General features: G+C 46.1%; 1 protein-coding gene and 1 long non-coding RNA gene across 2 annotated transcripts; both read left to right on the top strand.

The window, feature by feature from the left end:
• The first annotated feature begins 15,755 nt into the window (after positions 1 to 15,755).
• Positions 15,756 to 37,726, top strand: SELENOT (selenoprotein T). Its single transcript, XM_066346814.1, has 6 exons — positions 15,756 to 15,983; positions 29,495 to 29,605; positions 30,838 to 30,964; positions 34,279 to 34,366; positions 35,836 to 35,988; positions 36,989 to 37,726. The coding sequence occupies exons 1-5, from the start codon at positions 15,847 to 15,849 to the stop codon at positions 35,958 to 35,960; spliced, it is 588 nt and encodes a 195-aa protein (XP_066202911.1). The 5' UTR covers positions 15,756 to 15,846; the 3' UTR covers positions 35,961 to 35,988; positions 36,989 to 37,726.
• A 6,460-nt stretch (positions 37,727 to 44,186) lies between these two features.
• Positions 44,187 to 45,179, top strand: LOC136379448 (uncharacterized). The gene is made up of 2 exons (XR_010746774.1): positions 44,187 to 44,312; positions 44,673 to 45,179. It is a non-coding gene; the product is annotated as an uncharacterized lncRNA (long non-coding RNA).
• Positions 45,180 to 71,917: the final 26,738 nt, after the last annotated feature.

The raw sequence follows: 71,917 nt of genomic DNA, 5'->3' as shown, positions 1-71,917 counted from the left end.
CCATTGCGGTGGTATTTGGAGATAGAGCCTTTGGGAGGTACTTAGGGTTAGATGAAGTTATAAGGATTGGGGTCTCATCGTGGGATTTGTGCCCTTAGAAGAAGAGACACCAGAAGGCTTTCTCTTTCTCTGTCACATGAGGACTTAGAAGGCAGTTGGTAGCCCGCCAGAAAGACTTGTCTCACCAGAACGTCACTATGCAGGCACCCTGATCTTGGACTTCCAGCCTTCAGAATTGTGAGAAAAGCAAACTAATACTGTACAGGGTGGGTGTATACATTTCAGGTGGTTTAATAGTCAAGTACAACCAATTAATCAGAAGGACTTCATGAGGGGAAAAAAAACCCACTAAGAGGTAACGTGTATCTCTTTGGGGTACTCCATTATATTTAGGAAGAAAGTTTGGTTTGTTGATGGTTCATCATGTTTGGCAGCTAAGTAGAGGACAGGCGCAGTCCAGATAGAATCTAACGTCTGGACTTCCCTTCCAGCTAAACAGCAATGGAAACATTTACAAACCTGTTCTTTTCTCTCTCGTGTGTCATTACAGAATTATTATTCTGCTGGTGCAATGCAGTCCTACTGAGAGAATAATTCATCTTCCTTTGTGAACTCAAGTAGGCGCAGCAACACCATGAACTTGACAGCCTTTCTCAGCTTCAGTTGGGACAAAATCATTTGGCCTTGAATGTAAAAAAAAAAGAAAGCTAAGAGAGATGAGTCAAAAGAACTAGAAAAGAGGATGAAATAAAAAGCAGAGGTGAGGAAAAGATAAGAAAGATAAGTCAAAGGCAGGTAACAAAAAGAAGGGCAGGGTTGCTTAGAACTTTCCATATCCTTTATTTTTCATTTATTTATTTTATATAGAGACAGAGAGAGAGTCAGAGAGGGATAGATAGGGACAGACAGACAGGAACAGAGAGAGATGAGAAGCATCAATCATCAGTTTTTCTTTGCGGCACCTTAGTTGTTCATTGATTGCTTTCTCATATGTGCCTTGACCGCGGGCCTTCAGCAGACCAAGTAACCCCTTGCTTGAGCCAGCGACCTTGGGTCCAAGCTGGTGAAGTGTGCTCAAACCAGATGAGCCCACACTCAAGCTGGCGACCTTGGGGTCTCGAACCTGGGTCCTCCGCATCCCAGTCCGACGCTCTATCCACTGCGCCACCGCCTGGTCAGGCTGCATATCCTTTTTGATCCAGATAGTTCACCTCTAGAAATTTGCCTGAAGAAAATAAAGATGTGTGTAAAACTATACCACAAAAACGTGTTCATCCTAGTGGTGTTTATACTAGTGAATTGTAAATTTATAATCTCATTAAATATATCATATCAGAATATATAATTAAAATTTGTTTTATAATTATAGAATGGAATTCCATGCAGCCTTTAAAGGAATGGTACCAGGATTCAGTGAACAACAGCCCTTGGGCTAAATCCTGTGCAGCACGGATTAGTTCTGTTTGTTTTTTTTTTTTATTTTTTATTTATTCATTTTAGAGAGGAGAGGGAGAGGCAGAGAGAGAGAGAGGAGAGAAGGAGCTGGAAGTATCAACTCCCGTATGTGCCTTGACCGGGCAAGCCCAGGGTTTTGAACCAGCGACCTCAGCATTTCCAGGTCGACGCTTTATCCACTGCGCCACCACAGGTCAGGCCAGCACAGATTAGTTTTTAAGTTCTTAAATGGTTGAACACTGAAAACAATTATTTGGGAATGTGAAAAGTGTATGAAATCCAGGTTTCTGTGTCTTTAAAAAGGTTGTATTGGTGACAGCCCTGGCTGCGCTCAGGCTGCAGCTGCTGCGCTGAGCACGTGCGACAGACCACCTGCCTTGCGAAGTCTGAAACATTTATCCTCCCGCTCTTTGCAGAAGACCTTTGCTAAGCCCTACTGCACACGGGTACAAAGTGACAGGGAAATAATCATAATATATACTGGTTTGGCTTCTTACCGTCTTCATTGTATGAATTCCTAGGAGTGGACTTGCTGGATCACATCATGTTAAGAATTTTAAATGCCCTCTTACTAGTTTTTCTTCACCAACCTTACCTGTTTGATATATATATATATAGCTTAATTTTCACACTTGGTACTGTTATTTCTATTTAATGGAAGTATGATCAAATTACTTAGGTGAGTGTGCAAATTGGCATTTTTATGCCTAAACCTTTTTTTTTTTTAAGATCTTAGGTAAAAGGTAAAGGGAATTTGGCTAAACAAAAGCAAAAATGAAACAAAAAGACCTCATAGACAGACAACAGTGCGGTGCTTACCCGAGGGGAAGGGGGTGGCGGAGGTGAGGGAGGGGAGAGGGGGGTAAATGGTGACGGACGGAGACCTGACTCGGGCGGTGAGCACACAGCACTGTGTACAGTTTATGTGCTGTGGAATTGTGCACCTGAAACATAGTTTTTTTTCTTTTTTAAAAATTTTATTTGGAGAGAGGCAGGAACATCGAGCTGGAATTGAACCAACAACCTTCGTACTCCAGGATGACGTTCCAACCAACTGAGCTACCCCACCAGGATAGCCAGGGCTTCATTTCTTTTGCTTTATTGTTTCAGAGAGACAGAGTCGAAGGGAGAGAGAGGGGAGGGGAAGGAAGCACTCGTCTGTGGTTCCACGCGGTCGTGCGTTCTCTGGTAGCGTCCCGTGTGTGCCCTGACCGGGGATCGAACCTGCAATCTTGTCCTTTCGGGACAAGGCTCTAACCCACTGAGCTAACCAGCCAGGACTGACACCTATATAATTTTATTAACCAAGGCACCCCAATTAATTCAACAATGACAAAAAAAATCTTAGAATTAAAGAAAAAAAAGATGAAAGAAGTTTATGACCCAATCTGCTTTAGATACCATGTGATGCCACTTTTTAGAAACTAAATTGTACACTCCTGAGTTTATATGCCCTACCACGTAGAGACTAATATACCTGGTTCAAAAGAAATTTCATATCGGAAAGTCTACAAAACAAGTGGAAAAAGTAAGAAGTTGAGTTTTCCAAAAGTGAATTGAAAGGTGAGTGTGTTATTCTTGACTGTGCAGCTGTCCATTTGAAGACACCGTCCCCTGAAGACACCATCCCCTGACAGCCATCCTCCTGACACTGTCTGTGACCCCTCCATCACATCCGGTGTCAGGCCCCAGCAACAAGATGACCATCCCACAGGGGACAGCCCAGCTGTCTGCAAGGTTCGGGGTCAGGCAGGGATGTCGCAGCAGTTGTGGCAACCTGTTGACCCGGCAGCCACCCCTGAAAGGGGGCCAACTGCCGGTGCTAATTGGCCACTGGAGTTGCTGCGCCGTAGCCCACGCCTTCATTTCCTATTGCCTTATTTGGTTCCTGGAGCCTGTCTAGGGCTCCACCATGTCTACACCCTTTTCGCCTGGAATGCTGCGGAAATGAGAGGTAAGCCAATCAGTATGGTTCCATTTGGTTCTGAATTTCTAGAGTGTCCAGTCCCTGGTCAACTGCCTTCTTTCTTTTTTATTTTATTTTATTTTATTTTTTTACAGAGACAGAGAGAGAGTCAGAGAGAGGGATAGACAGGGACAAACAGACAGGAACGGAGAGATGAGATGCATCAATCAGTTTTTAGTTGCGCATTGTGATACCTTAGTTCATTGATAGCTCTCTCATATGTGCCTTGACCGCGGGCCTTCAGCAGACCGAGTGACCCCTTGCTCGAGCCAGCAACCTTGGGTCCAAGCTGGTGAGCTTTTGCTCTAACCAGATGAGGCTGCGCTCAAGCTGGCGACCTCGGGGTCTCGAACCTGCGTCCTCCGCATCCCAGTCCGACACTCTATCCACTGTGCCACTGCCCGGTCAGGCTCAACTGCCTTCTTTCTAATGTTGTGATGGGTTCATTGCTTCTAGCACTTTCCTGTCCTTTCCCAGATGCTGAGATAAGAGAGAGGCAAATGTATCTGCTCGTTCTGCTATCTTAAATTGGGAGTCAGAAAAGCCTGCTTCTAATGGTTTCTTACATTTCGTAACCCATGACATCTTTATCTTTTAAATGAATTTGAAAATGAAAAGTATGTTACAGGGTTCACCCAAAACACAAATCCTGATGCGGCCACCAGAGGATCCCGAAGCCCAGGGCATAGGAGAGTTAATAAGGAACTAGAAATTTTAGAGCATACCTGGAAAATATATACATGCACTCACTCACTTGAAACCTGCCAATTTAATAGCCTGCGATGCTGCTCTTTCTTTTTTCATTGCCAAACTGTGTGTGTTGTTGTTTTTTTGCCAAATTTCTTGAATTAACCCTCGTTAGCCCCTTAACCTTCAGACTTATTCCTAAACTTCTTTGGAGTTCTGTCAATGATCTGCTGGCTGCCAATGAACCATGTCTGAAGATGCGTTCGTAGGTTAACTGCTTACAAAATGGAATGCGTTTTCCCAGAGAGGAAAGAGTATAAGCAGTTATTGCTGCTGAGGTGAGCCCGGGAAACCCTTAAATGAAAGAATTAGGTATAATTATTTTAGAAAGCAGTTGTTGTTTTTCTTTTTAAAGCACTTTAAAGATTTTTTTTTAATTTATTGATTTGAGAAAGAGAGACAGACAGACAGAAACATTGATCTGTTCCTGTATGTACCCCAACCAGGGATCGAACCCACAAGCTTTGTGTATCAGGACCGATCCCCAACCAAGCTATCCGGCCAGGGCTAAAAAGTAATTTCTAAAAATTAATGCCAGAATAAGAAATATAAGAAAATAGAATGAGAATTTTTTTTGTAAGTTGCTTTTATTTAAGCAGATTTAAATGAAGGAAATAGTAGAACAAAAGAATTTTTAGGAGATTCCTGAAGATGATTTTGGTCATTCTGTGTGCTGTAGATATTGGTTCTTTACTACATGCACAATAAACTTATCTTCTCTTTCCCTTGGTATAAAGTTTCACTATTCTTTTTTTTTTTTTGTATTTTTCTGAAGCTGGAAACGGGGAAAGACAGTCAAACAGACTCCCGCATGCGCCCGACCGGGGGCACGCCCACCAGGGGCGATGCTCTGCCCCTCCGGGGCATTGCTCTGCCGCGACCAGAGCCACTCTAGCACCTGGGGCAGAGGCCAAGGAGCCATCCCCAGCGCCCGGGCCATCTTTGCTCCAATGGAGCCTTGGCTGCAGGAGGGGAAGAGAGAGACAGAGAGGAAGGGGGGGGGGGGGGAGGGGGGGGGGTGGAGAAGCAAATGGGCGCCTCTCCTATGTGCCCTGGCCGGGAATCGAACCCGGGTCCCCCACATGCCAGGCCGACGCTCTACCGCTGAGCCAACCGGCCAGGGCCTAAAATTTCATTATTCTTAAAACTTAACCGTAATTGGGGTCATTTGGTGTTTACAAATAAAATGAAGAGAGGGAAAGAAGACAGGTTTTCCTAGGATAACCAAACAAAGTGTAGAAACAGGAGTGAAAGAAAAAGAGCCGTTCCAGAGAAAAGGAGAATAGACGAAGTAGACAGAGAAGGAGGGAGAGCCAGGGAGAAGTGAAGGAAGGAGCCGCTGGGGCTGGGTCGGCGCCCCCACCCAGGACGGCTTCTCAGCTTCCGGTCTGAGCTGGGGAGGGCGGAGGGCTGGTACACATTCTTGGAAGAAGAAAGTACTGTGTACCCCAGGAAGGGTTGCATATCCCGCCCTTGGGAATCCCTGCACAAATCTCTTAGGAATTAAGTTTCTTTTCAAAGAAAAGTCATCTGTATTTCTTTTAATTGGTTGATTTTTTAGAGGGGGGGAGAGAGAGAGAGGAAGAGAGAAAGAGGAAGAGAAAGAGAGAAGGAGGGGTGGAGAAGCAGATGAGCACTTCTCTTGTGTGCCCTGATCGGGAATCGAACCCGGGACAGCCACATGCAGAGCCGACACTCTACCACTGAGCAAACCAGCCAGGGCCTGTGCCACATTTTCTTAACGATTTTATCTATTGATTTTACAGAGAGAGGAAGTGAGGTGGAAGCAAGAAGCATCAACTCATAGTTGCTTCACTTTAGTTGTTCACTGCTTATTTCTTGTATGTGCTTTAATCAGGCAAGCCCAGGGTTTCGAACTAGTGACCTCGGTGTTCCAGGTTGCGCCTTATCCACTGTGCTACCACAGGTCAGGTTTGTGCCACATTTTTAACCTGTTACCTTTTTGAGTCTAGTTAGACTGGGATGGGGTTGCGAGCTGAATGCTAGTCACTACACTGGGGCTGGGATCATCTTTCTGCCAGATACCTGTGCTCTGTTGTCACCTGGGGTTTTGTTGTTTGGCCCTATTTTCTATTGAAATGCATTATTTCCCAGAAGCATTCATGCCATGTCCTCCTGTCCCCACCCAGACACAAACCTGTCTGTCAGCCATACCCCACATATCTGAGCCCCAGCAGCAGAAACCTAGGTTTAAGGAGATTCTCCATTTGCCTACTTTTGCACATCCCACTGGCCCCACTTAGACTATTTTCTTATTCTGTAGTGATTTTTAAGTCTTTTTTCAATAATCCACCAATTCTCATTATCTTTTGTGCTCTCATTTTGCACTCTGCCAGGTGGTTTACAAAGACTTCTGTAATAATTGTCTCCCTGTTATACAGGACTCCCTACCATTAGACACTTTTTACTTCAGTCTTAATGAACATAGTTCTATCTCAGTTTTACTGAGACAGTGGTTTGATGATGTGACCAATCCTCAATTGCTCCTATTTTCTGTAGGAAAAAAAAATCTAACTGCTTATCCTGTATTCAAGGCCACCCACAATCTGTCCCACCTGCGTCCTGGATCTGAGTCCGCATTCTGCCGCTAAAGGGACCACTTCTGCAGGACAGCAGTCATGCGCAAGCCCTCTCCTGGCCTTTGCTCATGCTCTCCCCTTTCTTCTTCACAGTTTAAAATTTTAACCATCTTTAGAATTCAACCACAAAAAGGAAGTAAAGAAACCTACAAAAATGTGGAAATTAAACAACATGCTACTAAAAAAATGACTGGGTCAAAAAAGAAATAAAAACAGAGATCAAAAGAGGTATACAAACAAACAAGAATCATAACACAACATATCAAAACTTCTGGGGTGCAGCAAAAGCAGTAATGAGAGGGAAGTTTATGTCATTCAAGGCTTGTATCAAGAAACAACCTAATATTACATCTGAAAGAACTAAAAAAAGAAGAACAAAGGCAATCCAAAGTCAGCAGAAGGAAATAGTAAAAATTAGAGCAGAACTAAATAAAATAGAGAACAAAAAAAAAAACCTATAGAAAATAATTAATAAAACAAAGAGCTGGTTTTTTGAAAAGATCAACAAAATTGACAAACCTCTGGTTAGACTCACTAAGGAAAAAAGAGAAAGGACTCATATAAACAAAATCCAAAATGAAAGAGGAGAAATCACCACAGACATCATAGATACAGAAAGGATCATACATATGCCACCAAATTTAACAATCTAGAAGAAATGGATAAGTTTCTAGAACTATACAATCTTCCTAGACTGAGTCACAAATAAGTGGAAAACCTAAATAGACCCATAAGCAGAGAGGAAATAAAAACAACTATCAAAAACCTCCTGAAAAATAAAAGTCCAGGACTAGATGGTTACACTAGTGAATTCTACCAAACATTCAAAGAAGATTTGGTACCTATCCTTCTCAAAGTCTTCCAAAAAATAGAAAAAGCATAACCCTGATACCAAAACCTGGCAAGGACAACACACAAAAAAGAAAACTACAGACCAACATCTCTAATGAATACAGAAGCAAATCTTAAACAAAATGCAAATTAAAATATTTTTAATTATTGATGTTAGCAAGAGAGGAATGAAGAGAGGGAAAGATAGGAACATTGATCAGTTCCTGTATGTGATCTGTTCCAGGGATCAAACCATCAACCTCTGCACTTCTAGACAATGCTCTAACCAACTAATCTATCCAGGCAGGGCAAAATACAGCAAATTGAATACAACAATACATTTAAAAAGTAATACATCAGGATCAAGTGGGATTCATTCCAGGAGCACAGGGATGGTTAAACATACATATATCAATCAATGTAATACATCACATCAGCAAAACAAAGGATAAAAATCACATGATTCTATCAATAGATACAGAAAAAGCATTTGATAGGATACAACATCCATTTATGTTTAAAACACTCAATAAAATGGGTATAGAATAAAAGTACCTCAACATAAAATAAAGGCCACATATGACAAACCATCAGCCAATATAATACTAAAGGGTGAAAAGCTGAAGACTTTCCTTCTAAAATCAGGAACGAGATGCCCACTCTTCCCACTCTTATTCAACATAGTACTGGAAGTCTTATCCAGATCAATTAGGCAAGAGAAAAAAATAAAAAGCATACATATTGAGAAAGAAGAAGTAAAGATACCACTTTTTGCAGATGACATAATCCTGTATATAGAAAACCCCAAATACTCCACCAAAAAACTATTAGAAACAGTAAACAAGTATAGTAAAGTCACAGGATACAAAATCAATATACAAAAGTCTATAGCTTTCTTATATGCCAACAATGAAACTTCAGAAAATGAATTCAAAAGAACAATTCTTTTTACAATTGCAACAACAACAAAATAAAACATCTTGGAATAAAAGGGTGTGAAGGACCTATATACTGAAAACTACAAAGCATTATTGAAAGAAATTGAAAAAGACACAATGAAATGGAAAAATATTTCATGTTCATAGATCAGAAGAATCAACATAGTTAAAATGGCCATATTGTCTAAAGCAATATACAAATTTAATCCAATCCTCATTAAAAACCCAATGTCATTTTCTAAAGAAACAGAACAAAAAATCAGGTTGTATGGAACCATAAAAAACCCTGGATAGCCAAAACAATCTTGAGAAAAAAGAATGAAGCCAGAGATATCATAGTATCTGACTTCAAATTATACTACAAAGACACAATAATCAAAACAGTATGGTATTGGCAGAAAAACAGACATACAAACCAATGGAACAGAATTGAGAGCCCAGAAATAAAACCACATTATATATGGATAAATAATCTTTGACAAAGGAGCCAAAAACACACAATGGAGAAAAAAGCCTCTTCAACAAATGGTGCTTGGAAAATTGGAAACCCATATGCAAAAGAATTAAACTCAACTACACCTTGTCTCCATACACTAAAATTAATTCAAAATGGATCAAAGACCTAAATATAATATCCGAAACAACAAATTAAATAGAACAAAACATAGGTACTAAACTTATGGACCTTGACCATAGAAAACATTTAATGAATTTGACCCCAAATGGAAGAGAACTAAAGGCAAAAGTAAAAGAATGGGACTATGTATATCAAACTAAAAAGCTTCTGCACAGCAAAAGAAACTGACAACAAAACAAATGGACAGCCCACCAAATGGGAGGTGATATGTGCAACAATAGCTCCAATAAGGTGTTAATATCCAAAATAAATAAAAAACTCACAAGGCTCAGCTCCAAACAATCCGATTAAGAAATGGGGGGAGACAAAAAAAAAAAAAAAAAGAAATGGGGAGAGGACCTGAACAGACACTTCTCCTGAGAAGACATACAAATGGTCAACAGATACATGAGAAGATGCTCATCTTTACTAGCTACTGGGGAATGCAAATCGAAACTACAATGAGATACCACCTCATACTTGTTAGATTGGTTGTTATCAATAAGACAAGTAATAAGAAGTGTTGGAGAGGATGTGGAGGAAAAGGAACCCTCATTCACTGTTGGTGGAAATGTAAATTGATATAGCCATTATGGAAGAAAGTATGGTGATTTCTCAAAAAATTAAGAATAGAACTATGTTGGGCAAACAAGTGTGTTAAGCTTGTTCACTTGTACTTTGCCTGATTGGTGCATGAGCATGGGGCAGCACCACGTGTGTATAGACTATGTAGGCTGCAGGTGCTTGCCCTCAGGGCAGCAGATTATAAATTGTGGATTGCCTCTGCAATTGGGAGGGGCCATTTTTGCTATTGTGTGCGGGAGAAGGGTTTTTTTCCTCGGACCTGTTTGGCAGCCCTGAGAGAGGGAAGCGGTTTTCCCTCCCTGCTTACTCGTCCACCGTTGTGAGCCTCTAATAAATAGAATGGCCACCACCCTCCAATTCTACAGGTCTTTACCATCTGCCCAAATTCGATGTGAACCTGCATGGCCACAGCCATTGTTACATGTGGTGCAGCCAGCAGGCTTCGGATCAGATTGGTATGGAGCTGCCAATAGCCTTGAAGGGTGGGTGGGAGAGAGGAGTGGTCATTGTTCTCCAGTGTATGGTTCCTCTTGTTTGTCCTTCTGGGATCTGTGGGCTGGGTGTTTTTTATGGCCCTGCGAGAAGAGACTGATCACCAGCAATAGCATGAACTGGAATGGTCTCTGGAGAAGGAGTTACAGGTTCACAAGCTGCAGTTTGGCCTGGAAGAGGCACATTGGCAGCGATAGCTGTTGGAGAAACAACTGTGGGTTCAAGAGCTTGAATCTCAGCTTCAGGCCGAGAGCTGGCAGCTGCAGGAGCTGAACTGGGCACAGAAGACGGAGCTGCATTCATTCCAATGGAGCTCTGAGTCGGCAGGAGCAGGCGTTTCTGACTCCTCCTCTTCTGAGGGGGAGGCTTGGGCTGAAATTGCCATCCACAGACTCAGAGCCTGGCTGGTGATTGCCCAGAAGGTAAAGACCCAGCAGCCAAGAGTCCCTCAGGGGCAGGCATGACCCCATCCCTAAGTAGTAGAGCACTCTGTCCTCTGGCCTTACACCTGTGATGGCGAACCTTTTTATAAAAACTGCCCACTTCTGCAGTGCTGGTCAACCTGATCCCTCCCGCCCACTAATGGGCGTTCCAGCTTTCACGGTGGGTCAATTGGGGTCAATCGTGGCACCATTGCTCTGCTACTGCCCACCATGAAAGCTGGAATGCCCACTAGTGGGCGGGAGGGACCAGGTTGACCAGCACTGCAAAAGTGGATGGTTTTTATAAAAAGGTTAGCCATCACGGCCCTACACCCAGGCAGAGCTGATGGAATTGGGGGTGCAATTCAGGCAGAAACCCACTGAGTTCCTGGCAGCCTGGTTGCTGCAACTGTGGGACAGTGGGGTGGATGGCATTATGCCCTCCGGAACAGTGATGGGCCAGTGATGGGCCTCCAGTTAGTGCTTTGGGCAGAGTGCTCAGGGAGACGTTAAGAAGGTAACAATAATTACCTTTGTATAACTTGTGCTGTGGGTGTCATCTGTTTGTTTATGTAATGTATCTCACTCCTTGCACAGGGACCACTGCAGAAGATTCCTGTCGCATAGATTGTGAAGCGAGCAACCCTAAAGGGGTGGAATGTTGGGCAAACAAGTGTGTTAAGCTTACTCGTTTGTACTTTGCCGGATTGGTGTATGAGTACAGGGCAGCACCACGTGTGTATAATCTATGCTGCAGGTGCTTGCCCTCAGGGTGGCAGATTGTAGATTGTGGATTGCCTACTGCCACTGGGAGGGGCCATGTTTGCTTTTGTTTTCCAGAGAAGGGGTTTCGCCACCCCCAGGCCTGTTTTTGCTCATCAGCCCTGAGAGAGAGGCGGTTTTCCCTACCCGCTTGTTCATCTGCCATTGCGAGACTCTAATAAATGGAATGGCCCACCATCCTCTGGCTCCACAGTTTTTTTACCACCTGCCCGAATTCAATGTGAACCTGCATGGCCACAGCCACTGGCCTTACAAACTAGTATATGACCCAGCAATCCCTCTACTGGGTATCTACCCCCAAAACTCAGAAACACTGGTAAGCAAAGACACATGCACCCCCATGTTCATTGAGCATTATTCACAGTGGCCAAGACATGGAAAAAACCAAAGTGTCCCTTGATAGAGGATTGGATAAAGAAGAGGTGGTACATACATACAATGGAATACTACTCAGCCATAAGAAATGATACTATATTGCCATTTACAACAACATGGATGGACCTTGAGAACATTATACTAAGTGAAGTAAGTAAACCAGAAAAAGCTAAGAACTATATGATTTCACACATAGGTGGGATATGAAAATGGGACCTATGGACAAAGATAAAAGTGAAGTGGTTACCAGGAGGAGGGATATGTGAGCGAGAGGATGGGGGGAAGGGAGTAAAAGGGACAAATATATGGTGACGGAAAATGATCTGACTTTGGGTGATGTGCACACAACACAATCAACAGTTCAAATTCTTTAGAAACATTCACCTGAAACCTATATACTTTTAGTGACCAGTGTCATCCCATTAAATTTAATTTTCTAAAAGAAATGCAAAACCATCCTTGACATGCATACATTGAAACCTTTGTCACTTTTACTTAATAAATGAATAAACACATATGTGTTAAGTTTTTGTCAGCACCTGTATACAGTTGGCATTTGGTAAATAGCTGATATTATTTGTTCCTATTATTGTATTCTCATTGTTATTATTGCAAGAACTCTATGGTCACCTGAGCTACAAGGATGAATAACAGTTCCTGCCCTTACCAAGCTCAGCTAAGAGCAGAAGTGGCTCAAATAGTCTTAAGTGATTGCAGTGAAGTATGGTGAGGTCAGTGCTGAGTGCTTTACGGGTACAGTGCGGGGAGGAGAGACCTCACTGAAAAAACAGGACATTAGCCTTGAAGCGTGAGGAAGAAAAGTGTGTGTATGTATGTTGGAAAGGTTTTGCACATTTCATTTTAGATTTATTCTAGGAAATATTTTTAAGGGATAGCTTTTAAAAATTACATTTTTTGATTATTCATGAAAGATAACTGTTGACATTTGTAAACTGAGTTTATATCTAGCAACCTTGCTATACTCAGTTTGTAGATTCTTTGTGGCGCTCTATGTGCATAATAACATTGTTTGCAAACAATAACAGTTTTGCTTCTTTCTTTGTAGTCCCCACATATTTTACTACTTCTTATTTATTTTTGTCTTACTAAATTTTCTAGATATAGTTCGCAATTATAAAATTCAGCACGATGCTGAATAGGAGCAGTGAGAGTGGGTATACTTGACCTGCTTCTGACTGAAATGGAATTTCCTGATATATATATATATATATATATATATATATATATATATATATATTAAGATTTATTCTCTTCTAATTTTTAAAAATTGATTGATTTTAGAGAAACAGAGAGGGGTAGGGGAGAGGCATCAATTTGCTGTTCCACTTATTTATACATTCATTGATTGATTCTTGTCTGTGCCCTGGCTGGGGATTGAACCTGCAACCTTGGCGTATCAGGACAGCACTCCTGATATTCTTACGGCTTAAATTATGTATCATGTTTGCACTTTTTGTTACATACCTTTTATCAAACTAATTTTCTTTGATGTTTGCCGAGAAATTTTATGATTAGTAAGGTGAATTTTATTAAATTCTATTGAAATATATTTCTCCTCTAATTCATTATTGCAAAGACTTTCTGGTAAATTTTTAATTAAAAAATTGTATTCACAAATTATCTCCTTTCTTATGCTGTTTATTTTTTAAAATTCATTTTAGAGAGAAGAAAGAGAGAGAGAAGGGGAGAGGAGCAAGAAACATCAACTCGCATATGTGCCTTGACCAGGCAAGCCCAGGGTTTCAAACCGGCAACCTCAGTGTTCCAGGTTGATGTTTTATCCACTGTGCCACTGCAGGTCAGGCCTGGGGTGTGTGTGTGAGTTTAAATACATTAACTTTTATCTGTTTCCTTTCTCCTACTCCAAAAGGGTCATTCCCATTGACATTAAGATATGGTTTTGCAGTTCCTATTGCTTTAGGATAGGATAGCTAAGATTTATAATAGTCTCTGAAGTTTAAATGAGCTGAAATGAACTGTTGTGAAATGTTTTCAGACTTGTACTGCATCCTTAAATTAGGAAAAAAAAGACTTGATCATGTATTGCATTTGAGCTATTAGATATGAGAGGAACTATGGACATACATTTATTGAGAACATCCTATTCAACTGTTTCTCCAACTCACATATGATGTATTTTATGATTGCAATACCTGGGCTAAACCAGAATTACTGATATTTATAGACACTGAGACTTGATTTTAAAGGAATGACCGATTTTTCCATTGCCACCCCCAACAGTCTTCCCAAATCATCCAATCAAAGCCCAGATACCATAATAATCTTTTTAATACCCCATTACTGATATTCCTCTTGGTTCCCCAGGGTATATGTTCTTTTTTGCCGCAATGAATAATAAAGGAAACTTTTCAATTCCTGGTGTATTCTTGGCTTTAAGGGCTTTGAGAGAACCAAGAGACCTACCAACTAATGCCAATAATTTCATTTTGATGCTGATTTGAATAAATGAACAATGGAAAAATAAATATTTACTAAAACAGAAGAAATCTGAACACTGACTGGATATTTGATGTTAAGCAATGCCTTTTTTAAAGGTTGGGTAGTGGTATTGTGGTAAATTCGTCTTTATTTATTTATTTATTTATTTTTTACAGAGACAGAGAGTGAGTCAGAGAGAGGGATAGACAGGGACAGACAGACAGGAACGAAGAGAGATGAGAAGCATCAATCATTAGTTTTTCATTACGCGTTGCAACACCTTAGTTGTTCATTGATTGCTTTCTCATACATGCCTTGACCATGGGCCTTCAGCAGACCGAGTAACCCCTTGCTGGAGCCAGGGACCTTGGGTCAAGCTGGTGGGCTTTTCCTCAAACCAGATGAGCCTGCACTCAAGCTGGTGACCTCAGGGTCTCGAACCCGGGTCCTCTGCATCCCAGTTTGACGCTCTATCCACTGCGCCACCGCCTGGTCAGGCTGGTCAATTTGTCTTTAAATAAGTTATTTTTTAGAAGTACATGCTTAAACATTTATGGACGAAATGATGTGAAGTCTGATATTTGCTTCCCTAGGGGGAGAAGTGGTTAGAGCTAGAGACAATCAAAATAGTCAAAACGTGGCCTTGGCTGGTTGGCTCAGTGGTAGAGCGTTGGCCTGGCGTGCAGGAGTCCCGGGTTCGATTCCGGCCAGGGCACACAGGAGAGGGGCCCATCTGCTTCTCCACCCCTCTCCCTCTCTGTCTCTCTCTTCCCCTCCCACAGCTGAGGCTCCATTGGAGCAAAAGATGGCCCCATGACCTCTGCCTCAGGCGCTAGGGTGGCTCTGGTTGCAACAGAGCAACACCCCAGACGGGCAGAGAATCGCCCCCTGGTGGGCGTGCTGGGTGGATCCCGGTCAGGCGCATGCGGGAGTCTGTCTGTCTCCCCGTTTCCAGCTTTAAAAAAAAAAAAAAAAAAAAAAGTCAAAACGCCAGTAATTGTTAAAGGTCACTAATAGAGAATTATTGTTCTTGCATACCATTGAAAATTTCCAAAGGTTTTTTTTTTTAATTCTTTTACGAGAGAGCAGTATTATAAGATCAAATGAAAGTCCACCGCAAGGCACCCCAAAAGAATTACGCATTCCAGCCACCAGGGCGTGGGCTTTCTCTTTGCTCTCCCGCACCTGCAGCTGTTCAGTAGGTGTTCCAGCGTCTCAGGCAGATAAAGGTCTGAATTAATGAAACGGTACGCGGAACCCAGGTGTGGGGGGAGCTCCAATTCACCGTCAGCTCTGACACTCCACCAGCTGCTCCTTCTCCTCCCGGCCTCTCCCTCCAGTCCAGGGTCCCCTCACACACCCAAGATGGTGGGTCAGGACAGTGAACAGGTCATTCCGCTCCGGAAGCACGCGCAGGCGCCGGGCTGCGCAGGCGCGATCAGGCGCATTCCGGCCTCCCTCCCCCAACCTTGGCCGATCGCGCCTGCGCGCTGGGCGGCAGCTCTGGGCTCCCCGCTCGGCCTCGGGCTGGCTGCAGTCCGGCTGTGAGTGCGGCGGCGGCGGTGGCCGGGAGAAGATGAGGCTCGTGCTACTGCTCCTGGTGGCGGCGTCGGCGTTGGTCCGGAGCGATGCCTCGGCCAACCTAGGCGGCGCGCCGAGCAAGAGACTGAAGATGCAGTACGCCACGGGGCCGCTGCTCAAGTTCCAGATCTGGTGAGTGCGTGCCTGCGCCGCGCCCGCCCCACCAAGCGAGGCCCCGGCTCCGCGGCCTAGCGGGCTGCACCGCCCCGGGCCCGGGCCCGGAAGCGCAGTGCCAGCGGCCGGCCGCCCGTCACCTGCCCACACTGGTCGGTCCCTGTGCTCCAGGCACAGCTGCTCACGGCTTTATTTGGTGCCTAGAACGATGGCGGGAATCGGGAAAGGGAGGGCGCGAGAAGGCTGAGCCCCGTTAGGCGAGGACGTGGGGACACTTGTCGGTGTCACGCCATGGCTGCCCCGCGCCTCCCAGGCCGCTCTCCCCCCGCCGGTGCCAGCGGTGTGCCTGGCGGCCTCGGCCTCGCTGCCCGCGGGGGTGAAGGTGAACTCGGGGCGTGGGAGGGGACCCGCGAGTGACAGCCGCCTCGTTGGCCGGGACCTGCCTGCCGGGGCGTGGGGGTGTGGGAGGAGGGCGCAGGGGCCCCCACAGCCGCAGGCTCTCGGTGTGCAATTTCCAAAGTGTCTTTGGAAAAAAAGAGAGTACGTTGCTCTTCCCTTCGCTCCGGGGACGACTGCGTCTCCTCCCCGGAGTTGCCTGCCCTGCATCTCGGTCCGCCTTTCAGATTTCCTCCTGCTCATTCAGAAAAATAGAAACAAACAAGTAAGCAAAACACCCCGGCAGTTGACGTGGTCAGTGGTTTTGTTGTTACCTAGTACAGTGTTGGAAGCTGAGCTGCTGTAATGCATTATAATAAAAGTGGGGTTGGGGAAGGTCCGAAAGGCTCAGATTTTTTTTTTAAGTGAAAATTGTAAAATCGCAAAAATTAGAATGCTGTATTGTAAAAGGTGACTTAGGGTAGGATAGTCAGATTAGTACCAAAATGCATTTAAAATCAGCTCTTTCAGATCTCGTGCTATATTAACATGAGTGTACTAAAAGTTAGGCTTTTTATTCTGTGTAAGTAGCTTTCTGCTTAATCTATAAAGACTAATCAAATTTTAAAAAATCAACTAACCTTTAACAGTCAGAAAAGAAGATGGTGAGACTTTATTTTTAGAGTGAAAACTAAACATCTTGTGATTTTTATTTTCAATTAAAAAAATGAATTAAAGCTGTTTATTATGTGCCCGCCCGGCATTTATCACCTTTGGCGTAATACAAATGGCCGTTATGGCTCAACCTTTATGATTCTTTCCCTTTTTTTTTTTTTTTAAATTAGAAGCTGGCAGTGATATTACTAACCTGTAAACATTTCAATATTGTTAGGGTTTAAATGTGATAGTTTGGGATTTAAGTAGTTTTAAAAAGACTGCAGTTTCCAAATTTTGTAATTTTCTTATTTTCTACTTTTGTAGCTCTTGGTTTCTCTGTGCTTTTCACAAAATACTCTTTTACAGTTTCTTGTATTGGAGTACTTGTCACAATAACAAGTATACCTTCCACTAAGGATATTCATGACGTATTTAAAATGCATCAAACGGCCCTAGCCTGTTGGTGGGTTCGATTCCTGGTCAGGGCACACAGGAGAAGCCACCATCTGCTTCTTCACCCCTCCCTCCACCCCTTCTCTTTCTCTCTCTTCTCCCTCAGCCATGGCTCCTTTGATGAGTTGGCCCCAGGCTGGCTGCTGGCCCCAGACATTGAGGTGGCTTCATGGTCTCCCCTCAGGTGCTAAACTAGTTTGTTGCTGAGCAACAGGGCAAGGGCCCCAGAGGGGCAGAGCATCGCCCCCTAGTGGGCTTGTTGGGTGGATCCCGGTCTGGTGCGTGCCAAAGTCTGTCTCTCTACCTCTCTGCCTCCCACTTCAGTTAATAGAAAAAAAATTTTTTTTAATTAAAATGCATCAAACAGATGTAGGGAAGAGCATTCAGTCCTTCAAATTAAACCTTTAATCTTAAGTACTGCAGTTGAACTTTATTTTAGAATTAATTTTAGAGAGGAAGAAGAGAGAGAGAGAGAAGGGGGTTAGGATCGGGAAGCATCGCCTCATAGTAGTTGCTTTTCATTTGTTCCTTGAACCGGGCAAGCCCAGGTTTCGAACAGGCAACCTCAGCATTCCAGGTCGAAGCCTTATACATTGTGCCACCACAGGTCAGGCAGTTGAACTTTTAATATTTATTTATTTTTTTGGTTTAGGAACAAACTTATCCCAGAAGTCTAATAAGAGTTTTCTTTTGCAGTCACCCTAAGCATGTTACATACAGAAGTATTTTAGATTCTCTTTTAATATGAGATGAGAAATACCTTTATTAGTAGCCCTACCAAATATGGGTTAATTGAGCTTGTTTGTTGCCTTTTCCCCCAGAGATTGATCTGTATGTAGTAAGGTGAGTATTGGGTTTCTGGTTTTGGTAAACTGTCTTGGACATTCATTTGCAAGATTGTGTTTGGGAAAGGAGAGAAAGGTAAGACAATTGGTGATAAATATGTGAAAAAAAATTTAATTCTATTTGGAATTTGAGTGCTGTAAAATGCAGTCTTTTATTAATTACCACTGCTCCAAAGGAGAGAACTATTTTTTACCTTCCTTTCAATTGCTTTTGTCCCTTATATTTCATATAAGTACTCTTAACTCATAACAGTAGATTTTCTGTTCATTGTACCACTTCTATAATTGCTAATAGAACAGAAAAGCAACAAACACACAAATGGAACTGAAGGGAGAAAGATCAAGCCTGCAAAATAAAACAATTTTCCTACTCTACCTTCATGTTTTTAAATTTAAACTTTTCTTTGTTTGAAAGTACTTTTATTAAAGCAGGGACAGTGAAACCAGGAAGGGTTTCGGATAGAAAAAGCAGCAGGAGGTCTAGGGGGGCTGCCTGGGCTGTCTGGGCAGTCAGAGAAGGGGGCCTTGGGGACAGGCTCAAGGGCTAGGCCCCAATGAGCGGTGTGCTGGCTGCCCATTGCCCCTGGTTGCAAGTGGAAGACCCTGAGTTTGGAGATGCATGCGGGAGAGGGAGCAGAGGAAGGGAACGTGCAGGTAGGCCCCGGGAGGGAGAGCGCGCCCATGCGCTTTTCCCAGTAAGGATCCATTCAGGACTTGCTTGTGCAAGACCGACAGGGCTCCTCACCAAGCCTTCAGAAATGGCGCAGCATTACTTTATATACCTGAGTGTTTGGTTTATTATGCTAACTGATTGAGCAATACAGTTGGGTAAGTATGATGACACTAATCTCTTACCTGGGGAAAGAATTTATCCTGCTTATTTGGACGTTTAAACATTGAACATAAGGAAGTTCTCTAATCAGAACTTAAAGTTTCCTTCTCACATTTTCCTTTGTGATTTTTATGTGTAAATGTATCTTATGTGTAAATATATTCTCACAGGTACTGTTTGGCATGATGTTTGCATGCTATAATTTCTCCATATCTCTGATTTAACATGTAATCAGATCTATAGTGGTTAGTTGTTTTAGTTTAAATTCTACAGTTAATACTTATTTGAATATGTGACAATTAATTTACCAAGAATAGTAGGTAAAGATTTTAAAACATAAACAGCATATAGCAGAACTTGCCAATTTTTATTACTTTAACAATCCACTGCTGTATTTTTAGAACAACCAAATTGTAACTGGAGTTTTAAGAAGTAAGTGTAGGCTACTACTACTTCAAGAACAGTTTATTTAAATTTGTAGCTGCTCAGCCTTTGTTTTCATGGTGTAGAGCAGGGGTCTCAAACTCGCGGCCCGCCCACCAATTTTGTGCGGCCTGCAGACTAATCAAACTTCGTGGATTAGTCTGCGGGCCGCACAAAATTGGTGGGCGGGCCGCATGGGCCGTGAGTTTGAGACCCCTGGTGTAGAGAGAGGCAAGAAAATAAAGACCTGAGACTGATTTGGATGTTGATAATGATCAAGATGAATTGAAGAAATCTGAGAAATCGTGAGTGGTAGAGATCATGTTAGTTACTGTAGACTTACCATATTTCCCTATGTATAAGACGCTCCCACGTATAAGATGCACCTTAGTTTTGGGGCCCGATTTCTGAAAAAGAAAAAAGTATTATATAAAGTTATTGAACTCAAGTTTTATTCATCATAAAATTCATACAACTCCTTGTCACTGTCAAAACTCCCATCCATCAGCTTGTTCTCACCTGTGTCTGATGACAAATCACTGTCTTCATAGATTGCCTTGTCCTCAGTTCCATCTATGGCAGGGGTAGTCAACCTTTTTATACCTACCGCCCACTTTTGTATCTCTGTTAGTAGTAAAATTTTCTAACTGCCCACCAGTACCACAGTAATAGTGATTTATAAAGTAGGGAAGTAACTTTACTTTATAAAATGTATAAAGCAGAGTTACAGCAAGTTAAAGCATATAATAATAATTACTTACCAAGTACTTTATGTCAGATTTTTGCTGTTTGGCAGAATAAATTTTTATAAAACAATTTACTATAGTTAAATCTATCTTTTTATTTATACTTTGGTTGCTTCGCTACCACCCACCATGAAAGCTGGAACGCCCACTCTTGGGCGGTAGGGACCAAGTTGACTACCACTGGGAAATGCCACAACCACTGTATAAGATGCACCTAGTTTTTAGACGCCAAATTTTTCGAAAAGGGTAAGTCTTATAAGTGGGGAAATAATGGTGAATAAACCTTTGAAACTTTACTCTGACTTTCAGCTTTAAAAAAAAATGAAAATAGCTTTTTGGTTATGAAAATAATATTTTGTTGTACGTGAGCACTCCTTTTTATAATTTTTAAAAAAAGCATTTATCAGATTAGTTTATTATATACTCCCTTAAGCTCTTGTTTTTTATATGGTTTGTATAGCACCTTATTCAGACAGAATTCATTGCAAAAAACACTTAGAGCTGGTGAAACACCAGACGAATGTCTCTTCCTACTTCATCTACTAAAGAGAACAAGGAGTAAAGATTACTAAGAAAAACGCCGTTCTCGATGACTGGTGAGCTTTCAGACCGATCCCTGTTGTAGACAATTAGAAGTCACAGTACTTACAAACATCTTCTTGATATTTTGGTACAGCACGGGGGAAGTATCAGATGAAATTCTTGGGATGCAAGTAACAGAAACCTATTTGAACTGGTTTGACCAGTGCACTTAGAAATGTATTTTTAAGCCTGACCTGTGGTGGTGCAGTGGGTAAATTGTCGACCTGGAAATGCTGAGGTCACCGGTTCGAAATCCTGGGCTTGCCTGGTCAAGGCACATATGGGAGTTGATGCTTCCAGCTCCTCCCCCCCTTCTCTCTCTCTGTCTCTCCCTCTCCTCTCTAAAATGAATAAATATAAAAAAAAAAAAAAAAAAAAAGAAATGCATTTTTAAATGACCAAAGATTAGTGTTAGAACCCAAAGGCAGGGTGCAGCCTGCGCCTCAGGACAGGCTGAAGGTAGACACCTGGAAGGTCTGGGAAGGCTTCATCCACTCTCGCTCTGGTTCAGAGCAGTACTTTTCTCCACGAAATGCACTTCATTTTTCACCGGACCTGTGGTGGTGCAGCGGGAAGAGCATGGACCTGGAACCCTGAGGTCACCAGTTCCAGCCTCAGGCTTGTCTGGGCAGGGCACTTACAAGAAGCAGGCACGAGTTGACGCTTTCGCTCCTCCCCCCTTTCTCTCTCTCTCTCACCTTTCTTTAAAATCAGTAGATAAAATCTTCTAAAAAATGTACTTCATTTTTCTCTCTTCTCTGAAGGTTGACGTATTTCCTCTTTTTAGACCTTGGAAAGGTCTCATTATCCTCTACCACAATAGCTTGGGTGTTAAATGTTCACCTGTGGGAAGATAATCACTTTTTATAATTTTTTTAACTTATTGATTGACTTTAGAGAGATGGAGAAGGAAGAGAGGGAGTAAAGTATTTATTTGTTGTTCCACTTGGTTGTGCATTCATTGGTCGCTTCCTGTTTGAACCCTGACTAGGGATCGAACCCGCAACCTTGTTTTTGGTCAACACTCTAACAGAATGAGCTAACCAGCCAGGGCCAGATAATCACTTTTTAAAATCCCAGTTCATATGTCTATGTAGCTCAGTTGATTAAAGTACCCTCCAGATAGGCCAAGGTATTTCTATATTTCCTAAATTTCCTTTCTATTTGTTACACATAGATTATCTAATTTATATGCAAGTTCTTTTAGAAAAATATTGTGTGGAAAAAATAATATATATATTTTAACTTAGTGGCTAGGTGGTGGGGCTTATCGCTCCTCCCAGCACACAGAAGAGGATTCTTACTAGAAGTTTCTAAGAAGGGGCAATTCCAGTGTGCAGAGTGTGATGGGACATAGGCTGGGAAGATCAGGAACAGTAGCTGTCATCCAGGGATAATATTCTTCCCCGTTAAACCCATTAAGGTCATTTGCGTGAGGACAGTGCTTTGACCAGATTCTGGGCACCAGCAGTAGGGGCTGCTTGTTCTAACGCAGCTTCTCTGTCTGCCTGTGGGCCTCGCGCCTTCTCCTCCTCGTGCTGATCCTCCGTCTTGCTGTTTGCTGTTTCCGCGACAGCCTGTGGTCACTCTGGGCCAAGCGGGTCCACAGCTGGAGCTGCTCGAAAAAAATTGTTTTTCCGAAAAATATTTTAAATTGAGCAATTGCAAAAGTTGATGCCATAGTTAAGATATTTCTGTATTACCAGAAAGAGATTTGCAAAGTGCTTAGGACTTACAGTTAAGATTTCTTTTCAGAGTTTAAATCTGCTTAAGGACCTCCGCCCCCCAGGCAGAAGGAAGGGCAGCTGCTGCAGCATCTTTGTATGGTGTTGAGATACCGGTTGTTGGCCTGTACACAGTCATAGTTTACTCCCTGATTGTTGGCCTGTACACAGTCATAGTTTACTCCCTGATTGTTGGCCTGTACACAGTCATAGTTTACTCCCTGATTGTTGGCCTGTACACAGTCATAGTTTACTCCCTGATTGTTGGCCTGTACACAGTCATAGTTTACTCCCTGATTGTTGGCCTATACACAGTCATAGTTTACTCCCTGATTGTTGGCCTGTACACAGTCATAGTTTACTCCCTGATTGTTGGCCTGTACACAGTCATAGTTTACTCCCTGATTGATTGTTGGCCTGTACACAGTCATAGTTTACTCCCTGATTGATTGTTGGCCTGTACACAGTCCTAGTTTACTCCCTGATTGATTGTTGGCCTGTACACAGTCCTAGTTTACTCCCTGATTGTTGGCCTGTACACAGTCATAGTTTACTCCCTGATTGTTGGCCTGTACACAGTCATAGTTTACTCCCTGATTGTTGGCCTGTACACAGTCATAGTTTACTCCCTGATTGTTGGCCTGTACACAGTCCTAGTTTACTCCCTGATTGTTGGCCTGTACACAGTCCTAGTTTACTCCCTGATTGTTGGCCTGTACACAGTCATAGTTTACTCCCTGATTGTTGGCCTGTACACAGTCCTAGTTTACTCCCTGATTGTTGGCCTGTACACAGTCATAGTTTACTCCCTGATTGATTGTTGGCCTGTACACAGTCATAGTTTACTCCCTGATTGATTGTTGGCCTGTACACAGTCATAGTTTACTCCCTGATTGATTGTTGGCCTGTACACAGTCCTAGTTTACTCCCTGATTGTTGGCCTGTACACAGTCATAGTTTACTCCCTGATTGTTGGCCTGTACACAGTCATAGTTTACTCCCTGATTGTTGGCCTGTACACAGTCATAGTTTACTCCCTGATTGTTGGCCTGTACACATAGTTTACTCCCTGATTGTTGGCCTGTACACAGTCATAGTTTACTCCCTGATTGATTGTTGGCCTGTACGCAGTCATAGTTTACTCCCTGATTGTTGGCCTGTACACAGTCATAGTTTACTCCCTGATTGATTGTTGGCCTGTACACAGTCATAGTTTACTCCCTGATTGTGGCCTGTACACAGTCATAGTTTACTCCCTGATTGTTGGCCTGTACACAGTCATAGTTTACTCCCTGATTGTTGGCCTGTACACAGTCATAGTTTACTCCCTGATTGTTGGCCTGTACACAGTCATAGTTTACTCCCTGATTGTTGGCCTGTACACAGTCATAGTTTACTCCCTGATTGTTGGCCTGTACACAGTCCTAGTTTACTCCCTGATTGTTGGCCTGTACACAGTCATAGTTTACTCCCTGATTGTTGGCCTGTACACAGTCATAGTTTACTCCCTGATTGTTGGCCTGTACACAGTCATAGTTTACTCCCTGATTGTTGGCCTGTACACAGTCCTAGTTTACTCCCTGATTGTTGGCCTGTACACAGTCATAGTTTACTCCCTGATTGTTGGCCTGTACACAGTCCTAGTTTACTCCCTGATTGTTGGCCTGTACACAGTCATAGTTTACTCCCTGGCCCAGAAAGGACGGAGTGACTGGGAAGAGCTGGGGGTGGAGGTGGAGGTGGAGGCGGAGGTGGAGGCAGAGTGAGTGCTGGCTCCCTGCCCGCTGTGAGTGCCTCTCACGTCAGTCATAAACACTAGGTATGTTTTGTTTTCTGTCAGCAGTTTGGTTGTTGTTTCAAAACAGAAAAATTGTTTTGAGGAAGACAATTATATAGGGAAAAAAGTTCCTTGGGTTTTCTTTACAATTCTGGGGGCAAATATAGAGAAGTTTATTTATATGTTTAAAAATATGTTTCTTTGGTAAACTGCTTCATTTTTCAGAAGTAAGAAAGGTACAGTTTTAAAGTCATTTTTGGATTTCAGGGTTATGGTCCAGTTCTATTTGCAGTTTGGTGCAAAGATCTGAGACTAAACTGAAGACACGGGACAGGAAGAATCCAGGGTAGTCAGAAAAGCGGGGGCCTGGGAAGATCCGACCAGTGGTGTCGTCTGCACACAGACACAGCTCTCTCGTGGGGCGCGCAGGGCTTCTGTTGGTGAAGGATTGGAACTCCCAGAGCATATGGGAGGGACTTGTTGGGATCCACAGGCTTGCAGCTCCTTGAGGGAGAACCTATATCTTCATTAGGGAAGAACCTCCAAGATCTCTGCCATCAGGAGGCCAGCTGTGTGGGCACTTTATTGTGGCATTGTGGACAGAGAGGAAGGACTTCCTGCACACAGGGAAGGAAGGATGACTCTTGCATTATCTAATTGTTCTATTGAGGTTTAGTGGAAGGGGCCTTGGAGCTCATGTTACGATGTTTGTGTTCTTTTTTTTTTTTTTTTTTGACAGAGAGAGGGACAGATGGGGACAGACATACAGGAAAAGAAAGAGATGAGAAGCATCAATTCTTTGTTGTGGCACCTTAGTTCATTGATTGCTTTCTCATATGTGCCTTGACTTGGGGGCTACAGCAGAGTGAGTGACCCCTTGCTCAAGTCAGCAACCTTGGGCTTCAAGCCAGAGACCTTTGGGTTCAAGCCAGCAACCATGGGGTCATGTCTATGATCCCACGCTCAAGCCGGTGACCCTGGGGTTTCGAACCTGGGTCCTCTGCATCCCCGTCTGGCGCTCTATTCATGGTGCCACTGCCTGGTCAGGTGCGATGTTTGTATTCTTGTCTCAGCCCCAACTGAGTCACTCACCACTTCATACCCACTGCCTAATATAATTCTTGATAATTAGTAGGCATTCAGTAAATATTTGAATGAATTAATAAATGATACATGGATATATAACCATGGAAAAGTCATTTGATCTCTCTAGGCTTTGTTCATCTATTTAAAAAAAAGAAGTTTCATCTATTAAAAAAAAAGAAGTTTCAACTCAATGAGGCCTCTAGTTCCGAAAAAATTACATTAGAAGTTAGATACTGTCATTTTTAGATAATCAACTCCATTATAAACACCACTGCAAACTTAGTCATTGAAATGAGGTGGCATTTCTTGGTTTCAAGGTAGGTAGGTACATAGGTAGTCTAGATTATTTTTATAATACAAGCATCATTAAAATTTTCTTATAAGAAAGCAATTGTGGCCTGATCGAATGGTGGTCTAGTGGATAGAACATCAACCTGGGGCACTGAGGACCCAGGTTTGAAACCCCAAGGTCGTTGGCTTGAGTGTGGGCTCATCAGGCTTGAGCATAGGCTCACCAGTTTGAGTGCGGGGTTGCTGACTTGAGCATGGGATCACAGACAAGTCCCCATGGTCGCTGGCTTGAGCCCCAAGATTGCTGGCTTGAGCAAGGGGTCACTGGTTTGGCTGGAATACCCCCCCCCCCCCATCAAGGCACATATGAGAAAGCAATCAATGAACAACTAAAGTGCCGCAACTACAAATTGATGGTCCTCAGCTCCCTTCCTGGCTCTGGCGCGCAATCGGGGCAACGCCTGACCTGTGGTGGTGCAGTGGATAAAGCGTCGACCTGGAATGCTGAGGTCGCCCGTTCAAAACCCTGGGCTTGCCTGGTCAAGGCACATATGGGAGTTGATGCTTCCTGCTCCTCTCTCCCTCTCTCTCTCTCTCTCTAATAAAAATGAATAAATAAAATCTAAAAAAAACCCCAAAAAACAAAAAGCAATCGTGGCAAAATACAAATACTCGATTAATCTAACAACAGTAATAAAGATAAGGTTACTGTTTAGTAAAGATAAGGTATTTAGAGATTTATACATTCTTTTAATTTAGTTTTGACATTCTTAAAATATTTAGAAATAACTTTGAAAAAAATTTTTACCTGATAGGAACATAGTCTTTTGTGAATTTTTCTAAATGTAGAAGTGTTCATTGTAAAGACATGAATTTCTCACTTTTTTTCAAAAACTGAATTTTCTTTTTTTGCGAGAGTGAGAGAGAGCGACAGGAAGAGACATGAGAAGCATCACTTGTAGCTGCGGCACTTCAGTTGTTCATTGATTGCTTCTCATATGTCCCTTGACTGCGGGGCTCCAGCCAAGCCAGTCACCCTTTGCCCTAGTGACCTTGGACTTAAGCCAGCGACCAGGGTATCATGTCGATGAGCTCACTCTCAAGCTGGTGACCTTGGAGTTTCAAACCTGGGACCTCTGTCCTAGATCAAGTCTATCCACTGTGCCATCATCAGTCAGGTGAAAAGTGAGTTTTCTTAAACTGAGCTCTGTTAATATTTGGATTGTCTCACCCCGTCAGATGCAAACTGGGTGCTCTTAGTTTGGGTTGATGGTGATGGTGTGTATGTATTCTCTTGAGACTGATTTAAACAGCTGGCCCTCAGGGTTTCCCTCTACTGTCACTTAGTTGCTGATCCTGTTTTCTCTGTGCCAAGTGGTACCTTCACTGCTTTATGTTTCTGTGTTCCTTACCTTAGAATTCAGTGTATTCAAGTGCTTAGCAGTCTTCCCTGAGCTTGCACGGTCTTCTGTTGGTATGGGAGCACCACCTCCTTCCCAGTTTTACTGACGTGCGATTAACAGAAGTTGTATAGACTTAAGGCAGTGATTTGAAGTGCGTATCCAAGGAGTGTTGTGAAGTGATTACCACAGATCCGCCAACTCAGATAATTACCTTTGTTTTGGTGAGAACACATAATGTCTATTCTCAGCCACTTATGAATATACAGTACAGTATTGAGCTTTTTTAATTGAGTTGATTGGGGTGACATTGGTTGATACAATGCAGGTTTCAGGTAGACAGTTCTATAACACATCATCTGTGTATTGTGCTGTGTGTTCACCACCCAGGTCCGGTCTCCTTCCATCAGTCTTTCCCCTCTGTACCCACCCCCGATAGCACCGTCCTGTTCATAATGGTCAGCATGCTGTACATTTGATCTTCAGAATTTATTCATTTTAAACCTGGAAGATTGCATCCTTTCACTAGCATCTCCTCATTTTCCCCACCCCTCAGCACCTGGCTACCACCAATCTGCTTTCTGTGTTTATGAGTTCAATTTATTTAGATTCCACAAATAAGTAAGATCTAATAATAATTTTGTTTGTCTGACTTACTTAGCATAAAGTCAGGGTCCATCCATGTTTTCTAAATGACAGGATCCCCCCCCCCCCCGCTTTGGCTCAATAATACTTCATTGTATTATATGTACCATGTCTTCTTTATTCATTCATTTGTTGATAGATGAGGCATGGTTGTTTCCATGCCTTGGCTGTTGTAAATAATGCTGAAATGAACATGTGAGTGCAAGTATATCTTTGAGTTAGTGATTTCATTTCTTTCAGATACATACCCAGAAGTGGATGCCTAGATCAAAATGGTAGTTCTGTTTTGTTTTATTTTATTTATTGATTTGAGAGAGAGAGAGATATTTGTTGATCCACTTATGTATGCATTCATTGGTTGATTCTTATACATGCCCTGACTGGGGACTGAACCTGCAACCTTGGTGTATTAGGACAGTGCTCTAGCTAACTGACCTACCCGCAGGTTTAATCATTTTAACCATGATTAAAACTAAATCATGGTTTTAATATTGAAGGAACCTGTGTACTGGTATGTATGTATGTATGTATGTATTTATTTCTGTCCAGTGAGAGAAGGGGAGGAAGAGAGACAGACTCCTGCTTGTACCCCGACCAGGACCCACCCTGCAGGCTCACTAGGAAGCGATGCTTCTCCCGTCTGGGGCAACAGGGCTCTTTAGTGCCTGAGGCAGAAACCATGGGGCCATCCTCAGCACCCAGGGCTGACTTGCTCCAGTTTAGCCATGGCTGTAGGAGGGGAAGAGAGAGAGAGAAAGAAAGGAGAGAATTGAGGGGGTGGAGAGGTGAAGAAGCAGACGGGCGTTTCTTATATGTGTTCTGACCGGGAATTGAACCAGGGACATTACATGCTGGGTTGACGCTCTACCACTGAGCCAACCTGCCAGGGCCAACATGAATTCTAATTCATGAATATGAGTATCTCTGTGTTTTCCATTGCTTTAGTCAGTATACTTACTTTTCTCTTCTGTGTGCACTCTGGTGGGTATTTCCCCTTTTCTTGCTGGGGTAACAAAATCATATGACCATATGGTTAGTTGGTCAGAGATTTTTTTTTTTTTTTTTGGTCAGAGATTTTAATGAAGATGATTGGATGCTGTTGACTTCATTTCTGGAATAATAGTGTGGCTTGCTATCATATTGCAGAAAAGTCTCTTCCCAATCTTTGTTTTCCTTTCCAAAGTAGAATCCCATTTTAGACCAGAAGGGGTCTGAGAGTCCTCTTCCTGTGGTGGAGCGGCTGCGCCCAGTTAGGGCAGCGTGGGAATAGGAACTGGAGTTGCATGTCTCCTGTCTTGTGTTTAAGTTTCTTGTGCCCCAATTTTGAAAGTCCTTATTTCAGGTGCATAAGAATTGCCTTCATTTCAGTGTTTATGTGGTCATTGAGTGTTTTGAAGAGGCAGTGATCTGAGCGCTCAGGACACCCTGCCAGGGGAGGAGGTATGGGGTCTGCTGTTGTCCAGCAGTGACCGAACTCTGTCAAGTCTGACCTCATGGAAGGACGTACTTGAGGGTGAGGTAACTTAAATTTATGTGAAATTTTTGTAAAAAACCTCCTTATCCCCATCATCCAGCATCCACCATTATGAATCTGTGACTGTTCTCGAGAAACTGTTAGTCTTGGTCATTTTAGACACGGTCTGACTGCAGAGGAACCCTGCATCACTCACAGGGAAGCCCTTTGTCCCCGCAGTGTCTCCTGAGGGTACAGGCGGGTGTTTGAGGAGTACACGCGGGTCATCAGCCAGCGGTACCCAGACATCCGCATCGAAGGGGAGAGCTACCTCCCCCAGCCGGTATATAGGTGAGTGCCTCTCAGCGCTTTACAGGGAAGTAAATGGTCTGCCTGTATAGACTTCAGTGAACTATCCTTAGTTATTATCATTTCTTAGCTGGTTTTAATCATGTACAGAGAACACTGTTGTAAATAGCAGACAAGAATTTTTCTATAAAAAGGAAAAAAGAATCATTTTCTAGATGGCAACTCTTCAAAAGATGTTTTTTTTTCTGTAATTGTGACTGTAGAGATAGACCATGAACTCCCAAATTTGTATAATTAGCCAATGGTATAAAACTCAGTACTGTTAAAATAATAGTATTTTTTGCCTGACCTGTGGTGGCACAGTGGATAAAGTGTCAACCTGGAACACTGAGGTCCTCGGTTCAAAAACCCTGGGCTTGCTTGGTCAAGGCACATATGGGAGTTGATGCTTCCTGCTACTTCCCCTCCGCCTTCCCTCCCCTTCCCTTCCCCTCCCCTCCCCTCCCCTCCCCTCCCCTCCCCTCCCCTCCCCTCCCCTCCCCTCCCCTCCCCTCCCCTCCCCTCCCCTCCCCTCCCCTCCCCTCCCCTCCCCTCTCCTCCCCAAAATGAATAAATAAAATCTTAAGGAAAAAAATATTTTTAAATACCAATACTATATATATATATCTATATGTATTTGTCCATCTATCATATCTATAAAATAGATATAAGATAGATCCTATAAGTTAATTTTTTTTTTTTGTATTTTTCTGAAGCTGGAAATGGGGAGGCAGTCAGACAGACTCCCGCATGCGCCCGACTGGGATCCACCCGGCACGCCCACCGGGGGCTATGCTCTGCCCATCCGGGGCTTGCGCCTGGGGCAGAGGCCAAGGAGCCATCCCCAGCGCCCGGGCCATCTTTGCTCCAGTGGAGCTTCGGCTGCGGGAGGGGAAGAGAGAGACAGAGAGGAAGGAGAGGGGGAGGGGCGGAGAAGCAGATGGGCGCCTCTCCTGTGTGCCCTGGCCGGGAATCGAACCCAGGACTTCCGCACACCAGGCCGACGCTCTACCACTGAGCCAACCGGCCAGGGCCATAAGTTAATTTTTTATTTAAAATATATAAAAATTTAAAAATTTAAAACTATAATAAACTGGTTACTATCTTTTTCACCAGTTAAAATTAAAAACTGTTAGAATTGTAATCTACAAAATGTACTCGTTCACTTGGGTTATGAAATGCTGGAGTAAATGAGAAATCGTGGCTTCTGATGAGTTTTTCTTTTCTTTTGTCAGACATATAGCATCTTTCCTGTCCGTCTTCAAACTAGTGTTAATAGGCTTGATCATCGTCGGCAAGGACCCTTTCACCGTCTTCGGCATGCAGGCTCCCAGCATCTGGCAGTGGGGCCAGGAAAACAAGGTGCGTGCGCCGCGTGGGCTTTGTGCGCTTTGTACGCCGCGTGGGCTTCGGCAGCTCTGGGTTTAGGTTGTCAAGGAATGTTTTAATGAAGTTTTCTTTTTTTTTTAAGTACTTGTTGCTGATTTACTTGTTTACATATATTTTTTCCCACACAGACCACATTTTGCCTCTGGGCAAGGCACTTAATCTCCCTTGGCCTTAGTTTTTATATTTATGTGAGAATGATTAGGTCTTACCTTTTTATTATTTGAAGGATAAGGAGGTGTTTAGTGGAACCTGGGCACAAAATAATTTAAAACCTAATTTTGATTCTATTCTTATGCCTAATCATATCTAGCAAAATATATATACATAATATAGGCCTTTTATAACCAACCCTTATGGGTATTAATGGGTTTATTCACATTAAAAACAGGATTCCCACTGAATTGTTTCTAGCTAAACATACTCTGTTCTTTATTTGTCTTTTGACTCTTCTGTTCATGGGGAATCTGTTCAGCAGATCACTTGAAACAACATATTTTTCAGACTCGTGTGCTATTCCATTTGTCTTCCGTGTAGAGTTCTGCTGCAGCACAGTCTTTCTAGATCTCTTTTTTTTTATTTTTTTATTTTTTTATTTTATTTTTTTCCGAAGCTGGAAACGGGCAGAGACCGTCAGACAGACTCCCGCATACGCCCGACCGGGATCCACCCGGCACGCCCACCAGGGGCTACGCTCTGCCCACCAGGGGGCGATGCTCTGCCCCTCCGGGGCGTCGCCCCGCCACGACCAGAGCCACTCCAGGGCCTGGGGCAGAGGCCAAGGAGCCATCCCCAGCGCCCGGGCCACTATTGCTCCAATGGAGCCCCGGCTGCGGGAGGGGAAGAGAGAGACAGAGAGGAAGGAGGGGGTGGGAGTGGAGAAGCAAATGGGCGCCTCTCTTATGTGCCCTGGCCGGGAATCGAACCCGGGTCCCCCGCACGCCAGGCCGACGCTCTACCGCCGAGCCAACCGGCCAGGGCCTCTAGATCTCTTTTCATCTGTTTTCCGTACAGTCATTTTTTCAGGAGGGGCTACCGTCCACCATAAGAAACGGGCCTTCCTCTTACTGGTCTCTTGATGAGACTGCCCGGTTTGAAGGCCCAGACGGCCTCAGCTGCTGGTGCCGGGCTGTGCTGCTTCCTCTAGGGACCCACCTGCTCTGCCCGCAGGCAGGACTTCTAGATAAACGGCCGCAGATGCTGCTTCTAATTGAAGTGGGTCTCTACCCTCTTAGTAACAAACACAAATTTGATGGGGTTAAGAATGGGAAGTTAAGTGCTTATTGAGAGTATTTTGTTTTTTTCTTAATTTTACTGATTTCAAAATATCTTTAGAGCATTTTGCTTCTGTAGACATTTGGAATTGATCTGCTGTGGAAGGGGAATGCACTGGAAAGCTGTGGCTGACAGGACAGTTTCTGTGCACTGTTCCCCTGAGAGTGCACTCATTCCCAAATGCCAGGGTGGCCTCTGGAATCAGAGCCTCCCTCGCTCAGCAGGAAGGTGGGCAGGGAGAACTCTCTCTCATTTGTGGTGGGCATTTTTATTTATTTTTCTGAAATACTTTATTTTGAATTGACATTCTCCCTACCTCCTACTTGCAGTCAGGTGATTTTGTTAAATTAAAACCTCTCTGGGCCCTGCCTGGTTTGCTCAGTGGACAGAACATTGGCCTGGCATGCAGGAGTCTGGGTTTGATCTCTGGTCAGGGCACACAGGAGAAGCCACCATCTGCTTCTGCCCCCCCCCCCCATTTCCACCTGCTCTCACAGCCAGCTGCAGTTGGTTTGAGCATCAGCCTCAGGCACTGAGGATAGCTCGATTGATTCGAGTATCAACCCCAGACGAGGGTTGCCAGTGGATCCCAGTTGGTGCCCATGTGGGAGTCTCTTTATCTCCCCTCCTGTCACTTAACACACACACACACACACACACACCCACCACCACCACCACCACCCACCCCCCCACCCCCCCCCACCCCCCGTCCATCAGGGAGCTTCTAGTCTTTCTTTCAGAGGGTTTACATTAGAAGTTGAATGATGTAATTTAATGTGCCAGTGCTTTCTAACCTAGAAGTTGAATGATGTAATTTAATGTGCCAGTGCTTTCTAACCTACATTTTTCCTTAGTTTAGGGACCCAATTTAAAGGTATGTGTGTGTCAGAGGATTTCCACCATACACCAACAATTATTGGGAATTAGCAGGGTGCCTGAGAATTCAACTCAATTCTTACACTTATTTGCCTGGAGGTAGCATCAGATTTCACAGATTAAGAATCAAGACCAACACACACACACACACACACACACACACACACACACACACACACAGAGCCAGTTTTAGGCTCAGGAGCCTCCTCCGTGGGTTTGTTTAATTTGCTAGTGACTCACAGAACTCGGGAAACAGTTACTTCCTAGATGACTAGGTAATTGTCAGAGGATCTAATTCAGAAGCAGTCAGCTGGAAGAGATGCGTGGGGCAAGTATGTGGGAAGGGGCTTCCGTGCCTTCTCCAGGCGTGTCCTTGCGTTGTTACGGCGCGATTCACCAAACTGAGAAGCTCTTCAATCCCTCCTTGTAGGTTTTTGTGGAGATATCAGTTGTTGGATGTTGGCAGCTAATTCTACCTGCAGCCCCTCTTCTCTTCCCTGAGGCTGAAATGACCAAGGCTCCAATCACCTGGTTGGCTTCCCTGGCAACCAGCTCACACTCTTAGGTGTGACTCTAAACTGGTGTCATTACCGAGCAAATGAAGCCTTTCGCTTCCCCTCACTTAGGAGACTGCAGGGGTTCTAGGTACTCCACGGGATGGGGGGGAAGGCCACATACGAAGAGCACAGTTTGACTTACGATGGTTGTTTGGAACTTGGACAGGTTGTATTGACTATGTGATTACTGATTGTTGCATCAGTAATCTCTTGTGAATTCATTTATTATATTATAAAAATGGTATAATGAACCCGTCTTATGCTGGTATTCTTTTGTTAAACATACTAAGGCTAGAGATGGCTAGAAATTCTCTCTCTGCATTATGAAAATCATTTATAAGTTATTCAACATGTATAGAGCTGTGAATTAATGTTGCATTTTTCTTTGTGTGTTACTGAATGTATGGAATAGCAGTAATAGTTTGTATAGGAACTCTTAGAGTTAAAAAGAGCAATTAGCAAATAAAAACGAGGCTATTTAAAGGTTACTGTGTCTTAAAAAAAGTTTACTTTGTCTTAAGTTGTCACATTGTTTTGATTATAAAATGACTTTGCCTGTTGTACTTAATCATTTTCTTTTAGGTCTATGCATGTATGATGGTTTTCTTCTTGAGCAACATGATTGAGAACCAGTGTATGTCAACAGGTGCATTTGAGATAACTTTGAATGGTGGGTTCCGAATAGTTTGCATTCTGTGATAAATGTTAAGTGATTAAGTTATAATGAGCATCAGGCTTTTCTGTTTTTCTTAATATGCTGTTATCTTTATATGGTCCCCCTTCTCTTGTCATGGCTTTAAAATAGCATCTGTGGATGACCCCTGAATGTATAGCTCTAGGGAGCTCTAGGTCTCTTTTCTAGGTGCTATATATACCCAGGAATCTTAAGCTCCTACACCCAAACTGGTGATCAGTTCTGCTTCCTGTAATTCCTGTATGCTCCACTTTGCTCCGTCCCTGGCATGTCTCATTTATTCATGGCACCCTTATCGTTCTTCCCAGTTGCCCACGTCAGAACCCGAGGGTCGCATCTCTTCTTCCTCACTCTCCATACCTAACGGACCGCCAAGTCTTTGCAAGTCTACCTTGTACCTTTCTCAGAAACCGACTTCTCTTCGTGGCACCACCCTAGTCTAAGCTGCAGTGGTCTTTTCTTTCCATTTATATTTTTAAGCCACAATTATCTTACCTTCTGATACATTCTCTAAACCATAGGTTGGCAAATATGGCCTATGAAATAACAATAGTTTTTACAGTTTTAATTGTTAAAATTATCAAAATACTATTTTATGACATGGAAATTATATTAAGTTCAAATTTTAGTATTTATACCTAAAGTTCTGAGTTTCATAAATGAGAAAATTTTGGAAATTAAATTTATCTTGTATAAATACCTATATAATAGCCTAGATTTTGCCTCTTGGTCCATAAGCCTAAAATCTAGCTTCTTACAGGGATTTTTAAAAACATGCATATTTCATCTTGCTTCACTGCCTCAAATTCATTAAATGTCTTGACTTTGTTCTCAAGGGGAAGACCAGAACATGTAACATGGCCAAAAGGTCCTGCCTGATGTAGCCTAGGGCTCAGCAGACCATGGCCTATAAACCATATCCCGTGCTGCCTGTTTTGTAAATAAAGTTTTATTGGCTGTATATATTACCTGTTGCTGCTTTCAGGCTACCAGGAGAGTCGAGTAGCTGTGACTGATTATATATCTTTTAGAGCTTAAAATATATACTCACATCTGTCTCTTGACAGCTCACTGACCCCCAGTCTAGTCCCTGCCTACCTTTCCAGCCTCCTGGCACCTCCCTTCTCCTGTACTTAGCGATCTCTCTCTCTTAACTAGAACCTCTCACTTCTAGTAACAGCAAGTGCAGCGGCTCTTTCCAGGCTCTCAGCTCCCTCTCATGGCATCTAGTTTGAATTCTTAGTACACAGTTGTGATTTTGTAGCTATTTGTATAGTTCTTTTGTTATTCCCATACTAGACTGTAAACTCCCTAAGAGCAAGAAGCTTAATTCTTCTGCTCAAGTTTGAATCCCCATCTGTGTACATAGAAAATAAATAGTTGTGGAGTGAATGTTCATTACAGAATCATTTCATTTAAGGGCCTGGTACCATTTATTTTTATAGATGTACCTGTGTGGTCTAAGCTGGAATCTGGCCACCTTCCATCCATGCAACAGCTTGTCCAAATTCTTGACAACGAGATGAAGCTCAATGTGCACATGGACTCAATCCCACACCATCGATCCTAGCCTCACCTATCAGCACTGAAACTCTTTTGTAAGTAGTTTAAAAACGTAAGAACTAGGCCTGGCCGGACAGCTCTGTTGGTTGGAGCCTTGTCTGAATATGCCAAGGTTGTAGGTTCAATCCCCTGTGAGGGCACTTCATGTATTTTTTGTTTTCTTCTTCAGGGCACTTTAAACATATATATATATATAAGAACTATGGATAGATATCAGTTAATCCTTATCACAAATCAGCAAGATAATAGATACTACATGTATTACCACTTGAGTTTCTAACTTGGGATTTAACAGATGGATGTTTTTTATTTATTCAAAAGACTATTTTATGACATGGAAATTATATTAAGTTCAAATTTTAGTGTTTATACCTAAAGTTCTGAGTTTTATAAATGAGAAACTTTTGGAAATTAAATTTATCTTGTTGTATAAGTACCTATATAATATCCTAGATTTTGCCTCTTGGTCCATAAGCCTAAAATCTAGCTTCTTACGTCTTAGAAGAGATCAAGAGAGTTTGGGTCTGCCAAAATAAAATAAGGTTGTACTAAGTTATCGTCGAGGCTTAATAATTGGGCTTGTAACATCATTTTTTTTTTTACTATAAACTTCTAATGGCCAGGCTGATATACAGGCAGTCCCCAGATTACAAATGAGACAGGTTCTGTAGGTTTGTTCTGAGGTTGAATTTGTAAGTTGGACCAGGTACATTTGCCTATTAAATGCAGCTTAGATGTTTGTCGCAACACGGTATTTTATCTTTCTGTGCAGTAAGACCCTATCTCACGTGTAACCAGAGACCACCTGGACTAGGGTGTTTATATTCATATTCCCTCCTTCCCTGCAAATAACTAGTTCCTAAGAGTATGCAAATCCCTTTACATGCTCAAACTAGAGAACCGATAAGCAGGTATGTGTGAACATGGAGAGGGAAGTGTTAGTTTTTGCTTAGCAGAGCTGTTCTTAGTTCTTATCAAGGAGTTGATTTTCCAAGCGCGGAGTTTGAACCAGTGTTTTTCCCGTGTGTCTTTCAGGCATGAAGGGAGTTTTGCAAGAGCAGCGTGCCTGACATCATGAAGGCCTGCACTGAAGACAGCGAGCTGTTGGTGCAGACCAGATGCTCTCTCGGCAGGCGCGCTGTACCTCTTGGAAACCTCGGTGCAGAACAAGCTCTCAGTGCTGGCCCATTTTGCAATTCTGCACATTCGTGGAGTGCAATAATACTGTATAGTTATTTTTTTCTCCCCCAAACCCACACTCAATCGTTTTTTAAAAATGTAAACATTACTACTTAATCTTTTTTTTCTTAGTTATATTTGAGAAAGTAGCAAAATGTATTAGAATTGGATTTTTTTCCGAAGATATCTGTTAAATGTGTTCTGATTTTTATGAAGTTTTTCTTTTTTTATAGCTTAGAATTGATCTTTTTGGGAATACAGCTGCAGTTCTCAAGTACTTTATAAGAGTTTATCAGACATCTCTAATTTGCTCATGTTCAATTTATATAGTTTCAAAATACTTCAGATTGTGAACAGTGCACTGTACAAGGTTCTGGGGGGAACCCTATATGCAGAGGACTCTACAGTTTGTGTGTGTGTGTGTGTGCGCGTGCGCGGTGTGATCACCAGAGAACTACTAAAAGACCAACCGCTTTTTAAACCCTGTTCCAGTGTCTTGCCTTGACCAATCTAATGAGTTGACTAACTGGGCCTTTATACTTAACTCAATAAAAAACTAAGCCTATATAAGTTAAATAAAAATTTTGAATTATTGCCCAGCGTACCTGTTAACGTTACATTTAATAGTCGTCTGCTTAAATTTCTGTTTTTGACTTACAGGTAATTTCATAACGCACACACTTTAGATTCACACATAATGAATTATTTAGCATTTTTAGGATAATTGAAACTTGCCTCGCTAAAGAAAGTTTTGTTGAACTTTTTTATAACGTTACTATTTGATGAATGGAGATCACTCATCTGGTTTAACTTGCCTAACATGTCAGAATTTTATTCTATTTGAAGAACAAAATTGAAAATTTTATTTCATGAATTTAACTTCAAAGTTCTGAAAAGACTGTTAAGTGTGTTTTAGCAGAAATAGGACCATAATGTAGAAAAATGGTTATATAGCAGCAGACATAACATTCTTTGGCCTCCATATAGGAAGAGAAGTGATAGGTCCAGATTTGTTAGTAGCTGTAAGTTTGTGGAGAAGTCCTGAGATAATGTAGCATTGGGTCCACCAGACACTTAGCGCAGCTGTCTGCCTTGTCATGGACTGTTTGGTGAATGCATGTCTGGCAGTGGTCACGACTGTGCTGGCCTCACGGTGGGACGCACTATGCTCTTTGGCTGACAAGAAGTCAGTCTGCAGAAAAGCGATTAAAATGGCTCATCTGTCAGCCCAAGTCGTGTGGTGGCCAGAGTCAGCACAGTTGAAGCTCGAAGTGACTTACAGGGGATCATTAGTCAGGTGTAATAACATTTGGTTATCTCTGACGAGGGCGGATACCTTGTTCACTTGGTTTGTCCCAGCTCACACTTCCTGTCTTCTGCAAGGTGACCACGCTGCCCAGCGTGCAGGCTCCTTTTTCAGCCGATGGACGTTCCACTAGTGACAGCTGACCCCCGGGCATTGAGGCCTTTCAGCCTGAGCTTTGGATGTTCCAATGTATGTGACAGGTCATCCTTGGAGAGCCAAAGATTGGATTCCAACTCTTCCTGTTTGCCTAGGGTGAATGAACTGTCTTTTAGAGGGTAGCTTGAGGTAGCTTAGGCTCTGACAAAACTCAGCTGTTTTGTTGATGCCCATCTAAAGATTGTTGTTTTATATTTAAATGTAGGATTTAATGGGAGGTTAGTGAAAAGTTAATGGGAAGCATGAATATGAAAAAAAATTTAAGAAAAATGGGAAAGTTTAAATGAAGCTATTTAGAATATAGTATTGTTCCTAACATTTCAGAATTTATTAGTTGCTTACAAACGAATGTGGCTCTATAGTTTATAAATGTCTGTATACTAGATTTATTAGAAGACCGTAGATCATAACAGCAGGCTGGCTAATGTTATTGGGGTTTTTACCACAGTTGCTATTGTGGAAGAAATTATTTGTTAGGTTAATTTAAAAATGTTGGCAAAACATGGCTTTATACCTCAGTATCAGGATGTGCGACACTTTCACAGTTAATGCGTGATTTGCCCACGGCACTGATGTTAGCAGCAGCAGTTGGTCAGCCTTTCCCACTCTGAAAATAGAGCAGTATCCCAATGATGAGTCTTATTTTGAATGTTTTTTGTTCGGGACTTTAATTGTTGGCATTTTATCATTGTCATATTTTAAGTCAGATTTTAAAAAAATACCCTACAGAATTTTAAAGCATGATTTGGTCTTTAATATTAAAGCTTTTACAAAGTCTCTTGAGAGACGCGAGGAACTGTAAAGTTTGGGGCTTAACCTCTCTAGTATTGTGAAAATAAACTTTTATTAAGCTCTCGTGAAAGGGACCCCTCCGTTCTGGAATTTTAAACCTGTGTCCTCAGACAGCGTTTACTGGGCACCGGCTTCCTACCGCAGGCAGAGCTGAGGGAGGCCTCCGGTCTGCGGTCTTCGGTCCGCTGTCGGCTTGCCAGAGCCCCGCCCCGCCCCGCTGCGGACTCAGCGCTGTGCCGGCCCCTGCGGGGGCGGGGGCGGAGAGAAACACCTCCACCATGCCCGGGAAGGTCTGCTCTCAGCGCGAAGTCTGGAGAGAAAACGAGGGCATGATCCTTTGAACTGGTGTAGACAATTGAATGGTTTCAGAAGAGAGAAAAAGTAAAGGTATTTTTAAAAGAGTCAGCTGAGCCCTTCACAATTCTGGCTCCTTTTCCTTAGGCTTCAGAGGAGCACATAGAAGTAGGCCAACTCTGACGAAAAACAGACTGGCCTCACCCACTGTAGGGTGAGTGTGAAGTCGGCACACTCAGTCGAGACTGGAGAATGGCTTCTGGTGTGAAACAAAAAAGCACCTGATAACTCTGTACATACTACCTACAGCAAGCAGTGGTTTCCAAACCTGAATGTGCCCCAGACGCGTTGGGACAAATTCCCGCATCCCATCCCGAGATGCTGATCCAGTTGTTCTGAAGTGGGACTGATCATTTGCATTCCGGCCCAGCTTCCTGCTCATGCTGGTGCTCCCACCTGCGGTCCTGTCCTCTCTGAGGAGTGCTGTGACCCAGAGCAGGCTGCCAGGCTTAGGACTCGGCCTGGAAGGGAGTGGAGCGCGGGGAACAGAAGGAAACCAGCCGCATGTTTGCTTAACAAGAACAAGAATTCAGTCAAGTGGGAACTGAGAGATTAACATTGAGATGAGAGGAAGATTGGGTTTTTTTTTATTATTATTTTTCAATTACAATTGATATTTGGTATTACTTAAAATAGTTTCAGGTTATGTTTCTAAGAAAAGAAGTTGAGGACTTGACTGTCCCAATGAATTTAATAATGCAACATGTTTCTTAACCTTTAAAAGTTTTTTAAAATACTGATTTTATGAAGAGAAAGAAAGAGAAATAGCGATTTGGTGTCGCACTTACCTGTGCACTCAGTGGTTGATTCTTTTTTTTTTTTTTTTTTTTTGTATTTTCTGAAGCTGGAAACGGGGAGAGACAGTCAGACTCCTGCATGCGCCCGACCGGGATCCACCCGGCACGCCCACCAGGGGCGATGCTCTGCCCCTCCGGGGCGTCGCTCTGCCGCGACCAGAGCCACTCTAGCGCCTGGGGCAGAGGCCAAGGAGCCATCCCCAGCGCCCGGGCCATCTTTGCTCCAATGGAGCCTTGGCTGCGGGAGGGGAAGAGAGAGACAGAGAGGAAGGGGGGTGGGGTGGAGAAGCAAGTGGGCGCTTCTATGTGCCCTGGCCGGGAATCGAACCCGGCTCCCCCACACGCCAGGCCAACGCTCTACCGCTGAGCCAACCGGCCAGGGCCTCAGTGGTTGAGTCTTGTGTGTGCCCTGACCAGGGATGGAACTTGCAACCTTGCCATGTGAAGACAACACTAATCAACTGAGCCACTGGCCAGGGCGGTTTTAACCTTTGTTGTGTTAGTCGTTTAAGTCTTTCTGGAAGGATGTTTTGAAAGGAAAGGTGAAATCTTTTAGTGTAAAACCCTGGTTTGAATTGCTAGATTTTATCAGGGTAAAGCAGACTGCATGCTCGTGTTACGCTTCTATTTTATAGGGACAACTGATCTTTATATTCACATAAAACGTCTTTAAATTTTTATAGTTTTAAGTAGAGAAATTGCATGCTTTTTATTTTATTGTAGCAATCATAATAGAACATTTTAAATTACTAGGGAAACTGAATCTGAGGTTAATTAGCCTCCCTCCCCCAAAAGAAAGGATTTACTTGTTTACGTCACTGAAAAACCCAATGTAGAGTTGGCTTCAGGCGTTCAGATGTGCTGATCAGAACTGCTCAGGTGAGTTGGCCTTATCTTTCCACGGGCCTCTGCCATAGCTGGGGAGGAGAGCGGGTGGGGCCGGGCGGGGTGGGGGAGGGGAGAGAAGAGATGCGTCAATTGCAGAAATGTTCTCTGGTGCCCCTGGGTCGCATTCCTATCTTTGGATTCTGTTTTTCACTTGATTAGGTTAGTTTTGTCATCTATTAACTCTTGCCTCTGTTGACTCCATCTCCTTAGTCATAATCGGTTAACACAAGTTGACTTACTGCTTTATGTTTATCAGCTGCTTGATCAAGTTCTTTGCTCTTTGGGAATTATCTGGAATGGCTGGAGCTAGCATTAGGCGGCTTGACTTGGTTCCTGAAAGTGTTAGAACCTGGCCTGCATGTTGCTATCCATGCTCCCTTGGGCCACTGCTTCTTTGTGTCTTGGCAACTCTCATTAGAGGGGAAAAACTCTAAAACAATTACTGCTGCTTTTGTTGTTACTCTTGAGTTGCTAAGAGCAGGTCTGTTTGCAGGGACATGTGCTGATGACATTTGCCCCCTAAACATTTTTTTTAAATATGAGAAAATGCTAAATTTCATCTTTTAATAGGCCATAGGATCTAGAGATGAGATACTATTTTTAAGGTATTAAAATACAGGTTTTTTACGCACCTGACGCGGCTGGAGCACAGTCCGTCTCACCATCAGGGACGACGCTGGTGTGACGAATATAACTAATGAAATCTCAGAGCCTCTGGCCAGGAGCCTGTGATTTCCTGCTGCTGGGGGATCACTGTACCCCCGGGACTGCAGCTGTCTGTAAGTGTGCTGTGGCTGAGCCATGACGGGCGGGCAGGTGCAGATTTCTACAGAAATGACGGTTCTGTGACGACAGGCTCCACGCCTGGGGCTGGCCCTGCCCTGGCCGGTCTGGGGCCTTTTCCCGGCAGGTGGCCTCCAGGGTCTGGGACCTTTCCCGGCAGGTGGCCTCCAGGGTCTGGGACCTTTCCCGTCAGGTGGCCTCCAGGGTCTGGGACCTTTCCCGTCAGGTGGCCTCCAGGGTCTGGGACCTTTCCCGGCAGGTGGCCTCCAGGGTCTGGGACCTTTCCCGTCAGGTGGCCTCCAGGGTCTGGGACCTTTCCCGTCAGGTGGCCTCCAGGGTCTGGGGCCTTTCCCGTCAGGTGGCCTCCAGGGTCTGGGGCCTTTCCCGTCAGGTGGCCTCCAGGGTCTGGGGCCTTTCCCGTCAGGTGGCCTCCAGGGTCTGGGACCTTTCCCGGCAGGTGGCCTCCAGGGTCTGGGACCTTTCCCGGCAGGTGGCCTCCAGGGTCTGGGGCCTTTCCCGGCAGGTGGCCTCCAGGGTCTGGGACCTTTCCCGGCAGGTGGCCTCCAGGGTCTGGGACCTTTCCCGGCAAGTGGCCTCCAGGGTCTGGGACCTTTCCCGGCAGGTGGCCTCCAGGCTCTTGACTCGTGCAGCAGAGATTTCAAGAATGAGAGTGAGAACCAAAGCCGGTTCTGTTTCCCTGGAGAGGCCAGGAGGTGGGAGCACTCGAGTTGCACCTGTGATCAGTTTGGGCGACTTCATGTGTTTTTAGTCTCTGAGTTTGGTGGTGCCCATTCTGACCGCGTCCTGGTCGGGAGGGTGTCTTTCCTTCCCTTCAGGAAGTACGGGGTGTTCCAGCCCCTTTCTGCTGGTGTCAGGGCGGGATAGTAAGAAGCTAGGGGAAGACCTTGGTACATGGAATGAGGGAACCTGAGGCAAAGTAGTTAAACAAAGCCAAGCAATTAACAGCCTGCTGATAAATATCAAGATCTTACCTTCCCTAACCAGGACACTTAGGAGCAGATGGTTTATACCTGTGTTCCCCAGCTGGAGAGTGAGCGGCTTCAATCCCCCTGGCCAGGGAGATGGAAAAGGGAGAGTACCGCCAAGCCCAGGGTGGATGAAGTCGGGAACAGAACAAAACCCGACTAGAGCCTGACAGACCCGAGATAAAAGTAAAGCAGGGAAGCTGACCAGAGAACCATCCCAAACTCCCTGCTCTGCTCCTCTGACGCATCAGCATTTTAAAGGACACACCTGGAAAGCTGTTGAATATTCTATTGAGACCCTCCCCTAAAATTCCCACCTTTAGAAAACGGGAAAACTCTTAAGACCAAGGGTCCAGTGCACAGACTCTTGAGCACGCCTACCCGCCCCTTCTCAGGAGTGTATTTTGCCTTCTAAATTTAGGGTCCTCACAAGACTTGGAACTAGGGGAGCAGCAGGCTGCTGTACCCTTGCCCCTTCTATCTTAGCCTTTGTTTCACTGTCCCCAGCTTTAATGAACATACTCGCAAAATCAGCTGGACTCACACGTCTTTCCCACACTAGGTCAAGAACCCACATATTCCGTACGGTGCTGGGGCAGAGCCAGTGACAGTGTCAGTCTTCACTGTGATGATGCTGTAATGAGTGGGGGGGTCAGTCTTTGGTCAGTTTTCCCTCCATCTTGGAGTGATCTGGTTTTAGTCAGGCCTTGTTGGTGACTTCTGTGACCCCACAGAGGTTTTCTGCCCTGAACTGTTTCCCTGTGGTCATGGGCAAACGGGGGGGGGGGGGGGGAGGGGACCTGGTGAGAGGACCGAGCGGCTGTGAGTCCACTCCTGCTTCGTCATTCCACGTGTCAGGAGCTAACTGCTATTCGTCCCGCCTCCGTGCCACGAGAGACAGGCGATGGCGCAGCCTGGTCTGTCTGTCGGGTCTTAAAGTGATCCTGGAATGGGAAGAATTTCTTTGGGTTGACTTCCATGCAAGTTTTTAACTGACCTGTGTTCCTGAACTAGGAAACATGAACATTTGGAGTAAGGAATGGGTTTCTCTTGAATAAAAAATTAACAAATACTGTTGACTTTGAAAAATATTTATATAAACTTTATTTAAACAGTAGGTTACTTTTTTTTTTTTTTTTTGGTATTTTTCTGAAGCTGGAAACGGGGAGAGACAGTCAGACAGACTCCCACATGTGCCCGACTGGGATCCACCCGGCACGCCCACCAGGGGCGACGCTCTGCCCACCAGGGGGCGATGCTCTGCCCCTCTGGGGCGTCGCTCTGCCGTGACCAGAGCCACTCTAGCGCCTGGGGCAGAGGCCAAGGAGCCATCCCCAGTGCCCGGGCCATCTTTGCTCCATTGGAGCCTTGGCTGCGGGAGGGGAAGAGAGAGACAGAGAGGAAGCCGGGAATCGAACCCGGGTCCCCTGCACGCCAGGCCGATGCTCTACCGCTGAGCCAACCGGCCAGGGCAGTAGGTTACTTTTGAATGTGATTAATTTTTCTTTTTTTTTTTGAGAGGGAGGGAGACCAGGAGGAACAGACAGGAAGGGAGATGAGAAGCATCAGCTCATAGTTGTGGCACCTTAGTTGTTCATTGATTGCTTTCTTACATGTGCCCTGACCAGGGGGTTCCAACCAAGACAGTGACCCCTTGCTCAAGCCAGGACCTTGGGCTTCAAGCATTGACTGTAAGGTCGGTGGACAATGGGGAAAGGTCACATGAGAAACCAGACCCAGGAACTTTGGCTAGAACCGCCCACACCCATGCATGCCAAAAGAAACTTCCCAGAAGTCCTTGGAAAAGAGCGACCATCTATCAGCCAGTGAAATTTCACCACGTCATATTAACTTGACCACCCTAGACGAGATTCTTGGAATATCCCCCACATGGATCACCCCATGCAACATTCCTGGCCTCTGTCCCCGGGACAAGGGAACAATGGCCGGGAAGCGCTGCACTAAATAAAGCTTTTATTATTCCACACTTCGTGCCAATGCCCTTCCTTCTTCGGTGGGGAAAAATACCTTACATTTGGGGTCAAACCCCGGGAGGAGTTAGAAGTCCGCAAGGACCGCTCCTCTCCCCTTCTCTTTCGAGGAAGAACCAGGACCTCCGACTTTCCACCCACTTCGGCGCACGGTGCGGTAAGTTCCCCACCTCCAGCCTCCCCTCAGTTCTTTCCATCGAGATCCCTGTCCAAAATCGCAGCTGCGTCAGGGACTTCTTTTCTGTTCCAAGTGCCTGTGTGCCTATGGAGACGTCTCGGTGACTCACTTTACGTAACCATCCGGTGGCCAGAGATTGAGTTGTGGGACGCCAGTTCTCATCTCTGACCACTCTGAGGATTGAGGGTGGCCATAGAGGCACAGGCTCCTAGAGCATCTTCCCTCCCTAAAGAAGAAGAAACTGTTCTTCTCCGCTGTGGCCAGGCCACAGAACCCACCGGATAACCAGACCAGGTGACCTCCTGAAGGGACTTTTGATTTTAATATCTTCACCAATTTATCACCAAAAGAACTGAGAACTGGTTGGAGATCCCTTACATTCAGGGCTTCTAGTATTTGCACTCCCATCCTAATCTCTGCCGCCTGTTCCACCATGCAGGCCCCTTTTTGGCCAGAGAAACCTCACCTAAACCCTCCACTCCTAATCTTTCCTCCTTCACTGACTTTCGACTCTCTCCCCCTCCTGCCTGACCCCTGGGGTCGCCCCTCTCTTGGAACCTCTCTGGTCCTTCTGCAGACCTTTCACTCGGGTCTCTTCCCTCCAGGAGCCCCCTGCCCTCTCCGCAGGATCCTGTTTCTCATTCACCTGCAAATACCATCCCTCTTTCTCCTCTGTGTTCTTAAGCCCCTCCTCCGCCAGGTCACCCTCCGCCAGCCATTGGCCCTTACACCGGTTTGCAGTTCTCCTGAACCCGCGGCCCAACCTGGTTTTCATGCAGGAAGGCCTGGCCTTGTCCTGCCTCTGGCTCTGGCGTTTCTGGCCGTACCTGGGTGCCAGGCTCCCCAGGAGCCCCCCTCCTCTTATTCTCACCCACAAACCCCTAACCGAAACCTGTGAATATGGCATTTAAAGTTTTTAATGGTCGCAACTAGTAGAAAAGGCCGAGCCTGTTCACCAGGCCCGCATGCAGCAGAAGGTAACTCTCTAAACCCAGGCTCTTGTGGCAGCCCTGAGGCTGGCAGAGCAATGGGGCAAGGCATAGGAGGCTCCCGACCCAAGTCTGGGCCGCAGAGAGGAGTCCCACCAGCAGCTTGCTTTAAATGTGGCAAGGAGGGTCACTGGTCCCAGCAGTGCCCCTGCCCACTAAGCCCTGCCCCAACTGCAAGCAGCCCAGTCACTGGCGGAGCGATTGCCCCTTGGGCAACAGGCTTTTCCTCAGCGCCTCTACGTGGAGGACAAGCCACCCAAATGGGAGGCCAAGCTAGCCAGACGGGCCCATTGCTCAAACTCCTAGGCCTCATGGACGACTGATGTGGCCTGGACTTGGAGACCCCATCACCCTCACCAAACCCAGGGTAATGCTACAAGTAGCGGGTAAGTCCATCTCATTTCTGTGGACACAGGGGCTACCTTCTCTGTTTTCCCATCACACTCTGGACCTCTAGTTCCCTCACAGGTCTCGGTTATGGGAATGAATGGGACCCCTTCCTTTCCATTTTGTACGCCACTCCTGACATGCAGTTTTGCCTCAAGCTTGCCCCCATGCAGGACCACTGGCAGTCAGAACCACTGGGCCCTACCCATCTCCAGCTCACCAAAAGGCTGGACCCTGCAGATCCCCATTACTCCTCTTTTTTAAATCCTTACAGGACCGCATCCGCGAAGTTTCTGGAGTCACAAACAAATGTTCCTCCCGACTCCCCTCAAAGCCACCACCTTCCAATCTCCCCTCCCCACGATGCCCCTAACCGGCAGGAAGTAGCCTGACAAATAACAGCGCCCCTATTTAACACAAAAGGTGGGAATAGGTCGGTGGACAATGAGGAAAGGTCACGTGAGAAACCAGACCCGGGAACTTTGGTTAGAACTGCCCACACCCATGCATGCCAAAAGAAACTTCCCAGGAGTCCTTGGAAAAGAGCTACCGTCTGTCAGCCAGTGAGATTTCACCACATCATATCAACTCGACCGTAGAGACCCTTTAAATATCCCCCATGCGGATTACCCCATGCGACTTCCCTGGCCTCTGTCCCCAGGACCAGGGAACATCGTCCGGGAAACGCTGTACTAAATAAAGCTTTTATTATTCCACACTTCGTGGCTACGCCCTTCCTTCCTCGGCAGGGAAAAATACCTTACATTGACCTTTGGGCTCAAGCCAGTGACCATGGGGTGATCCCACTCTCAAGCCAACGACCCTTATGCTCAAGCTGGCGACTTTGGGTTTCAAACCTGGGTCCTCCGCATTCCAGGCTGATGCTCTATACACTGTGCCATCACCGGGCTTTCCTTATCATTTTTCTACACTTTTCTTGAAACCTTCCACACCCCCTTCTAAAAAATATTAATGAAATAAGTGAAAGCACCATCATCCTTAGTTAATTTTTTTCATTTATTATAGCTGTTATTGGATCTTGCTTCATACCGGAATTGTAAAAATGGGCCATCAGGTTTACAGACAGTGAAGAAAGGTAGGAAGGTTGCTTTAATGTTTTCCAAACCTGGCCTGCGGAATAATTCACACGTGCTTCCAGCTCACTGGGGCGGGCTCCTCTGGAGCCTAATTGTGAGCAGGGCGGTGGTGGTACTCTAACTTGACCCAGGAGGGAGCTGAAACGCCTTGAGACGTGCGCGACTAGGGCGGGCCAGTGCAAACGGAATGTAGATGCTCCCCAACGCCTCCAGCAGGTACCCGACGCAGACCTCGGGGAGCCCAGCCACGCGCACTTTCCTGCCCTGGCAAGTGCCAACCCCGGGCAGCTGCTGAGCGCCGGCCCGGAGCCCGCGGGCACTCGCGGGGACAACCGCCTCAGCGAAGGCAGCACCTGGGCCGACTGAAAGCCCTTTCCCTGCCGCAGAACGGCCCGCCCTCCAGGAGGCCACGCGGCACTCCCTGCTCCCCGACCCTCCTTGACGTCGGCTCTCCCGGTCCCGCGTGGCCCGTGGTGGTTCCGGTTCCGCTGATGTCTCGTGCAGCTGCGGGAGGGGCAGGGGCTCTAGCGCAGCTCTGCCCTGCGTGGGGGCTTCCGCCCAGGCTTCAGGGCCCGCCTGGGGGTGGTCTGTGGGGCAGGCTGAGGGTAAGCTCAGTTCGTCCCGCCCCACCGGGATGAAGAGACCGGGAGGACAGGAAGAAGGAAGGAGGATGAGACCGGTGAGTGACCATAATGGCTCAGCGTTTTAACTTCCCTTCAGTTCCGAATCTTACAGTATGACAGAACGCTTTGTTTTAGCAGATCAATAATGGTTCTAGGAAATAGAAAATTTTTTTCATCAGCAGAAATAATCTTTAGGAATTTCTAAAAATGAAAGAGCGGATAGGATCCTACCCAGAGTGACATATGACCAAATGAAACCACCAACCCAAAGTAAACACATTCTGAGCTCAAGGTCAGCAGAGGCAGCGGCATGAGGGACCCTGGGGTGAGTTTTAGGACAGCGGTAGGGAGGTGGCCGCCCGCGGCCCCTGTGTTGAGCCCCCGGCCACCCCTGTGCTGAGCCCTGGCCAGGGCTGGCCCTGGTGCTGGGGACTCCTTCGCCCCCTCAGCGGTTCACACAACCTTCCCACAGTTATCAGAAGCAAACTTCAGTGAGCAGAGAGGGGGTTCTCAAACACAAAAGTGAGCACACCACCAAAAATCACCGAGCATTTGAGGAAATTGGAGGCCAGGACCAGAGGCACCCGACCTATCAGAGATGCTTCCAGTCGAGGAAACAGCTAGCGGCCAGCAGAAGACTTAGAACCTATGTAGTTAACATTTCCTAAAGGATTTGAGAGAAGTATTGTTCTCCAGGAAAAGATATAACTATAGGCCTGGTAGTTAATTCTATAATTATATTTTAAAAAGTTAACTTTAGAGTAACCGTTTAAATAGAATGTATTAAAAGACTGATTCTGTCGGCCCTGGCCGGTTGGCTCAGTGGTAGAGCGTTGGCCTGGCGTGCAGAAGTCCTGGGTTTGATTCCCGGCCAGGGCACACAGGAGAGGCACCCAGCTGCTTCCTCTCTGTCTCTCTCTTCCCCTCCCGCAGCCGAGGCTCCATTGGAGCAAAAGATGGCCCGGGCGCTGGGGATGGCTCCTTGGCCTCTGCCCCAGGCGCTAGAGTGGCTCTGGTCGCGGCAGAGCGACACCCCGGATGGGCAGAGCATTGCCCCCCTGGTGGGTGTGCCGGGTGGATCCCGGTCAGGCGCATGCGGGAGTCTGTCTGACTGCCTCCCCGTTTCCAACTTCAGAAAAATACAAAAAAAAAAAAAAAAAAAAAAAAAAAGACTGATTCTGTTAGGTTGAGGGAAGCCACAAAATCCAGCTATATGCTGTTTGGAAGAGACACATCCAACTTGGAACTAGATTAAAGGGTGGGAAGCCTAAGGATGAAAAACAAATGCACCAGCAATGCTGACTAAAAGAAAGCAGGTGTAGCAATGTAACATCAGACAGAAGAGCAGTTAAGCCAAAGACCATTCAAAGAGAAGTTGGGAATAATACACATTGAGAATATTAACATTTTTGCCAATTCGCCCCCAACCCCCTCACTGACACACTGAGTCATCCAGTAGGCATAGCTGACAAGCAAGTACCTGGGGGGTGGGTGGGCACGTGGTTGAGGGGCGCAGCCCACCAAGGAGGTAGTCAGCATCTTCCACTTCCTCACCTCAGAGTGTTAAGGTAAATAAAAGAAAAATCTGGTAAAAATAGTAGGAAAAATAGATTCATGATAATATTGGGAGATTTTCATACACTTCTCAGAAATAAACCAACAATATAAAATATACATTGCATAATAATTATGCAATCAACCACAAAGAAAATATCAAGGCATTTTAAACAGCAGGGGAAATGTAAGCCGTGTTCCCTGACCGTTTAGAAATTAACCAGAAGGGGACGGTAATTTTTTAATCTATGTAGAAGTTCAGTAACTATTGAGTTGAAGTAATCAAAGCAGAAAGCATACACTGTTCATAAGTGAGCGAAAACTGGAGCACTATCTCTTAAAACTTGTAGTGGATGGCAAAGGGGCATTCAGAGTGCCAGCGTGGGGGAGGTGCTCTCAGCGCAGCTGGGGTGCTCAGGAAAGGGCTCTGAGCAGAAACCTGGAGGGAGCGAGGCAGCTCTGCTCAGTGGGAGAGGAGCATTTTATTTTTCCAGAATAGCAAGTGCAAGGGTCCTGTGGCAGGGACATGACTGGTACTGTCTAGGAACAGAAAAAGGAGCAGGGTGAGTAAGAAGAGGGCATAGTAAGGTCAAGTCCAGGTCAGATACAGTATTATAGGCCTTTTATAGGTCCTTGGCTTACTGAGTGAGATCAGAAGCCATTGGATAGTTCTGACCAGACAACGTTTTCAAAGGAGCAGTCCAACTATTGTATTAGAATGGACTCAAGGAAGACCAGATGCAGAGAGACTCATTAGGAGGATACTGTAATCACTTAAACCAGAGATGGAACAGGTCCAAGAGGCGGACGAGAGTGATAGCACCGGAGGGTGTGAGAAGTCTCAGAATCGGAAGACAGGGTTCACGGGACCTGCTGATCACTGACGGGGGGCCGTGAGGCAGAGAGGAGGGTCACGAGCTCAAAGCATTTGGCCTGAACACTGGAGAGAATGCCACTGCCATTTTCAGAGATAGCGAAGATGGAGGGTGGAGCCAGCTGTCAAGTCTTAATTTTGCTACGTTTAATTTTTAATGCCCTCTTAGACACCCAAACGGAGGTGGAGGGTTGGAATCAGAGGTGTGCAAGTTCATGGGAGATAAAACAGAAAGGGTTCTCAGCATGTCCAAGAGACGTAAGGATGGGAGACTCAGTGAAATTACCTAGCGGGCGAGCTAGCGAGAGAGCAGAGGAGCCCAAGGACCAGCCCTGGGAGCCCTCAGTATTTAGGAAGAAGGGGGTGAAGGGGAACGAGAAGCAAGCAACATCAAGGGAGAGGAGTGAGCTGGAAGCAATGGAAGAAGTGCTTCCAGGAGGAGACCGTGAGCGGCCGCGTGAACTGCAGAGAGCTCCTGAGATTGAGCACACGTTAACTATATATAGCACATGTGAAGTATTATGTACAGTTACAGATACAACAGACAAACGCGCTTGGAAAAACAGACACAGAAAAACCTTTCATACTTGTTACGTGGAGAAAACGAAATAGTAGAACCCTCTAACAATAAACTCGGTAGAGTATAATCCAAATTTTATTTTAAAAAGATGTTTATAAATGATTTGTAAATACATAGAAAAGAGAAATGCACACCACATTTTGGGTGGTGGTTACTTTTGGGAAAGGGGTTAGAATAGATGAACGGCCTGACCTGTGATGGCGCAGTGGATAAAGTGTCAACCTCAACCTGGAGCACTGAGGTGGCCAGTTCAAACCCTGGGCTTGCCTGGTCAAGGCACATATGGGAGTTGATGCTTCCTGTTCCTCCCCCTCTTCTTTCTCTCTGTCTCCCATCTCTAAAATGAATAACAATTAAAAAATCTTTAATAAAAAAAGAATAGAAGAAAAGATAATTTTTTTTACTTTGTATATTTCTATATTATTTGAATATTCAAATATGAGAATGTATTCAAATGTCCCTTTTGTATTTTTTAAAAATCCAAGAGAGGGTGATCATGAGGACAAGAAGAAAAAACTTTTAACATCAAATTCTTTCTTTTGCATCAGAGCGACTCTTTTTCTGATTACAATTCATTTCTAAGGAAGGAGGGGGGAGGAGAGAGCGTGCATTTTGTACCTTTTTGGTAAGAACGCACTTACCATGAATGGGAAATGCCAAAAGAAGGCTCTAGAGCAGGGGTGGTCAACCTTTTTATACCTACTGCCCACTTTTGTATCTCTGTTAGTAGTAAAATTTTCTAACTGCCCACCAGTTCCACAGTAATGGTGATTTATAAAGTAGGGAAGTAACTTTACTTTATAAAATTTATAAAGCAGAGTTACAGCAAGTTAAAGCATATAATAATTACTTACCAAGTACTTTATGTTGGATTTTCGCTAAGTTTGGCAGAATAAATCTTTATAAAACAACTTACTATAGTTAAATCTATCTTTTTTTAAAAAAAATTATTTTTATTTATTTACTCATTTTAGAGAAGAGAGAAAGAGAGAGAAGGGGGGAGGAGCAGGAAGCATCAACTCCCATATGTGCCTTGACCAGGTAAGCCCAGGGTTTTGAACTGGTGACCTAAGCGTTCCAGATTGACATTTGATCCACTGCGCCACCATAGATCAGGCAAATCTATCATTTTATTTATACTTTGGTTGCTCCACTATCACCCACCATGAAAGCTGGAACACCCCCTAGTGGGCGGTAGGGACCAGGTTGACTACCACTGCTCTAGACTAAATTCTATGTCTGGAGCCCAAACCCAGAGGCAATTTAATGGCAGGAGCACCAGGCGCGTGCCCAGGGCCCTGACTTCTGAAGGGCCCCGCAAAACCCCAACTTGACACTTTTTGATAATGTAAGGGGTCCAATATTTTCTTCTGCGCCTGGGGCTTCAACTGACCTTAATGCGCTTCTGCCCAAACCGCTGACTGCAGTGGCTGAAGTAGTTCATAGCGCCTTGTAGACTCTGTTGCTTGAATCTGAACTCTCCCCTTTGTTTGTGTTTATGAGATATTCCTGCCTGTGCTGAAAATTGAGGTCATACTCCACTAAACTTAAAAGAATTTGGACCTGGCCGGTTCGCTTAGTGGATAGAGCATCGATCTGGCATATGGACTTACCTGGTTTGATTCTCAGTCAGGGCTCACAGGAGAAGTGACCATTTGCTTCTCTTCCTCTCCTCTCCCCCTTCTCTCTCTCTCTTCCCTTCTCACAGCCAGTAGCTTAACTGGTTTGAGTGTGGCCCCAGGTGCTGAGGATAGCTCCAGTGATTCAAGCATTGGCCCCAGATGGGGTTGCTGAGTGGATCCCAGTCAGGGCCCATGCAGGAACCTGTCTCACTTTCTCCCCTCTTCTCACTTAAAAAGAAAAAAAATAGAGACTTTGCAGAGGTTGAAGATACCCTTGAGGTTTGGAGCAATCTTTTTCTTTAATAATTGATGAAACAAAGGTCAGAATTTAAGGGGCTTGTTCCAAGTCGCACATAATATATGCTACATCTGTGTGTATACACACAGACCTCTCAATACCTATTCTACCTCTTTGTATGTATTTCAGCTTTATGGAGGTGTGATTGGTAAACTCTTCTTCTATGGTGAGCTATCACCGCCTGAGCACTTAGTTGATGCCAAGCGCCATGCAGAGTAACTTGCACTCTCGTTGAATCTCCACAACCATCTATAAGGTAGGAATCATTATCCCCATGGGCCAATTCGAGGGGTGGGGTTCAGCGAGTGCAGGGACAGAGGAGAGGGTGCAGACCTCCCGGAGAGGGACAGGATGGAGCCTCACAGGGCCAAGGCCCTGGCAGTGTCCCCAAGGAGGTGGGGCTTATGCTTGGTCTTGAACATGGTTAGAAGCCAATTCCCCTGACTTAGCTCAGGGCTGTAGCACTGGGAATAGCAAACACAGTACAAAACTCCTAAAACCAAACCCTCAAAGCAGCACCATGCTGTCGGTGTAAACACTCAGGAAATGTTGCTTGGATCCAAGTCTGAACTAGAAGGAATTTTTGAGGGTGAAGAAACAATGCCTAAGACTCCCTCAACTCCATGTGAAATGTTCACTATGTATTTTTTCATGGAATTCCAAAAATTTTAGCTGACAGTCTTTCACACATAAGTATAATTTATCAGTAATAACACTAACAAAAGTTTATTTATTCATATTATTTTAAATGCTTTAATGTTTTTAAAAATGGACCTACCTTCACTTCGGTTCCGACAGTGATTCTTGCCTGTTGACCCATTGCTAAGAAAGTGAGATCTTGTCTTGTTCTAAAACGCGGACTCCAGCCTGACCAAGCAGTGGCACAGCAGATAGAGAGTTGGACTGGGTTGCAGTGGACCCAGGTTAGAAACCCCGAGGTTGCCGACTTCGGCATGGGAGCATAGACACGACCCCATGGTCACTGGCTTGAAGCCCAAGGTTGCTGGCTTGAGCCCAAAGGTTGCTGGCATGATCAAGCTCAGTCACTGGCTCAGCTGGAGCCTCTGGTCAAGGCACATATGAGAAAGCAATCAATAAACAACTAAGGTGTCACAGTAAAGAAGTGATGCTTCTCCTCTCTCTCCCTTCCTGTCTGTCTGTCTGTTCCTCTCTCTGTCTCTGTATGTCACACACACGCACAAAAGTAAATAGCACTGTTTCTTTAAGGGGGGGGGGGGGAAGCCCAGGGAAGCAAAAGGGACGTCTGGAGTTAGGAGTTGAGGTGACTCAGCGAGCGGTTGATGCCCTATGGCCCTGTTGGTGACCTGAGGTCATGACTTACAGATCATGGACACCGCAGGGTCATCTGTGTTTGTCATAGAAACCATTCTCTGGGACTGGCACACTGTCCATCCTGGGGCCAGTGAACAACTGAGGTGGCCAGTGCAGCCAGGGTCTCACCACCCTAGAGGACCATCCGAGAGCTTCAGGCAAGACCTTTAGGCCAGGGGTCTCAAACTCGCGGCCCACGGGCCGCATGCGGCCCGCCGAACAATTTTGTACTGATTTTTTTTTGTTTTCAACTGCAGTGAGAAAAGCGTTGCATAACAGTTGCCTTTTGTAGACCTAGTGCAGCCCGCCTAACAGCTGTGATCTTGCTCTGCGGCCCACATGCTGAGTTGAGTTTGAGACCCCTGCAGTTTAGGCTATTGAAACTACACAACGGCAGTGCTGAAAGCCAACAACGTCAGGGAAAGATGGCGGTGGAAAACCCCGGATGGCTGCCAAGTGACGGAGTGGGGCTGAAGGGGCGCTTGCCAATGCCCAACCCACTGCCACCTGTCCCATACAAGGGGCTTGGTAGTGAACTCCTCTGCCTGTGGCCTCTTCACCCCTTCCCCTGGGGCGAAGCAAGGTGGAGATGCTTCAGGAGACCGTGTGTGGGGCCGTAATCTGCCCGTGGGAAAGGGGCGGCTGGGGAAGGGGACAAGCCAGATGCCCTGCCCCGGGGCCAGACGAGTGCTGACCCGCATCTCAGAGGACCTGGGAGGCCCAGAAGCCAGGCAGGAGGAGCCAGCCCTGCCCCGGGGCCAGACGAGTGCTGACCAGCATCTCAGAGGACCTGGGAGGCCCAGAAGCCAGGCAGGAGGAGCCAGCCCTGCCCAGGGGCCAGACAAGTGCTGACCAGCATCTCAGAGGACCTGGGAGGCCCAGCCGCTGGGCAGGAGGAGCCAGCCCTGCCCCGGGGCCAGACGAGTGCTGACCAGCATCTCAGAGGACCTGGGAGGCCCAGAAGCCAGGCAGGAGGAGCCAGCCCTGCCCAGGGGCCAGACGAGTGCTGGCCCGCATCTCAGAGGACCTGGGAGGCCCAGAAGCCAGGCAGGAGGAGCCAGCCCTGCCCCGGGGCCAGCGCAAGGACAGGCCCCTGGAAGAAAGGCCACAAGGCTTTCCTCGTGTTCAGGGACATCTCTGGATGTCAAGAGAAGAAAGCTCAAGAAACTTCCCTGGATGTAAAGCCTCTGTGGTTCAGAAGAAGGAAGATGCTATGTGTAAATAAAGAATGGCAACCCAGAGTCTGGAGGGTGACCAGAAGATTTAGAGACTTGGGCGTGATATAAACAGTAAATGTTGCTTGATAGGAAATGACATGATGTATTTCATGTGTTGTCCTCACTAGAATCGCCCAGGTCCATGTGCTGCTAGGTGGCCCGTTCCTTGCCCACCAAGCACGGGCATTAATCGGTCACTCACATGATCAAATAGGACAAACGTCATTTCACCTGTGTTTCTGGGCCTTATGGCCACTCTTGTGGGTTGAATTGTATCTCCCCAAAACATTTGTTGAAGCCTTCACCCCTGGGACCTGTGAAAGTGGCCTTATTGAAAGACGGGGTCTTTGCAGATATAGCCAAGTTTAGGTGAGGTCATTAGTGTGGGGCCCTAATCCAAGATGACTGGCCCAGAGACACTCACCACGCCGGGCAATGGAGACAGGGAACGGTGATGTCCCCGTGTGCCAGGGAGTAAAGGCGGCGCCCACCAGGGCCCAGGCAGGGGCCGGAGAGGGCGCCCTCTAGTGGGGGGGTGGGCGGCCCGGGGCTGCGGGCGGACGTGCTGCCTCCTTGGGTTTTGGGCTCCTAACCTTCAGAGTGGGAGATGACGTGTTTTTGTCCTTTTAAGCCCCCTACTGTGTGGGGCTCTGTGCAGCAGCACTAGGAAACCAATGTGGCCATCCAGAGCACTGTTTCAACTAAATGGGCTCTTTGTTTATTTTTAAAAAGTATGTTCACTGTCTTCTGTGCATATAATCAAGTAGTTTTTCACATGATCTATTGTGGTTTTTGAAAAAAGGAATTAAAATCTCCTGGAAGTGAATGTCTAAAGCAGGACTCCCATGTTTGAATGCCAGCAAGGACAGCTACCTGATGCGGGGTAATGTTCTCAGACAGGCTCAAACAGCATTACGAAGTCGTCCTACACTAAATTTTAAAGAAAGAGAAAGAGAAAATTGGAGATTGAGGAAGTGATTTGTACCATGAGCATTGTTCTGACTAGTTGGACTGATAAACATTTCTTGCCTCCTGTAAGGCCAGGAGCCATGGCTGTCAGGGCCACTATCACAGCAGCCTGGCCCATGCAGGTTCGCATTGGATTCGGACAGTCGGTAAAGAAACAACAGAGCCACAAACTGGTGGGCCATAGTCTTTAATCCTAGCTTGCACCTGGCGGGCAAGTAAAAACACACACTGGGCTCCAAAACCCACTCACATTCAGTGCGCACAAAGCCACTGATTTATCTGAGTTTCCTAGAATCAAAGGTTTCTAGCTCACCAGCCTTATTCTCCTCAGTTCCCCATCTCCTTCCTTCTCCCAGATACAAACTCTGCACAAACTGGCTTCTCACTCAACACTCCGCCATCTTGGCTGCTTCTCCTGGCCACATGGCCTCTTTCTGCTCTCTGCTCTGCTCTCTCTGCTCTCTCATGCTAATCATCCCAGGAACCAAGAGCGCAAGCTCCTGCTCTGTCCCCATTTTATAGTGTAGATTCAAAACCTTTAATCCAATATACAAAATAGGGAAGTCTCTAATACAAAGTCACTTATCAGAGACATGATGGGATTATACCACCCCACATCAAAAAGGGTGGGAAAGGCTTAATCCCCAAACCAAGCCCCAGGCTACAAGGATCCTGCCTGCCCACCGCCTGCCCCCAACACACGTTAATATCACCTGGGCAACGGCCTCCTCATGGGCAGCGTCATATTTAACAAAGTGAGCATAATATACTTTATCTGCTCAACACCTCCAGTTCACATAAAGTACTTAGTTTGGGCTTTTCTGCATTATGCATCCGTTTTTTCTGAAGAGAAAAGGATGGGTTTATACGAGGAAAGATTACAAGCTTTTGGGCATATATAACATTCTCTAGTTTGGAGATCCTAGCCCATCTCACACACACACACACACACACACACACACACACACACACGCATGCACACATACTGTTTAAATGCCCTGAAACCCTGCCTTTTCACCACTTCTTGCATATATTCTTCGGAAAGGGCTTTTTTTTTGTATGTTTCTGAAGCTGGAAACGGGGAGAGACAGTCAGACAGACTCCTGCATGCGCCTGACCGGGATCCACCCGGCACGCCCACCAGGGGCGATGCTCTGCCCACCAGGGGTGATGCTCTGCCCACCAGGGGGCGATGCTCTGCCCCTCTGGGGCATCGCTCTGCCGAGACCAGAGCCACTCTAGCGCCTGGGGCAGAGGCCAAGGAGCCATCCCCAGCGCCCGGGCCATCTTTGCTCCAATGGAGCCTTGGCTGCGGGAGGGGAAGAGAGAGACAGAGAGGAAGGAGGGGAGGGGTGAAGAAGCAGATGGGCGCTTCTCCTATGTGCCCTGGCCGAGAATCGAACCCGGGTGCCCCGCATGCCAGGCTGACACTCTACCACTGAGCCAACCGGCCAGGGCCGGAGAGGGCTTTTTTAAAGGGCGTGGGCACCCTCCACATTAAGGTTGGTTCACTAGTAGTAGTTGGCCTCTGCCTGTTTGCTCTGTAAGCAAACTGAAGCCCAAGCCAGAGTCAGTTCCTGCAAATGCCTCAGGGTGGAGAAGAACAGCCAATCACAGACAGCCAACTTGGCTTCCCTGAATACCACTTAAGCTGTAGCCAATCAAATAATTTCTTTGTTTTGCTCCCCTGTCTTTATGAAAACCTCTCCCAAGGCTCTTGCGGGTGGAGAGCTCTTAAGCACTTCTGGTCTGATGCTGCACAATTTCAATTGAATGTTTGCTCAAGTAAACTCTGAAACATTTGAAAATGCCTCAGTTCATCTTTTAACGCTGCCAAATAAGATCAAAGAATCCACTTGTCAAATACCAATGAAAAGTCCGATCGGAATTACTTTGACTATAGAGATTACTTTGGCAATAATGAACATCTCTTAAATATTGGGTCCATTCTGTTGCTAGGCTGTGTCACTCCTTCCTGCAAACCTTCCCGTGGCTTCCCACTTCATTCCCGCTGAGAAAGAGCTGGTCCTCACTGTCTCTTTGGCCTCACACCCTAAGAGTCCCCTCTCACTTCCTCCACTGTGGCCGCACAGGATGCCTCCTCTTTCTAGAAGGGGGCACTTGCCCTTCTCTGGGCCTGGCACCCCCCTCCCCAGAGGCTGCGGCGGCTGCCTGTCTCACCTCCTTGAGGTCTTTGCTCGATATTTCAGCTTCTCTGCGGAGATTTCCCTGAGCACCCTGTGTAAGCTTTGTGTCCCTCCTGCCCAACATTTTCTATCCCTTGATCTGCTTGATTTTTCTCCTTGGCACTTACATCACCTAATGTATGTATGACGTGTTTACTTACTACCTCCATCTCCCGCACTTTGATAGGAGACCAATGGGACAGGGAGTTTGTTTGTGTTGTTCACTACTGTTTCCCTGAGACAGAGTTTGGCCCGTGAGCGCTGCGTTGGCATATGGCAGGTGCTCAGAAAGCACCTGATGGATAAGTGATATAACACAAAACAAACACAAAGCTTGAAAGGGAAGGCTATTATTCATAAAGATTATTTATGAGGAGAATGCTGGGATAAGTTAAAATGTTAACTTTTACCTTGTATATATTCTGCTCACAAAAACGAGGGGATCAGGGAACGTGCAGACACTCCAGGACTCTCAGCCTTTTGTACAGCGCGTTTTCACCAGTGAAAGAAAAGTTGGTTTTGCATCTCATTTGCATAATCGAACAACTTTCTTTGACTTATCGTTTGCTTTTCTGATGTTTCTGTTTAATAAAAAAAAATCAAATGCTTATTTTAATTGCTTCATATTCATTTTGAAATATCCCCTAATTTTTCTGAGCAGTATATATTTCTTAATAGTTTGACATTTAAAAACAGTGTGTATATGTAACTTCTATAATAAAAATAAATATGTATATCAAAATATAATGGCAGACTATTTCTTTCTTTCTTTTTTTTTTTTGTATTTTTTCAAAGCCAGAAACGGGAGGCAGTCAGACAGACTCCCGCATGCGCCCGACCAGGATCCACCCAGCGTGCCCACCAGGGGGCAATGCTCTGCCCATCCTGGGGGTCGCTCTGTTGTGACCAGAGCCATTCTAGCACCTGAGGCAGAGGCCATAGAGCCATCCTCAGCGCCCGGGCCAACTTTGCTCCAATGGAGCCTTGGCTGCGGGAGGGGTAGAGAGAGACAGAGAGGAAGGAGAGAGGGAGTGGTGGAGAAGCAGATGGGCGCTTCTCCTGTGTGCCCTGGCCGGGAACCGAACCCGGGACTCCTGCATGCCAGGCCGATGCTCTACCACTGAGCCAACCGGCCAGGGCCTAGATTATTTCTTTTTTCTTTTTTTTTTTTTTTTGTATTTTTCTGAAGCTGGAAACGGGGAGAGATAGACAGATTCCCGCATGCGCCCGACTGGGATTCACCTGGCACGCCCACCAGGGGTGACGCTCTGCCCACCAGGGGGCAATGCTCTGCCCCTCTGGGGCGTCGCTCTGTTGTGACCAGAGCCACTCCAGCGCCTGGGGCAGAGGCCAAGGAGCCATCCCCAGCGCCCGGGCCATCTTTGCTCCAATGGAGCCTTGGCTGCAGGAGGGGAAGAGAGAGACAGAGAGGAAGGAGAGGGGGAGGGGTGGAGAAGCAGATGGGTGCTTCTCCTGTGTGCCCTGGCCGGAAATCGAACTCGGGACTTCTGCACGCCAGGCCGATGCTCTACCACTGAGCCAACCGGCCAGGGCCTAGATTATTTCTTGATGTGACCATAACCACTACCATTTATTAAAGGCGAAGTACCAAGGAGTTTAAATATGTAATCTCATTTTGATCTACATAAGAATCCTGTGGCAGCAGTATTATTATTGCCAACATGTAAAGAACCTGCGACTGAATGAGCTTAGGCACCTTGCCCAGTCATCACCATGCCAGTGTTGGGCTGGGATTCCAACCTGGATCTGCAGATTGCCCACACTGTGCTCTTTCCAATGTGCCATCTCACTGCCCAGCAAAAGTTAAGAAATCAAACTACTCACCAGCATTCTTCTTATTGAACGTGTCTTTTTTGTTTTCTTCTTAAGTGAGAAGCCAGGAGGCAGAGAGACAGACTCCCATATGTGCCCAGCTGGATCCACTGGGCATGCCCACCAGGGGGCGATGTTCTGCCCATGTGGGGCCGCTTCTCCATTGTGACCAGAGCCATTTTAGCACCTGAGGCGGAGGCCATGGAGCCGTCCTCAGTTCCCGGGCCAACTTTGCTCCAATGGAGCCTTGGCTGCGGGAGGGGAAGAGAGAGATAGAGACAAGGGAAAGGGGGAAGGGTGGAGAAGCAGATGGGCGCTTCTCCTGTGTGCCCTGGCCGGGAATCAAACCCGGGACTTCCACACACTGGACCAACGCTCTGTTGAACGTGTCTTGAAACCAACTTGCGGCCCTGGCCGGTTGGCTCAGCGGTAGAGCGTCGGCCTAGCGTGCGGAGGACCCGGGTTCGATTCCCGGCCGGGGCACATAGGAGAAGCGCCCATTTGCTTCTCCACCCCTCCGCCGCACTTTCCTCTCTGTCTCTCTCTTCCCCTCCCGCAGCCAAGGCTCCATTGGAGCAAAGATGGCCCGGGCGCTGGGCATGGCTCTGTGGCCTCTGCCTCAGGCGCTAGAGTGGCTCCGGTCGCAATATGGTGACGCCCAGGATGGGCAGAGCATCGCCCCCTGGGGGGCAGAGCACCGCCCCTGGTGGGTGTGCCGGGTGGATCCCGGTCGGGCGCATGCGGGAGTCTGTCTGACTGTCTCTCCCTGTTTCCAGCTTCAGAAAAATGAAAAAAAAAAAATAAAATAAAAATAAAAGAAACCAACTTGCTTCTGTTTGGACGAATACTGAGGTTCTTGGATGCAAACTGTGATAGTCCATCCTGAAATATAGACATAACGTTAACTTTGAGTACACCTCCATAGCTGCTAGCCGTTCTTCTAAATACAATACACTTAACAATCAAATAACAAATGCACATAAAAGATTCTGAATTCTATTTTCTCTGAACTATGAACTAGGTATTTTCTTCCTGGGTGTTTGCATCATATCTGTTCTTTAGAAAGTACCCCTTTCTGGGTCCTGGAGGCTCCTAGTATGTGTCATTTCCTTCTGGGACTAACTCACCACCACTCCATCTGTGCGTGTGTGCTGTTAGTGGTGCGGTCAGTGAGGTATGTGCGTTTAAACATTGCCTCGACTTTGAACAGATTATTTGTTTGTTTGATTTTAAATTTTAATTTTTTTTAGTGAGTGGAGGGTAGGCAGCAAGAGACTCCTGCATGCGCCCCAACCGGGATCCACCCGGCAAGCCCACCAGGGGGCGATGCTCTGCTCATCTGGGCCCCTTGCTCAGTTGCAGCCGGAGCCATTTTGTAGTGCCTGAGGTGGAGGCCGTGGAGCCATCCTCAGCGCCCAGAGCCAACTTGCTCTAATCGAGCCATGACTGCAGGAGGGGAGGAGAAGAGAGAGAGAGAGAGAGAGAGAGAGAGAAGCGAGAGGGGGAGAGGTGGAGAAGCAGATGGGCACTTCTCCTGTGTGTCCTGGCCCAGGAATCGAACCCAGGACATCCACATGCAGGGCCAACGCTCTACCACTGAGCCAACTGGCCAGGCCATATTGTTTGCTTTAATAGCTTAAAAACAATCCAAACTTTTTTTAAAAGGCCGAAGTTAAATGAATTGTAATTAAACATTCTGCATTCTTTCTACAAGTAGCTTCGTCTTTCACTTGAGTTCTCATCGACATGAGAGGAAGGCAGGAATTTACGAGCTTTTACTAGCTAAAATGCCTGCTACTGGTAACAAGTAAACAATAACCGTTGTTTTTCAAGTTCCTTTGCCTCACTGAATTTCATTTTCTTGTAGTAATTTGGGGCATTCTCCAAAATTATCTAACTAAATTTTTCCAAATAATTCAGTCAGTCGTAGGACGGGTCCTTTTTCATGTTTCCCGTTCTCCTAGGTCTCCACCTTCCTCTTCTGATGCTTTGTTCCTCGGCACAGCGCCTCACTGGGGTGTTTTGTTTTAATTCTGAAATCACTGTGTCCTGTCACGGGTGAAGAACTCCCCTGTGGAAGCCACTTTGCGAATCCCTGGGGGAGTTCTGTTTACCTGACCTCCTGGGGAAACACGTTGCAGGGACCAAGAATACAGCACAGTGAGGAGCAGTCCTAGACGGCATTTAGCATTCGGTCATCAGTGATTGTTTCCAGCAGTACAGCTAACCAAAGCAATACACTGTTCATCGAGGTCTCTGTCCCTTCTTCAAACCAACACCAAGTATTGTTTCTGAAATCCTGGGTCATGATGGCAGATGACCAAGGATAATAACAAAATCAACAGTTTCTGAGAACTGACTTTGGAGCAGTACATACACAGTAGTAGCATTCTCACATTGCTGCTTTTATCTTTGCAAAAACCAAGCAAGGCAGGCAGTCGTATCCCTTTCTACAGGCGAGGACATGGGCCCTTGGGAACCTCTCAGAAATTATGTGGCAGAGGCAGATGGGGGCCCGGAACTGTTTGGCACCCAAACCTGTTACCCCACATTTATCTCCCCCCCCCAAATTTGTCCCACTTTCAAACTGAATAGTAACAGGGCCATTCAAAGTAAGAGCTGAGCCAACACTGGTGGCATTTTGGGGGGCTTTTTAGGACATATTTCCTTAAAAACACAATCTCACCCAATTCACCAGAGAATGCTTTGAAATATCAAAGAAGCATTTTCTTCGGACGACGGATGAGAGAAAATGAAGATTTGCTGTGGGAAAGGGAGCTTCCCAAGTAGGAAGTCCAGGTCAAGGGGGCGCCTGAGCACACAACCCTGCCCTTGCTTTCTGAGGTTAAAAATACAGTACTTAAAAGCAAACAAACAAACAAAATAGCCCTGGAAAACAAGAAAGGTGTCCCCCACAGACAGGTAATATTGAAGTAGTCCCTGTTAGAAAAAAGTAAGGGGCCTCTCAGGTTTATAGAAAACCGGAGCGGAGAACATCACAGCTCAAGACGAGAGAAGCTCCGCCCAGGGGAGTTCCTGAGAGGCTGAGAACTCAGCCAGATGCAGAGAGGAGGGGGCGTGGTCTGTCAGGAAGGGCTCCGCCCAGGGGAGTTCCCGAGAGGCTGCGGCTCAGACTCAGCCAGATGCAGAGAGGAGGGGGCGTGGTCTGTCAGGAAGGGCTCCGCCCAGGGGAGTTCCCGAGAGGCTGCGGCTCAGACTCAGCCAGGTGCCGAGAGGAGGGGGCGTGGTCTGTCAGGAAGGTTCAGGTGAACTTGGAAGAGCTCCCGAGGTAGACTCCTTCTCTTCCCTTATACAGAGCGTTTGTCAGAGGTTGCTTTATTTCCAGGTGAAGCCCAGAGAACCGCTTTCTAAACATGTGAGCGGCCTGCCGGAGGGGGACAGAGAAGCGGGATGCAGTGTGAGGTTATAGGACCGGCTCAGCGGGCTGGGTGAAGCGACAGGGACGTTCTACACTAACGAACTCCAACCACACAGTACGGTGTCCGTGGCCTAACTCGAGGGGTAGTGGGGTTGTGCATCCTGCCTGCTCCCTGCCCACACTCCACGGGAAGCTGGCCCTGAGACAGGTCACCCACCTGACAGGACTCACCATCAAACTTCCCTCTGCGTGCCTTGTTAGAAAACAACTGCTGGGGTGTCAGTACAGTATACGATCAATAACATATGTACATATATATTATATATGATTGCTAGGGCACCAAATGTAACCCATTTCCCAGATCGTCTTTAGCACCAGCCCCAACCCAGGAATGCAGGAGAACTGCTGAAGCCCGATGCTCCCACACCCCCCGAGGGCATGACTGACCCCAAGGAGCAATAAAGATCATGATTAGATCGGAACACCATGGAGAAATTACGATTCCAGGAACCGCCCACCCTACTTTATGACTAACTGCATACTTGAGCCCAGAGGTTGCTGGCTTGAAGCCCAAAGTCACCAACTAGAGCCCCAAGGTCACAGGCTTGAGCAAGGGGCCACTGGCTCTGCTGGAGCCCCCTGGTCAAGGCACGTAGAAGAAGCAATCAATGGACAACTAAAGTGCCGCAACTATGAGTTGATGCTTCTCTCTCATCTCTCTCCCTCCTCTGCCCTCAAGAAAAAACAAAGAAGTTATCTCTGGTCATAACTCTTATCGTGAGCAAGGCCCCTAATTTAAATTCTTTACGGAAGATGAAAAGGCTTCTCATGAGCTTACAGGGTCTTGAGCGCCTTCAGCTCAAAATAATTCACATGCCAAAGTGGCTCTTTGGGAGGCATGGTCTGACCCCCGTCACGAAGGTCACCAGTGTCGCCTGTCTGTTGTTAAACCCAGTGGTCATCATGTTGTCCTCTCTCGGCAGTTTCCAATCACGTTGATCACTCTCGCCTCTAAACGCTCTTATCTCCTGACTCGAGTGACGTCCCAGTTCTCACCTGACACCTTTGATCTCTCCTCGGCTTCTGCTAGCCAACTCTCTTCTAAATGACCTTCATGTGTTGTGGTGACTCACGCCTCACCCCCGGGCTTGCTTCTCTTCTAATTTTACATCTTTCTCATAAATAAGCTCACCGCCATCCCAGGTCACATTCACCCTCTGTACCCTGAGCCTCCCCACATGTGTGCCTCTAACTTGGAATGTTCCTCTGAGTTCCAAACTCGGATATCAAACTGCCCACTCCACCTCTCCACATGCCGTTTCCTGGGCACCCAAAGTTACCTTCTCAGGGATGAAGAAGTTGATTACCCCTGTCCCCAGCCTGCTCCTTCTGCCGGGGTTCCGTGACCAAGTCTATGGCACTATTATCTATCTAACTGCAGAGTCATCCTTGGCACCTTCCATTTCCTAGGCCCACATCTGGTCATTTACCAAGTTTCTTCAAAATGTCTGTCCATCCTAGAGCTAAGTTACCTTTATTTCTGGTCTGGATTAGTCCAAATTGCTTCCTGAGGGGTCTGTTTACATTCCTTCTTGTTTCTTTATATATATATATATATATTTTTTTTTTTTAAGTGAGAGGAGGGGAGATAGACTCCTGCCTGCACCCCAACCAGGATCCACCCAGTAACCCCCGTCTGGGGCTGATGCTCAAATTGACTGAGCTATTCTCAGTGCCTGAGGCTGACAGTTCAGTAGAGTCACTGGTTGTGAGAGGAGAAGAGAGAGAGAAGGGGTAGGGGGAGAGGAAGAGAAGCAGATGGTCGCTTCTCATATGTGCCTTGACTGGGGATTGAACCCAGGACTTCCTTACACCAGCTGATGCTCTAACCACTGAGAAAACCGGCCAGGGCCACATTCCCTCTTGTTTTAAACTGCATTCTAGCCCTGGCCGGTTGGCTCAGCGGTAGAGCGTCGGCTTGGCGTGCGGGGGACCCGGGTTCGATTCCCGGCCAGGGCACATAGGAGAAGCGCCCATTTGCTTCTCCACCCCCACCCCCTCCTTCCTCTCTGTCTCTCTCTTCCCCTCCGGCAGCCAAGGCTCCATTGGAGCAAAGATGGCCCGGGCGCTGGGGATGGCTCCTTGGCCTCTGCCCCAGGCGCTAGAGTGGCTCTGGTCGTGGCAGAGCATCGCCCCCTGGTGAGCAGAGCGTCGCCCCTGGTGGGCGTGCCGGGTGGATCCCGGTCGGGCGCATGCAGGAGTCTGTCTGACTGTCTCTCCCTGTTTCCAGCTTCAGGAAAAAAAACAAAACAAAACAAAAAAACTGCATTCTACTAATTGCATTCTTCAAATTGCAGCCAGAGCGATCAGTTAAAAGTGCTGACACAGCCCCATTAGCCAGCCCTTTCAACTTAAAACCCTTTGAATAATGGCTTCATATTGTTGCTGGGGGAGAGATCCAAACCCTGAACACAAGCTGCAGGCTGCACGGTCCGGCTCGCGTCTCTAGCTTTCTTTCCTTGGTGCCTGCCCTGCAGCCATCCCCACCAGCGTTGGCTCTCTCACACCTGTCCAGCAACCCCCCCCCACACAACCCCTACCTCACCCCCCCCATGTCATACCTTCTCAGGCCACTGCCCCTGTGCTGACAGTGGGCTCATCTTTCCCGTCCATGAGCCCTTACAGCCAGTCAGGACCCTCTGTTACATGTCTCAGGGCCTTCGCTACTTCTCGTTCACGGAGCTTTTCAGGACTAATTATTTCCTTATGTAAACAGTTGCTTAGTCAGGGTCCCCGAACAGCATAGTAAGCTCCGCGAGGGCAAAGACTGCACCTGTGTGTCTGTCCACCTTTTTGCAGCACCAAGAACCGTTTCTTCTACCTAATGGGCTTAAATAAAAGAATGAATGAATGATCTTCAGAATTTCAACTCCATCTCTCCTGGTTGTTCCTCATATTTTATCTTGTATGTTCAGACTATTAATAAAAGTAAGACTATGGCCCTGGCCGGTTGGCTCAGCGGTAGAGCGTCGGCCTGGCGTGCGGGGGACCCGGGTTTGATTCCCGGCCAGGGCACATAGGAGAAGCGCCCATTTGCTTCTCCACCCCCCAACGCCCCCCTCCTTCCTCTCTGTCTCTCTCTTCCCCTCCCGCAGCCAAGGCTCCATTGGAGCAAAGATGGCCCGGGCGCTGGGGATGGCTCCTTGGCCTCTGCCCCAGGCGCTAGAGTGGCTCTGGTCGCAGCAGAGCGACGCCCCGGAGGGGCAGAGCATCGCCCCCTGATGGGCAGAGCGTCGCCCTGGTGGGCGTGCCGGGTGGATCCCGGTCGGGCGCATGCGGGAGTCTGTCTGACTGTCTCTCCCCGTTTCCAGCTTCAGAAAAATACAAAAAATAAATAAATAAATAAATAAATAAAATAATATAAAATAAAAGTAAGACTAGCCTGACCAGGCGGTGGCACAGTGGATAGAGCATCAAATTGGGATGCAGAGGACCCCAAGATTGCTGGCTTGAGCGCGGGTTCATCTGGTTTGAGCAAGGCTCACCAGCTTGAGCCCAAGGTTGCTGGCTCGAGCAAGGGGTCACTTGATCTGCTGTAGCCCCCTGGTCAAGGCACATATGAGAAAGCAATCAATGAAGAACTAAGGTACCGCTATGAAGAATTGATGCTTCTCATCTCTCTCCCTTCCTGTCTGTCTGTCCCTATCTGCCCGTCTTTCTGTCTCTGTTTCTGTCACACACACACACACAAAATAAAATAAAAGACTAGATTACCTTAATTTGGCCTGCGTGACTACTGCAAGACCAGTATCAAAAAGAAGTGGTTTTATACCCTCAACACGATACAAAACAAAACCACAGGGGATACTGCATCCCACTCACTGAGACATGTGTTGGGAAGAATGTGGAGAAACTGGAACTCTCAGATACTGCTGGTGGTGGGAATGTAAAACGGTGCAGCCACTTTGGAAAACAGTCTGGCAGGTTCTGGCTATGTTCAACATGGAGTCACTTATGACCTGGCAGTTCCACTCTTAGGAATATGCCCAAGAGAAATGAAAACAAGTGCCCACACAGAATCTTGTACATGAATGTCCATGTCAATGTTACTCATCATAGTTAACAGTGGAAACAACCCACATGTTTATAAACTGACAAATGGATAGTTAAGATGTGGTACAGTCATACAGGGGAGTATTACTTGGCCATGAAAAAGGAACAAAGCCTGCCACAGTGTGGATGAACCTCGAAAACGTGCCAAGTTAAAGAAGCCAGGGACCATGTATTGTGTGGTTCCATTTTTATGAAACGTAGAGGATGCAAAAGAAGCACATATGTGGAGAAAGTAGATTCAGTGGAGTTTGGGGAAACGAAAGGTGACTGCTAAGGGGCACGTGGCTTCCTTTCGGGGTGATGGGAGTGACCTCAAGCTGGTTGTGGTGTTGTTGCACATCTCTGTGAACAGACTAACAACTCCTGAAACGGACGCCTCAAGTGGGTGAGTTGTATGATATGTGAATGCTATCTCAATAAAGCTGTCAACAAAAAACACGGCTTGATTTTGAAGATCACCCTAACACCGGTCACCCAGACACCAGCAACAGCCAAGGTGGCGGCGCTGCAGAGCTCTGGCCCAGCCCGTGGTGCTGCACGGCGCTGTGACTGTCTGCAGAGCATGGCCCCCTGAGCTCTGTGTGCAGGTGAAAGTTTTTGTCTATCCTCGCTTTTGAATGGTGACGCACTGCACAAGCTCAGACCAATTCATAGTTCCCTTCTTATGACTGTTGTGAGGATTAAATGAGTTAATATATGGAATGCGCTCAGCATTGTGCCTTGCACACGATAAGGGTACACTAAATATTACCTCTTATTGTGCCAACCACAAATTAGCACGTTTTATATTCTTATAGAAAAAAAAAATAGAGCCATGGCTTCTGTTTCACAATTTAAGTGGCTACCTGTGTACTTTTGAAAGTTCTATCTCATCTCCACTATATTTATGTTTTCCCTTCTGGGAAATTGGGGGGCACTGACAGACCTGCTTCCGTTCCATCCTCCCCCTATTACCACAGGGTGCAATGATAAAGATGAACACTAGGGGGCAGCATGCAATTGCAATGAAAATAAAATCTCGTCACCCTAGAAAATGTGACCAGAAGATGGGAAATGTCTCTAGTATCAAGGAAGGTGCAATGCCTTCCTTTAATATAGTGTCTTGTGGCATTCTTCTATAGGAGGGAAATATTATCACTACATCAGAGGTTGCTTTCGGAAGGATGGCCACAGCATTGCTCTGATTCGGCCCAGGCGTGCTTGCCGTAGAGAGGGCCTATCACCACTCTCTGGCATGCTGTCCACTCTTGAGGACACTTCACCTTACCTGTCAGCTGGTACCTCTGGCGGGAGGTGTTTCGGGAGCCTACATTAGTGCAGCACTTGCCTTTCGAAGCACTTGAGCATGTCTGGTCCTTGGGAGGCTCGGTTGTGTTTCAAATCACAGGCTTCTCTGAGCTTGCCGCACAGTTGACGTTGACATATGTGTGTCCCACTTGACATGACTTCCTCCAGGGCGGGGACCACACTCCACTGTCACTGTCACGTGCCCCAGAAGTTTTCAGTGTGTGCATGCATTCGGCCCTAGTCAAGCCGATAAATGTCGTCCGGACTAAGCCGCTCCATGAGCTGAAGCTAGAACGGGGGGGGGGGCACTATGACCATCTTGGGCACAAGCAATGGGAACCCAGTTGGTGGGACTATTCTTTATTCTTTCTATGTTATAAAAGCAGTTCATGCTCATAATAAAAAAAAACAAGCAAAAGAACATCTAAAATATTCATAATCCCATCCTCCTAAATCTGGAGAATACTATAGATTCTTTTCAGTTTATGTCAGAGCATAATATATAAATGTGTGTGTCTGTATGTCCATGTACAATGCATATATACATGCACATATATGTGTATATACATATACACGCATGCACACATATATGTATGTGTGTGTACACACATGTATATAAAACATACATGTACACGTGTGTGTATATGGTGTTTACTTCTATGGCAGTGTGGGAGATAGCATTCCATTGTATGATGGTGCTATCTTTAATCTCTCTCCTTTGGGAATTTATACTATTTCTAAATTTTTGCTCTTTTAAAGAGCAGTGGTGAACAGCCTTGTAAGTACATCTTACCCCAAATTCTTTATTCATGCCTTAGGATAAATTCCCAGAAGCAGACTTTCTGGGTGATGGGTAATTTACATTGTCATCAACAGTGGCAGTGCCCTTGATCAGACAAAAAGTTAAAATTAAACATCACACCACAACTCTATAATCTTGTCTCAGTGGTGCCATCACCGCTCAAAGCATTTGGTGAGCTCTGTTCGGTGATCTGGGCTATGACTCACACAAGAAAACAGACCTCTCGTCTTGCCTTTAATCTTGGACTGTTCGGGAGAAGCTAATTTATCTCAAAAAGACAAAGCCAGCAAGCCTGCAGGATATTTATATAAACATGCCACCAGCATCCAGAAGTAAGAGAGAGCAGCGCCTCCCACATGGTGGGACTGGGGCACGCATCAGAGCACGTGGTCGGGGCTGCCAGGCAGCTTCCGAAGTGTCCTGGAAGACTTGTTTGCAAGGTCACATTGTTGCACCCAGGGACTCTCCAGGTGCCTCCTTCTTGATTCTTTTCCAACTTGCAGGTGGGTGTTTTTGTTGTTTCTTTCACTCACCATTTTTCTAAGAGTTTTTGGAAAACCAAATGGAACTGACTGTCTCCCCTTGTCAAAAGACCCCTTACAGGATGCAACAAGTTAAGTCCCTCTTGACTGGTTTCTTAAAGTTTCCCAAGTCCCCTCTGTCTTTAGATCTTAAAGATATACACAAATAACTAAACATTTAACAGTGTATTTATAGGGATTTCGTCATGGGAGGGTAAAGACAGACGCAGGCAAGTGGGGCTTAGTACTTCTACATCCCAGGGCTGAGGCGTGGCTGTTGATTGATGGGAGTGGGAGGGGCCACGGGCTGGCTTTTCCTAAAATTAGATGGTTATTTGGAGAGGTTTTTGGGAAGGCTCACTATTTATGGAGGGAGGGGACTAGAGCTAACTAACTCAAGCCAGCCTGGGCGCTGCCATTTATATCACTGCGCTGCATAGATGTGAGCTGTGACTCTTGGTGGCCTACCATAGACCCAGGACACTCTGGTCTGACAGTCAAGGCCCCCCGTGAAGTCGCCTTCACCCTGCGTTCCCAGCCTGAACGTCGCCCACTCCCTGTGCAGATCTGTGTGGACGCCCCGCTTGCTTTTGGCCCAGCTCTTACTCCAGCCACGGCTGTGGCACCAGCTCCCTGTGCACCTGGCCGTCACGTCTCACTTAACCTGCGTGGAGACTCGCTCACTTTCTCCTTCCTAGCTCCCCGAGCCTGCAGGGTGGGACAGAGGACACACTTGTCTCCCGGTTGCTTTTGGGACATGTAAGGGACTTAGCATGCTGTGGGGCAGCCTCTGCTGAATGGGGGGGTAGGCCCTGGAGGGTGCAGGCGCCCCTGTTCTGACGGGTGGGCAGTGCCGGGGTCCTTCTGCACAGCTGCTCCGAGTCCCCAGCA

The sequence above is a fragment of the Saccopteryx leptura genome, chromosome 8 (genome assembly GCF_036850995.1).
Source record: "Saccopteryx leptura isolate mSacLep1 chromosome 8, mSacLep1_pri_phased_curated, whole genome shotgun sequence".
In the NCBI taxonomy this organism is placed as follows: domain Eukaryota; kingdom Metazoa; phylum Chordata; class Mammalia; order Chiroptera; family Emballonuridae; genus Saccopteryx; species Saccopteryx leptura.
Note: the sequence above shows the minus strand (reverse complement) of the source record. Positions and strands in the feature narration are given on the sequence as shown.